Here is a 72,089-nt window from a genome sequence, read left to right on the forward strand (position 1 = left end):
CTTCCTCACTCTTTCCGAACAATCCGAGTTTGCTGCGCCTGGAGGTTCCTCTGGAGAGGCCGAGCTTGGACGAGTGATGCTTTAGGACCATTGCTGCATGTGTGCTGGTATTCAGTTTAACCTTTTACATTCACTAGACAAAGACTATTACACAAGCTCAAGTTAATTTGATCCATATTGTAGCTTCATCAGATGAAGAACTATCCATTGAGATATGAACAAGTCTTTCTTCATTTTTTCTTTAAATGAAACATATCATGAAAATCTGACTTTTTCAAGTTTAAGTGCTATAATTGGGTTCCAGGTGCTTGTATCAACCTAGAAAATTTGAAAAAGATCAACCCAGTAACTTAGTTTTGATAAACCATTCTCTGCCAGCATATGAAAAAATAGGTCATACAAATATGGCTCCCCCTGTGATGTCAGAAGGGGATAATACCGCCCCTTAATCTGCACTATCCAACCACAGCACTGCTATTTATTGCAGAGATCAATTCATTTGCATTTTAAAGGACACCCCAAAACGTGACAATTTTAACAATGTTTTTGCTATAATAAATTATCTATATGGCACTCTGGGGACACCAAAGACTTATTTTAAATCTTAAAAAAGTCTTGTGAACGTCCTTTAAACTACCAATTACACTTTATTTATTTATTTATATAAGTAACTTTGCAACTATATGCCCACTACAGTAACTTTCATTAGTTCATGGTTAGGGGTAGGGTGAGGAAACGGGTGAGGCTTGGTAAAATAAGTTTAGTCAGTTAAATGTCTGTTGAGGGGTCATCGGAATAAAGTGTTATAAGATATAAAACAGGCAATCTATTAATAGTCTAATGACTGCTTATTGACAAGACCATGCAAAGTTGCACCACCCATATGCATACATAGACAGAATTACAGCTTTAAAAAAATCTGTTTTGACAAGAATTCACACAGATATAATCTGTTATTTCTTAAGTAAATGTTTGATTAACTTTTTTGGGAAAATATTTTCTGTGTAACTTTATATTAGATCCTTGCATTACAGTAGATCTTAAAACTGTGGTTTAATGTCAATCAAACAATAAAAGAAATATTAAAGTTTAACATATATTGATATTGTTTTTGACTTTGTGTGTCCCTGCTAAAAAAACAGCATACCAGCAAGACCACCATATGTTGTGTTTTGGTGCTGGTATGCTGGTGACCACCAGCTAAACCAGCATAGACCCGCATAATTCCCATGCTGGTTTGATGCTGTTTTTTTTCAGCAGGGTGTGCCAAATCTATTAGTTTTAATAGTGATTTTAACCCTCTGGGGTTCGACCACTTTGGGACACTGGCAGTGGTTGTGACACGCTCTTACATTTGGTCTTTTTTCAGTTGCTTTAAAACATAGTAATGTCAAGGGTCTCATAACACTGCGTTTAGCACAAACTGGGCTACAATATTATATGAGCTACATGTATGTACATGTTTGTATTTTTTGGTATGGATGCAGTGATTTTGTTTTTGAACCTTAAAAATATCTTTAACTGGACTCCAGTGTTGTTTTTGGCAGCCCTTTTAGTTTTAGTCTTTTGGACGAAAATGCTTTTTAATTCACATTTTAGTCACTTATAAACTTGATAGTTTTAGTCAAGTTTTAGTCGACAAAAACACAAAAAGGTTTTAGTCAAGTTTTAGTCGATGAAAATGCAAAAAGGTTTTAGTCAAGTTTAAGACAATTTTAGTAAAAAAACTAGTCTTTAACAAATTAATTTAGGATAAAAATTGTGGTGCATTTAATACTATTAAAATGTGCATTAAGGTTGTCCCTGAGGGCTTGCCATTGTTTTAGTTGTGGTGCATTCTGCGCATGTCATAACAAAAAAGATGAGCCTGATATACACTCATGTTGAGTTTGTGTGTTACGCGGAGACCTCGCTTATAAAGTTGAGAAATGTGTGCCTTGCCTTGTTATTTAAATACACCACAAAAAGTATTGGAAATGGGCTTAGGTTTGACAAGCAGATACATGTAAAACCTTAGGCTTACCATGAAATGTGTCACAAGCCGATTGTCGAGTAAAATTGAATGTATATGATATGTTAACAGCGTGACTTGTTAGTTACCCTTAAAAAATTTTAGCGTGATGAGTCTTCAGGTGCCGCTTGAGGTTGGTGGTATTCTTTCCACCATGCATTCCGTTTTTCTTTCTGATCGATTATACTGAAAGTATGTCCATAAATCATCTCGTTGTTTCCGTTTATTGGCGTCACGGCCACTTTCCTTCAAACTCGCCACAGCGGGTGGTGTGCGTAGCCAAAACATAGATAGGAAGCGGCATCATTGCTGATACTTTTTAGCTAAAAACACAGATTTCACGCAAAATAGACAGAAATGACTGTGAATGCATTGTGAACGTCACACTTATAATAATTTTCTTTTCGTCTCGTCTTGTCAACGAAAACTCGAAAGCGTCTCGTCATGTTTTTCGTCACCTAAGAGCTATTTTTAGCTAGTCATCGTCACGTTATTATCATAAAAAAGGTGCGTCAACGAAATCATTTCGTTATCGTCATCGTTGACGAAAACAACACTGCTGGACTCTTTCACTAATAATAAACATACATTTGCACAAAGCATCCATATTTGTCCATACCATGTTGATTAGATTATTAAAAACTTGAAAAGTGTTAAATTAAGGTAAATATAGAGCAGGTAAAATTGTGCGATTAAGTTGTGATTAATCTCATGACAAACATTTGATTAATCTAGATTAAATATTTTAATCGATTGACAGCCGTAATATATACATTATCAGTGGCGGCCGGTGATTTCTCTTCCGAGGGGTGTGAATTTAAAATATGTGTTCAGAGTGTAATGTGTTGCTCGTCATGTGAAAATATGTGTTTGTTGCGTCATGTGAATCATGTGCATCATGCGTCATTTCAAAATAAGGGTGCCGGCACCCGTTTTATTCACTTTTAACACTTTAATCATAAGTGTATAGTTGAGCAGGTAGTCTTTCAGAGTATAGGGTTGTATTAGGACAGTTAAGTTTAGCAGCTGAATGTGATTAAAGCTCAAACTGAGGCCACATGGAGTCAAACGCATCACAGAGAGAAGCTGTGTGGTCTAACAATGTCATAAAAATGGTTAATGAGATGGAGCTCTTTCCATAACACCAAAATATTCCCTGGTCTTAATGAGCCAAGACATCTTTTTTTGTCAGCTCCTCACAATTAGGCGACAATTCCATCTGACAGAAATTATAAATTATCTTCCATAACTGCATACAAAAGCTAAAATTTGCATTGTAGGAAAGGATGCATTGTGCTGTAATATTATTGTCCACTATATAATGCAGTCTTTAATTGCATTAAACACATCACACCCTATAATATCATATCATATTAAAATTGTACAGTACTCTCGTCTACTCTATAATTAAGCCATGACTAAATTCATGGCAACACACATTTTGTGTAGATCAGTGTGTTGTCATAATGTGACAATACAGACAATGCAATTGTGTTTAAAATGATTTGAATTATATGTATAATGCATCTAATAAGGTATCATAAAAACCATATCCACGGGTGATTAACTAAACCAGTTTAGCTGGCTCCGCTTTAGTAGGCTGCTGGCACTCATGCACGCAAACACATGCAAAATAGCCATGAACTAGCCACTGGCCAGAAGAGATCAGAGGAAAACTTCAAAACAGGCAATGCATTATAACATGTTTGAAACAGCATCTCTAGCTCATGTTAAATTGACTTTCCACCACATGCACATACATTCAGTGACCACCAGACAGGATTCGATCAACCGTGCACCTGTAATCTCTGTGTGTGCATTCATACTGTAGGTGCTCTAATGTTATGTTCTCAAGGACACTTATTTTTTATTTATTTTTGTCTCTATGAGACCTTCACATGCCTGCATTTGGTACAGTAGATGTGGAGGTGTTTGAAGATAAGCGATTAGATCTCAAGCTATCTGTCATTGTGCTACACATTAAGTTTAGTCACTCGCTATATTAAAGCTGTCCTTGCTGATGTCATCATGAACGTCTTCATTCATAATCATAGTTGAATATCTAAGGATTTTCAGGAATGTGCCAGATGAAATCATTTAGTTCATTTAGGACCAATGATTTTAATTCATCTTGGCCTACATTGCTGTTCGCAGTGAAGGTGAATGTTAAAAAGTAACCCAGTACAAAAAGTAAAAAATGTAAAGATATTAAAACTACATTTAATGTTTTAAAGTATCTACAAGCATAAGCTTTAAAGCGGACGTTTTTCGTGATCCCATTTTTTTAATTGTGTGTGTAAGGTTGCTGTCAAAGCATAAATAATGCCTTTAAAAGATAAAGCTCAAAGTTCAATGCCAAGCGATATATTTTCTTTAACAGAATTCACTTTTCAAGGACTAAGAACGGCCAGTTGGGACAGCAGCCCCCTACTTCCCGGATACATGACATTAATATAAGAGTTTTTGACTAACCTCTGCCCACAGAAATACGCCAGTCACCAGCTTAGATAAGCTGCGGTCGAATCACAACACACTAAACAGGCTACACAATCAGAACTCGTTACATATTTCCAGGCCCGGATTGGCCATAGGGAGATCCGGGAGAATTCCCGGTGGGCCGGTCTGTTTTTTTGGGGCACGAAGGCCGGTGTTATCATGCCACCAGGTTGAAGGTTGCTGTCCCTATGCTGACAGCACTCACACCACTTTATGCCCAAGTTGATTGTGCCCCGACTCCTGAGTAATTATTGCGTTCATAATCATAATTAGGGTCCATAATCTAAAACGCATGGACAACGCAGGACGCACCGCTTTCTTCTGCTTTTCAAAGCGCTCGCCTGTGAACACCAGTTTTGTTAGACGCGTCTATATTTAAGTGCGCTTGCTGCGCGTTTAGATTTAAAATAAACTTGAGTGCGACTTGATACGAACGGCCGAAGGTAAATAATCTACAAATTGTATTTTTTTAATCTAAGTTATAGATGTAACAATGAATAATCTATGAATAGTTATTCTTCATCTATTTCATGCAAAACTCTTCAGTTTTATTCCTTTTTAGCACTTTTTAAATAAGTTTAATTGAATAATATTAAAATACCTTATGGTAGGGCTGCACGATTATGGCAAAATCTATGGCCATTTTTTTAGACCACTACTGTATTTGCACTGAATTAGAAATTTTATGTTTGGAAAATATATTAATTGCAAGGCTGCAAAGAATATAGTGCACTATTGCAGACTTATAAACTAGGGAGGATTTAATTATATTATTTTAATATAGTCAGTCGTGAACTAATGTGTGCCGGTCTAAGACATGAAACTCCAGGGCTGAAAATGAGGCCCACTCCGTCCCTGCATATTTCTGAAGGAGGGACTTGATAAAACAAGGCAGGCATCAGCCCGTTATTTGGACAGTGAACACAGCGGTATAAAGATGAGTAAATTGTGGGAAAATACTGCTTTTTTACACATGAAACATAAACACCTTATATTCAGTCCTTCTAGTTTTTGAACAGCGCAAAATCAACAAAATGTCACATTATTTTGCAGTCCTGCATAATTTGTTATATCATCGCAAAATAATTGCAAAAAAAGTTTAATAATTTTATTTATAAAATGACATAATATTACATCATTTACAGAGTAGACAACTTGATAAACATTTCTGACTTTATTTTACTAACGCACATGCATGTGTGCACGAGAGAGCATGCATGAGCCTAGTTCTTCTCGTGCATGCTCTCTTAACAAGTTACTGTCGGCATGGCTCATACATTGAGATGTTTAACGTGTCTGCGCGGTTCGTGACTTGTGCCAGAGCTAGCATCGCTAATCATAGCTTACATCAACTTTTACTAACAGTGTTTTAAATGGATTTCTCCAAATAGCATGACAAACTTTAGTAGAAACTAAAGAAAGGCATCAGTGGGAAGCCCAACCCGTTCCTTTAGCGCACGCCAGCGTGTAAAATATTCTCCCAAAAACACTTTCTCTTTTTGTCATACAATTCGTTAACACTTTTTTCTTTTGCGACCCTCAGACATTTTGAAAAAACACGGTGAGAACGCAAGCTTCAATAAATCAGTAGCAGCTCCAGAGATTTTCTGATGCAGGTGCTATGGGGATGCTCAACACTTAAGAGAAGGTGCTTTAAATTTTGGGGCATTTCATTAAGGAGGTCGCATCGGACCACCCTTTATACACGCGTACACGCCCGCATTAACTAGCCTATACTCGTTCCATGACTATGTAAAAGTATTCAACACAAGGCCTATAGATACAACATACATAAGCCTGCCAATGTAAACCTCTGAAAATAATATTTCACAGTTCTGTCACAGTCTAGCCCTAAATACAATGGAGCAGCAAACGCAGCAACAGACACTGTGCACTCTTCGGCTTAAAATGCTCAGATCACGAAATCACACAGCCAGTTACCAACAGGGTGACCTTACGTGCCATTCTTACCGGAACCGGACGCGTCTTGTCCAGGATTTCGGGTGCATCTTCTGGAAGTCGTATTTGTCGGCCGCATACGCCATAGAGGATTATTATTATTATTATTATATTATTATGCTATTATTATTATTATTATTATTATTATTAACGTTATGCTTATGTTTTAACTGAATGGCGTATGCGGTCAACAAATACGACTTCCGGAAGACGCACCGAAATCCTGGACAAGACGCGTCCGGGAAGAATGACACGTATGGGCACCCTATAGATGTAACAATGCAGAGCCAAGATTTGTGCTTTAACCACCAAATTAATTCAATTTGTAATAGTCAACAGAGGGGAAAATCAAGCACTTATCATAGACGTCTTTACAACAAAACAGCATCATCAATGATGTTGACGCAGTCAAGGGTCCTCGTTCTCTCCGTATTTATAGCCAAAAGTGCCAGATTACTGGTCCTAGTGTGTCCACTGCTGTTCCTCGGGTGGTTTTTGGTGTAACATTATCCATTTTGGAGTATTTTACTTGGCTAAATTTCCAAACTCGCTATCAAAAACAAACTGCCGTGCCTTAAGGTCAAAAGTTCACCGGGCGCTGCACCCATTGGCCAAAAAAGATCACCTGTTTGGGCGTCACTATATTTTAGACAAAAATATATATTTTTAAATTATTATTTAATTCCCTTTTTTAACAACATGAAAACACTATTCAAACATGACATTAAAATATAAATATAAAAAATTACAGACATTTCTTGGGGGGGCTGGGCGGGTGCTATGGATATTATAGCCAGAGCTACAGTACCACCTAGCTCCTCCCTGGCGCCGCCACTGCAATGAATGGCTGAAACTGTAGCTCACCACACATATACACCTGAAAGTGCGCATGTGCAGAAAGCATATCACCAGAAGGATTGACAACTAGGATGACCAATAGTCTTGATGATGCACCCGGAAAAAGAAAATCCTACGCTATACCTTTAATCTCTCTCTAGTGCGCTGCACCCAACTACCAGCAATCTCCTGAGCACATATCACTACATTATCTCTTCTTAAATTCTAAAGTTTTTAATTGTTAGCTAGTATAATGCACTGTTTTATATATACAGGTAACAACATGAGAGTGAGTAAATGATGACAGAATTTTTGGGTGAACTATCCCTTTAAGTATATTATATTGCATCCTTCTAAAAGTTACACAATGCACCTTTAATAGCATTTCATAGCTAAACAAATCTAAATAAATCTGACATCATATTACAGCCGACGACCAAATGAAAAGAGATGAAGCATGTAGAATTATATCAACCAAATGCGTTTGTTAATGTTTTGAGTCTCACCAGCTCTTGCAGATAACTAACAATGGGTTGTCTTGGTAACTCGAAAATTAACTAAATGAGCTCATACTCTCACAAACTGCTATTATAGTGCATCCAAAGAATGAAATAGCACAAGTGCCTATGACATCCAGATTCTAGTAAGTGTTTCAATTTATACATTCGTGTATTTTTCATGCATGCTTTTTATGCTAATGACAGCACAACTCCTCATGCACAAAAGGAGGGGTCTGAAAGTAGTTCTTCAAATCTGCAAAATGCTGACTAATGCCAGGCAGAGGCTCAGCCAGCTTCTTAAAAGTATGAATTTAAAAGTTGAGAAATAACCCAATTTTATTGCAATGAATTTAGATAGACTTTAACACTGGCAATGCAGTATGAGTATAATTAAAGCTTATCAAGGAGCTTGAGTTCATAATAATATCTCCTGAGGAGACACTATGATCTTCATTCGCTTCAGACAAACATTTTATTTTTATTATGTATTATTTAAGAGATCTCATGAATAATTTCTTTTCTATGGGTAGCCATTTTGGCAATACATTCTAGTTAGCATGCCAAACTGACAGGTCATAAATTATGATTCAGGACACAGGACGTTCATAAACAGCTGGCATTTCAACATGTCTGACAGATAAATAAACGGCTATATTGGTGCCATTGTGTGTATTCATAAACAAACTGTACAGATGTCATTTTGTTTAAAACATTCATTTACACAGTTCATTGCTATCCTCCACATGTTGATAAGTGAATCTAGCCTTTTCTGTCTACTATTAGAGCGATGACTTGGTCAGACTCATTCACACCTCATTAAGCTCTGATGATGACCCCGGGACACCTGCCACCTGGCCCTCGAGTCTCCATGACAACCAATTGCTGACTGACAGTCATCCCTCTCTTGGTGCCCACAACACCTTCAAAAGGGTGCTCGACACGCTCGTGCTCGACACGTATCGATTTCCCCGTGGTCAATAGCAGCGTGGATGTTTTCAACCTTGCAGCACATATCTGTTATTATTTTAAATCTCAGAGCTATGAAGAAGCCAAAACAAAAATTGTAAGGGGAAGTGAATCCTCAAAGAGTTCAACATTCACTGGGGATGATGGGAAACTAGGGAGCAAGAAGACATGGCAATGCATGCTATAGACTGCAAAGTACACAGCATGTTTACAGTAATTTGATGTAAACAAAAACGAGATGCTTACATTAAACAAAAATGGAAATGTAGTCTGTTTAATGTATTGCTCAATCGGTTGTGTAACTGCATGTCAATCATTCAGGCTGGGATGAAGGAATGGTTGGACTGGTTATTGTACCCACTATTTTGACTTTCATTGTGTAGAAGTATTCTGAAGGACTGAAGATATCAGTTGATGTGCCATCATAGGCTCACATGCTGTGACACATGCAGAGGACTGCAATTTATAATCTTCCGACAATGACAAGTCTCAGGACTAAGACACACTGCCCAGCCTGTCTCAGGGAAATATTAAAGCACAAAGGACAATATGAACAGCAACACCGATTCATTAACCGTACTGCATCTCATTATACAGACAACTGCCAGCCAATCAAAAGTAAAGTTGCAAAGGGGGGTACATTTCCAGAAACTTTTCATGGGAACTTAATCTAAGGGATTTTGGAAATGTTCCAAATTGGAAACTTGACAGGAATTTATAGAAAATATTTGGAAATGTAGGGAAATTTATATAAACTATATAGCCTGGGAAAACTATATGGATTTTTTTTAATTACAGGGGGAGTGAATGTATGTGAGAAGAGGGTCATTTTTAAACACAACTTTTTTTAATTATCTCACCTAAATATTTTCTCAGTTAGTGTATTTGTCTTTACAATGGTATAATGTTGTTGCACAATAGCTTACACACATCACAAGGAAGTTTTGAACATATTGGGCCCTATTTCAACGATGTGAAACGCAAGTGCGAAGCGCAAAGCGCAAGTGACTTTGTGGGCGGATCTTGGGCGCTGTTGCTATTTTCCTGGCGGGAGAAATAACTCTAGCGCCAGGCGCAAATCAATAAGGGGTTGGTCTGAAGTAGGTTCATTATTCATAGGTGTGGTTTGGGCGTAACGTCAAATAAACCAATCAGAACGCTATCCAACATTCCCTTTAAACGCAAAGGCCGCAAGTTCCATGGCGGATTGCTATTATTATGACGGATTTACCAGGCACAGGCAAGGAGCGGTTCACAGCCGAGGGGACCCACGTTCTTGTAAGAGCAGTCAAAGACTGTTGTTTTGTATGGGGAGGGGAGAAACCTGTCCAAATCAGCGTCGGCAATTGTCTCATCAGCTAGCATCCCCATCGTTGCGCCAAGCGCTACAATGATGGCAGAAGACGGGGGAATCCCAAGCTTGCCAGCATAAATCTGGCACGCCATGTAACGGGAGGTGGATCTGCCTCTACACAGGACCTGACGCCAGCAGAGGACATCGCTGCGTCCACCCTCACCGCTGAAAGGGTTTGGGGGCTTTGAAATCGGACCCAAGAAACGCAAGCAAGGTCCAACCCCAAAGTACACTTACAAATCAAGTTCATATATATTAAGGTTTCTTATGAAAACATTTTAATTATTATTTACATAAAATAAACGTAATACAGCCACACAACAAACTTATGAAAATATTTTAATCGTTATTTGCATGAGAATTTTTTAACGCAGCCACACAATAAATAAAAAGTATCACCACAATGCTCACCACAATGATTTCCCTTATCTCATGTGTTAATATTTTTTATTGTAACAATTTATGATTTGCAAAAATAACTGTTGCGTCTGTGTAGATTAGATAAGCAAAGTGTGTGCGCGTTGTGCACGCTATACATTATGGTCAAGCATGCGCCCTTAAAATAGCATAATGAACCACGCGCAACGGGCCACTGACTTTAGACTATTTTTTTTTTGGTCAGTGGTGCAATTGTTTTTTGAAACTGCAAAATAGCATCAGGGATGATTTGCGCCGGAACACGCCTCCTTTTTTGCGGCGAACCGCCCAGGGGGCGCAAGTTCATTCCCTAGTTTGCCGACGTGCGTCTTTGGAGGGAAAACCCCGCTGTGCGCCGGTGCAAAATACGAATGATACATGCGTCACTGACAAAGTCAATTGCGCTGGGTGCAAGATAGGGCCCATTATCTAATTTACGTGAATGACGTAATTTACATGATTATTTTGTTTGCAGGATTCAAGAAATGATCTGTGCATGCTATGGAAGAATGCAAGTACATGTAGGGGGTGTGGCCTCAATTGCCCTTCAGGAAGCAGTGTGCTGTGTGCATGTGACTTAATGTGCAGGGTAGAAATTCAATTTAAAATTGCATTTAATCTAGTTGTTTTAAACAAAATTATGCTGCAAGATTATTGTAACCCATCTAAGTTCCCTGTTATAGGCAACTCTGCAATTTTTGAAATTTTGCAACCCTAATCAGAAGTAATAACCACTGCTGGGACTTCATGCAGGGTCTCAGCGACAATGGCAGTAATGATCATTTTTACCTTAATTAAAATGGGTGTAAGGATGATGACATTAGCTTACACACCTGGAGCATGAAATCAATATAACCTTTTCTTCTTATTATATATACATTTCTGATCTTACGGTGAATTAGTCCATGGTGTTTAACAATTATGAAAGAAAATATCAGTGCTTACAATACAATAAAAGTATGTGTTTAATTTGAGTTTTGTGATTAGTAAACTGATCTGATTTTTTGTAAATTAAATTAACAACCCGAAAGAAAAATGTCAACATACATAGAGAGACCAATCGCAAGTAAAAAAAAGTAATTATTTGCAATTATATTGTAAATTGGTTTCTTGTAAAGCATTGTTTAATGTTGACTATGTGCTAAATGCGAGATGTGACACTATAATGCTTTACATTCGTAAAATCAAATTAAATTATATTTAAAAATAAAAACATGCCTGTTCCACATTCATTCTGAAAAAATGAAGCGTTACTACATCTGAAACATTTTTAACTAGGGCTGGGTAGAAAAGTACTGAAACTACGATTTTAATTACTCATCAATTTAACGAATTGCTATTGAATCAGGAAATCCCATAACGCAAAACATAACGCACTGATGGACTTTAGAGGATGTAAATATTATCTGTACTTCACCTCTCGTCCAGAAGGTCATCGTCATATTTCAAGTTGCTCCACTTAAAATAAACCATCCTTTTTAATAGAATATTGGTAACGAATCGAAAAAATAAAAACCATATAAATAAAAACCTGTCGAATCCTTAAATTGGTTGGAGTAAAAAAACAAATCTGACATCTGTCATTTTAAAAACATTTATATTAGTTTGCTATCACAGCGTTTGAATTGTATTGGATCCGCCAAAGCATGCACCTGCACTCAAGCACACACATCACATTTATTTGCAAGTCTCTGCTATCTGCATCGACCTAAAACTTCCAACTAAACTCACCTAAAGAATTATTAGGAACACGTGTTCAATTTCTCATTAATGCAATTATCTAAACAACCAATCACATGGCAGTTGCTTCAATGCATTTAGGGGTGTGGTCCTGGTCAAGACAATCTCCTGAACTCCAAACTGAATGTCAGAATAACCAATTTTGAGCGTGGCATGGTTGTTGGTGCCAGACGGGCCGGTCTGAGTATTACACAATCTGCTCAGTTACTGGGATTATCACGCACAAACATTTGTAGGATTAACAAAGAATGCCGTGAAAAGGGAAAAACATCCAGTATGCGGCAGTCCTGAAGGCGAAAATGCCTTGTTGATGCTAGAGGTCAGAGGAGAATGGACCGACTGATTCAAGCTGATAGAAGAGCAACTTTGACTGAAATAACCACTTGTTACAACCGAGGTATGCAGCAAAGCATTTGTGAAGCCACAACACGCACAACCTTGAGGCGGATGGGCTACAATAACAGAAGACCCCACCGGGTACCACTCATCTCCACTACAAATAGGAAAAAGAGGCTACAATTTGCACGAGCTCACCAAAATTGGACAGTTGAAGACTGTAAAAATGTGCCTGGTCTGATGAGTCTCGATTTCTGTTGAGACATTCAGATGGTAGAGTCAGAATTTGGCGTAAACAGAATGAGAACATGGATGCCAATTGGGCATTGTTTAAATGCCACGGCCTACCTGAGCACTGTTTCTGACCATGTCCATCCCTTTATGACCACCATGTATCCATCCACTGATGGCTACTTCCAGCAGGATAATGCACCAAGTCACAAAGCTCAAATCATTTCAAATTGGTTTCTTGAACATGACAATGGGTTCACTGTACTAAAATGGCCCCCACAGTCACCCGATCCCAACCCAATAGAGCCTCTTTGGGATGTGGTGGAATGGGAGCTTTGTGCCCTGGATGTGCATCCCACAAATCCCCATCAACTGCAAGATGCTACCCTATCAATATGGGCCAACATTTCTAAAGAATGCTTTCAGCACCTTGTTGAATTAATGCCACGTAGAATTAAGGTGAAAAGGGGTCAAACACAGTATTAGAAAGGTGTTCCTAATAATCCTTTAGGTGAGTGTATATGAAGTATTAAAATCATTCAGTTGTTGCAAACCATTGCAATATGCACACATCTAATATTTTAATTAATGTTGACTAACAAAAAACCCAGTTTATTGTTTCTTTTCTGAGCAGATTTGTGCAAATAGCATGTAAACAGCACTACTGTTGTCCCAGATGGCAGCCACATGACCTGCTAACATAGGTGATCCTCTCATCCTCATGTGAAGAGCTCTTGTTGTCTGTGATCCAGCAGAGCTCTATAGCTTGTATTTACCTCATCACTTCACCTTCAATTTTACCCATCCCGCTCCTGCAGGGTACTGGCTGATGTCCGTGAGCACAGTTCACTGATTAAAACCCAGCCATGGCCAACATAACATACACACGCATGCTACACAGCTTTGGCACAACACCAGCGTCAACCTCAGCACTGCACTGAGGAAAAAGAGATCAAAGTACATCACTTCCATCCATCCAATGCTGGTTGGATACATAAATTGCTCCAGGCTTAGCGAGAGAGCGAGAGAGAGACCAAGCTGTTCAAGACTAATCATTCAGATAACCTTATTACATTAGCTGAACATTACAAGCCGTTGCTGTGGCATCAATGCCACCCAGTGGTTGGAGGCTGGTACTACACTCATACTACCAGATTGTCTGCAATGCCAGCTGTTCTGCCAATTAGCTTTTGCCACTTTCTCTACAGCGTCCAGACCAAAAGGCCTGTAAAACCTTTCTCGAGTTAAGCCAGGGAAGCAAGTGGATGTGCCGATCGCAAGGTCTCTAATCTACAGCAAATATCTTCCCGCAAGCCACTTTCCAGCAAAAACATCCCATCTCTCTCCATAAAAACAGCGCTTAACACCTTCGCTTTATGAGCAAAAACAGGCAGAGGAAACAGGTCAGCGCTTTTAAAAGTGTTTTTATTCGACCCCGGGGTGCTATTGGCTTAACTCTGGCAAAATAGTACATTCAGCACCCCAAAATAAAGCTTGAAAATAACCCCTCGCTGAAGTTCACTGTAATTGTGGTTGTGTAATCCTGTAGCATCTATGGCTGCAAGCTAATTTCCTAAAGTCGTTAAAAGAACCGATAAACGGAATAAATGAAAACGTTTATCACAATGCATCACATTGCTAATTTGTTTGCTAGTCTGCGATAATGTGTTTACACGTGTTTTGCTAATGCGTAGTAGAGGAGATAGCATCATCAGTAAATATGTTTTACCCACATAATCAATCAATTTTTCTTACAATTACGCTCTTTTTTTTTTCATTTTAATGTGTGATGCTTATGAAGGAGGAAGATAAGCTGTATTTTATAGCAATCGTTAGTTTTAGTGCAATGTTATGGTGGACAAAATCTGTCCTTGACTGTACAGTAATTGTCTGAAATTTATAATGGTTTTCCTATGGGCAGCACTGCCCTCTGCTGGTTAGGAAATTATTTAGTTTGTTTAAAAAAAACATTTTGTCAGTCCTGACAGTAATTGAAGGTTTGTAATTATGTCATGTCTGGAGGGAAAGACAGAAAATAACATTTAGAGCCTTAATTATTTGTTGAAGACAACTGACCAGAAGAGGGCATCAAAATATCATGTAAAAGTATTGCAGTATGCCTACAGTATGGATGAGAGAGAGAGAGAGAGAGAGAGAGAAAATCTGAGGAAAATCGCTTTAACAGTTGTCCAAATGAGGTCCGTATAGCATCACATATTACTGATGATAAATATTTTTTATATATTTAGGGTAGGAAATTTACAAAATATCTTTATGGAACATGATTTTTACTTAATGATTTTTGGCATTTTCTTTCCCTCCTTTTTTATTATTGCTATTTGAGAGATAGTTGCAGCATACTGTATGTTGAAGGCACATATTGCCAATATTTTAATAAACACAAACACAAGCAAAGATGATAAATACTGTTTTCAGAATAAGAGGTGAATAATACACGGAGTATGAATATTACCGTACTGTACATGTAATAAGTGACACATTAAACACACTGTACATAGACCACATTTTACAGCTTTACATTGTACATATCAGCTCACTGTACATTCAAAAACTGAACTCCGCCGTCTTCCCTCCATACAAATAACCGAGAGTGGCATTTTGAAGAATTTACAGAGCAATCGATCGACCACATTAAATATGCTTGAATGTTGATGCATCACGGGTCTTTTCAGACACTAAATGTGTCTTAAAGGAACACTTAAATTTTTTTTGAAAATATGCTAACTTTCCAGCTCCGCTAAAGTTAAACATTTGATTCCTACCATTTTGTAATCCATTCAGCCGATCTCCGGGTCTGGCGATACCACCCCCAGCATAGCTCAGCACAATCCACCGAATCCGATTAGACCACCAGCATCGGAGTAAAAAATAACCAAAGTTTCAATATTTTTCCCATCTAAAACCTGACTCCTCTGTAGTTACATTGTGTACTACGACAGACGGAAAATTAAAAGTTGCGATTTTCTAGGCCAATATAGCTAGGAACTAGACTCTCGTTATGGCACAACAATCAAAGACCTTGCTGCCATAACATGGCTACAGGAGGCGCAATGATATTACGCAGAAGCCAAAAATAGTCCCCTTGGTAACTTTCAATACCATAGGACTATTTTCGAACACTGCGCAATATCACCGCGCCTCCTGCAGTTACGGCAGCAAAGTCCCCGATTATTACGCCATAATGAGAGTATAGATCCTAGCCATATCTGACTAGAAAATCGCAACTTTTTATTTTCCGTCGGTCTTAGTACACGATGTTACTACAGAAGAGTAAAGTTTTAAATAGGAAAAATATCAAAACTCTTTGGTTATTTTTTTAGGCGCGATGCAAATGGATCATGCCAAGCCATGCCAAAAGTGGCACCCCCAGACCCGGAGATCAGCTGAATGTATCCCAAAACGGCAAGAATCAAATGTTCAACTCCAGGGGAACTAGAAAACTAGCATATTTTCAAAAAAAGTGGAGTGTCCTTTTAAAGGGTTAGTTCACCCAAAAATCAAAATGAAGTCATCATTTAGTCACTCTCAAGCTGTATAAATTTCTTTGCTCTGCTGAACACAAAAGAATGTATTTTAAGCAATGTTTGTAACCAATTCATTTCTGAGCACCATTGATTACCATAGTATTTGTTTTTCAGCCTGATCTCACAAATTTCCGTGGGATAGTTACAGAATTTTTTGCCAATTTTTCCGTGGCATTCCCACGGATCTCTGCATTTTTCTGTGGCCCTGCTACAGACTGTCTTTTTCAGTGGCATTCTCACGGATTGGTTACTCAACTGTTTTGTCCTATTTTCTTACCATTGTCGCTTCGGTATAGGGTTAGACTTACATGAAATGACATCCTTACCCAAACACCAAATCTAACCCTAAACCGAAGCGAAAATGGTTTGAAAATAAGAAAAAGCAGCCGAGCAACCAATCCGTGAGAATGCCACAGAAAAAGACAGTCTGCAGCAGGGCCACGGAAAACCGCGGAGATCCGTGACAATGCCACGGAAAAATGAGCAAAAATTCCGCGACTATCCCACGGTACTTTGTGAGATCACGTTGTTGTTTTTCCTATTATTGAAGTCAATGGTGCTCCTGTTTTCTGCTTCTTTACAAATACCATATTTTCCGGACAATAAGTCACACTTTTTTCATAGTTTGGCTGGTCCTGCGACTTGTAGTAAGATGTGACTTGTAAGTCAATATTAATTAATTTTGACATATTTATGTAACTTTTCCTGTATCTATGTAATTCAATGGATTCAGTGATGTGGAATTATGAGCTGTGTGCTATTATTTAGTTATTTATAAATGTCTGTTCTTTGGCTTGGATTTTGTGAAATAATTTTCTAAATAAATGCGATGTGTAGTCCATTGCGGCTTATATACGTTATTCGTTTTCATGACGCATTTTTGATCAATGCAAATTATACTCCGAAGCGACTTTTAGTTTAGAAAATACAGTATCTCCCTTTGTGTTCAGCAGAGAAATGAATACACGTCTGTAACAACTTGAAATTTTAATTTTTTGGTTAATCTTTTGAACCATCCCTTTAATATTCCAACTAGTTTCCTAAAAAATTGGTTTCAAAGCAAACAAGACAAAAGTAAAAAAAAACAATTGTATCGAATAAATAGCAAAGCCAAATAAGGTAACACTGAAGGCTTTTTTACCATGTTATTACTTTAGTTACACTAATCTCAAAGTGTTCGACGATGTCCTTACATAAGGACTTGTGCCTCAGGACTCTTACTGTACAAATTAAACTCATCCTTCATTTTAACCAAGATAATTAGCATTGGGAGTGGCTGGAATACAAACACTTACAAGCCATCACTCAGAGAGCTATTTGTTTAAGCCAACATGATATTTGGAGGTAATTTCCCAATCTGATTGTTTTTGGAGGCAAGCCAGAGTGAAAGAGTAAGCAGCTCGTGTTTGGAGCGATCCAAGACCACACAAGAGAGAAAATCTCTCGGATTTATCGTGCAACTGCTCTGATTGGAAAAACAGAAGAATTAATCTGTAAATTTCCTTGTCCGATGTTGGCAAAAACATACTCGGTACATGCGTATCGGTTTGCTCTGTCCTGCAGAGGTTAGCACAACTGCAAAATGCATTTGAGCTTGCAGCATTGCACACACGCGCGAATACTGTACATGCACAGAAATAAAACACATCACTCATTCGCAAAGGCGCTATTAAGGTCAATCCTAACTTTTTGGTATCTTTTTTTATCCGCTCTCGTTTATCGTAACACTGACAAAATGTGCATTTGTTATTAATACAGATATATTTACAAATATATAAAACTACCCAACGCCATAACATCTTATAAAGGTCTATGAGACCTACAGAAGAACTGGGAGTGAGTACTGCACTCCCATGACCACAGTATTTACAACACACATTGCAGAAACCTCCTATGAATTCCACTCTAAACCAAACATGGCGTATGGGAACCTCAGATGCTGATATGTTATGACAACTATGATTTTTACTGTATGTCATTACATGCTTCAGGTTATGCATCTCTATTCAGCCTCGTGGACGAAATATCAACACTGGAAATTGATGGAACACCTATGACTATGTAAACGCATAAGGCGACGTAAGGAAGTGTTACTGAGCGACACAGTGATCTATCATGTGTGTTTTCAAGTATTATCAGGAGCATTAAAGCAAAAAGCCTACGCTGTATACTTTTATCTAAAAGATACTTAACATTTAGTCTATGCTAACAGCTAATACTTTATAGAGGGGCTTTTTGAATGAGATTTTTATATCAACATGTACTTATAATCATAACAGTCCTCTTGCTATACGAGGAGCGTCCGAAATGTATTGAAGGTACATCAAGTGAGTGATTTTTTAAAGGAGGAACGAGTCGATTCCTGCTGGGATTCGGAGGAGATCTCGGGGTTTGTATCCATATATCAAGTCCTGGTTTGAATCCAGACTCTGTTTCCAAGATCCCAGACCTTTAGCTGGAAAGGTAACGTGTGGATTAAATGTACATATTAATTCTTCGCGGTACACTGAAGTTCTCTTCGAGGACTTGAGGTTTTTGGTTGGTGGCCAGGAGTTACTATTGATTCTCGAAACAAATTCTGTCTGCTTGTTCTCGCTTCGGTCCGGTAGTCTCTATCTTTCCGTATGGCCGGTTGCTAATTTAGTCTTTGGAGAATCTGTTCCCAGGCGCCACGCTCTGCGGTTCTGGCATTATTAGGTGCACAAATTGCAAACAGTTTCAGCCACAGTTCTAGTTTTCAAGTTAATACGTGTCTCACAGCCAAGCTGGGAAAGTTTTCAAGACTTTTTTTCCCACGAAAGCTGTTCGGATATTTTTTCGTTCAGAGATCTTGTATAGCATCGGATTTGTTTCTGATCCTGGCGTTGTGCTTTTGAAAAGCTTCGCATCAGTAGTTTTGTTCCGAGTTGGGGTAATGTTTGAAAACTTTATGAATCCATCCGGTATAAAAGGCCACGTTTACGAAGATGGCGGGTCGGTTGTGTCGGGCGCATCCTCTGCCGTTTATGCTCACACCCGCAATGACCTTACTGTGACTCTCCTGACATACGAGCGGGCCGCCGTAGTCCTTCTATAAGCATGAAACAAAGACAAACGTGCAAACCTTGTTAAACATAATCAGATATGATTGACTGCTGCATAATATGTATATCTGTGAAATCCAGACTAAAGTCTCATAATTTAATAACTGTGATTAGGACCATCAAAGTTTGATTTTAATCATTAATTTCAATCTTTGACATGACCTTAGTCAATATAAAAGATAGCAAGGTTATATTCGAGCATCATGTTTATTTTCTTAAATTTGTGAAAAGCACTATTTTTTTTATTGGAGTAGAAACAAAAAAATAGACACTTTAAAGTTTTAAATGATGTATAAATCATATATTTATGTCCAAAATCAGCAGAGTAATCTAATTCTCTTAACGCAGTGATTCACCTGTGCCGCCTTCGACCCCTGAGTATTAACTTAATTATATAGTTAATTATTATATTACACTGAAAAAAAATATTCATTGAATTTAATCAATTTTTTTAAGGTAAGTGGTTACAATCAATTTATTTAAGCTACATTTAAACACAAAAGATTAGTAACGTAAAATAAAATATAAAACTTTTGTTTAAATGTAGCTTAAATAAATTGATTGCAACCACTTACCTGAAAAAATTTTTTTTAGTGTATAGTTAAATAGTTAGATGTTTAAGCATCTTTAACAAAACATGCCTTAGAAAAAGATGTTACTGGTGTTTATCCTGAAACAAATAAATGGCCAGGCTTATTTTAAGATCTCTCAGTGCAAGTTATTTTTAGTTGAGACAGCTCAAACATGTGTCTTAGTCTAGGACTAGGCTTAAACCTCGTCTGTGAAACCAAAAGAAATATACATTAAGAATAAACTCACCTCACACACTCCTTCATCTCTCCGACCACCAGCACACAGTTTAGAGCTGGTGATCTGAAGACTTCCTCTGTGAAGCTGTTGGCATCGTTCGTTGCTAACTACTGGAAGATGAACACTTTTGAGCGTACTCTCATGTCCTGTACCTGAGACAAAAGACACATTTAAGTGGGCGTGTAACGCTATTTCATGCATTCTGACTTATTAGCACTGTTTAGGAGTCACGCTAAACATAGGAAAAGTGCCACAAAAAAAAAAAAAAACAATTTGAGTATTTCTGTGCCGAATGCACTTTACCAGGGTTTGTACAAGTTTTGAAAAGTTTTTATTGAACATTAAAGATTCTTATGTAACAATCGAGCTTATTTCTTTCATGGGCAATTTCAGTGCTAGAAGTACAGTGGAAGTCCTTATATGGGCACTTCACCCAGAATAGCGCACACGCACACACCAACCAAGGGCTGACAAAAAATCAACGTCACCAAATAATTGTGTTTGTTGGGGAATTTTAAGCTTTTTCAGCTTTCATCATGAAAACAATGGATACAGTGTGTTTATCCGGAGGAGTTTCGCGTGTATGTTTGTTTATTGTTGGATTTTATTGAAATTGGGCGGTTCCAACAGGGTCATGAGTTGCAGGCAGTAAGTAAAACTGTATCAAAGGTCCTATGTTTTGTTGGCAATCGGTGCATAAGTGAATATAATGTAAAGGACACACACATGTAGTGAATTATAAGTTATCCAGAGATAGTGATGTTCTGTGTGTTTTGCTTGCTTGTGACTCGTGACTCACTCCGCCCGCGATACGCCTCGAGGGGTTCGGGTTAATTCGGAAAGAATCAGTCCTGCTCATCTGTCTTTTTAAAATCTGATATACTAAAGACTATATATGAAGGATGTAATACTACTCTATAGGTACTCAAGATTAACCATAGTCACGGAAAATTTGATCACTTGATCCGTGTCCATGCACGGAATTCAGCTTTTTCCATGACAGGAGCATGGATGTCTTTTCCGTGTCACTCCCACGGATTTCTCGTGTCATTTTATGTATTGTTTTCTCATAGTTTTTTTCCTATTTTCAAATCATTGTCACTTGGGGTTGGGGCTAGATTTGGGGTTTGGGTTAGGATGTACTTTTATGTTAGGATGTACTTTTGTGTATTGGTTTCTACATGTTTTTCTTCCGATTTTTAAACTGTTCTCGCCTGGAGTTGGGGTTAGAGTTGGGGTTTGGGTTAGGATGTCTAAAAATGTAACAGAAAGTGATTCTAACCCCAATCCCAAGCGACAATGGTAAGAAAATAGGGGGGGGGGGAAACAATGAGAAAACTACATAAAATGACACGATAAATCCGTGGAAGTGACACGGAAAAGACATGGACATGGATAAAGTGATCAAATTTTTCGTGACTATAACAAGAGGCTATATGGCTGACATATAAAGCAACTAATCACGTTTCGCTTTGTGCAGCGTCATTTTTAGGGGTGAGGAAATGTCTCCACAATGACATCATTCTGAAGTTTATAACAACAATGGCAAAAACGTTAAAATATCTCTTCTAGATTCCCTGAATTGTTTAAAACAAAACTTTTGAGACTTTATGCCGTGAACCTCTATACATTTTGGCTTTGTGTTGTTTCCAGGCGGGCCGTTAAAGAACATGACACATATGTCTCCCGGAAATCCTGTATAATTCAAAGGATGACTTTGAAGCTGCTGAAGTATTTCTAGATAAGTGTGCTGTATGCATCAGACGTTCAGCCAATGGTCTGTGGGCGTGACGTCTGAGGCTGAGACTAACCGCAGCATAACAAACACGACTGCACTTCACGTAAACCCAAGACCCCATTTATTAAAACCCCAAGTCCTGTTACTCAGTGCCCAAAGCAAGTTGTACACTTGCACTTTGTGGAAACTGCAAGGATGTAATGTCATGACAGAGGAATGAGGGCAATGTCAGGTTCTGTTCTGTTCTTTTTATTTAACCAGGTTAAAGCCCCAACCAGGTGATTGGGGTCTCTAATGACTGCCTCCAAAGTTGAACCTACCTTTGGTCTCACCCCAGCCATACACAGAGCATATGGTGTTCTCCTGAATGCTGCAGTCAGCCACGGGCAGCTGAATAACCCGGACACGTTCCCTCGGGAGGGCTGGCCTGCATCAAATAGGAAGAGAGGTTATTTTGTTAACAACAAATAATAACCACAGAAGATTTTATTATTTCACTTTACCAATCACAGGTAGACATATTGATTTTTGTACGGAGTCTTACTTTGTCAATCGGAGCAAAGCGAGGTTGGAGCCTTCCGGTCCACATATGACATGCGAAATTCTACTCTCCTGTCTGTGAAAGTCATTCTCAGCGGATTCGTTCAAATGGGTAACACCGAGCCAAATTCTGTACTCGGATAGGTCAGGCACACTGTGAAAATAATACACATGACAAAGACGATTTTGAGTATTTGCTAATGCCAAACATTGTGTGTGGCGCTTGTAAATGGGTCAGTGACAAAAACGGTTTGGCAAGATTTTTTAAAAAAAAACTTGTTTTAAAAGCATGCAGGTATATTTCAATGCACATGATGATTTTTATTACATTTGCACCATTTTTATGAAAGTTAAGCATGAATGGACCTGAAAATGTCAAATGGTGTAACCGCCAATTGCGCCAAAAAATGAGAAATATTAAATATTTTATCCACCTTAATGGGACGTAAGCATAAATAAAAAAAAAATTAAATATCACACGAAAATACATTTTATTAGTTATTACTAAATGTAAATTTTTAAGCGTTTTTGTAATATTTGTCAAGACATATGCTGAAAACAGCTCTGTTTTCTAAATAATCTTTGACAAATGATGTAAAAATGTACGTAAAAAAATCATATTACACTAAACTAGATGATTATATTTTATTACACATTTTTTATGAATATATTTATATTTTCATTAAAAAAAAAATAATAGATACACCAATTGGCACAGACCAGTTACACAACTGGTTACAACGGTTAAACACTGACATTTTTGCAATTATTCCCCAAATATTCTTTCGAAATGAAATAAAACCAGAAATTTTAAACTAGTTCCTCAAAAAAGAGAATGTATGCAAGTAATCTGCAAATTTATTTTGAAATTTTAACCCTTTTACATTAAATGAACCATATGGACACAAAATAATTAGCGTCACGCCATTGACCCGAATGCACAAATAAGACATAATAAATTATCTTGATTTTTTTTTTAAAATGCTTTATTATTTTCATTTTCCCCGAGGTCCACTTATAACGTTAACTTTTTGCACTTAAAAACACTCATGATTTAGTGTTTATGACAGTTTTCACCCCGTCTCTGACCCTTAGAACTAAATGGGGCGTTTTTGTTGCTGTATCTTTAAGATGTTTATATAAACACCCTCTGTACATCTGCAAATATATACAGGGTACAAACATGAGGTAATATATATCATGTATTTCACAAGATAACTTAATTCATTGTGATATGACCCCTTGAATGAAAATCTTTGTGAATGTCAGAACGTTTCCCAAAAACATCCGCAGCTTTGATTTGTTGTGTTACATGGATGGACAAATCACGGATGCCCCCACAAACATTGACTCTGTGACCCTGAGAATCCAGAGGTCACGGGCAGGGCATGGTGGTATGTGCGGTAAAGCTGGAGATAATTACCATGAAGAGAAGCAATGTCTGTCTGTCAGCACCCACTCCTCCCTGACCAGAGAACCTCCGCACCAGTGAGTGCTCCTGAAGAGACCATGAGACAGGAGACAGTGAAGCATCTCCAACACGACTCTCACATCATAAAACATGACAGCACAATGCTTTACTACTGAAGATCTGCTTGCACTATGACTTCATGAACAACTGCACTTTATGTAGACACAATTTTACTGACAATTCTCCAGTCGCTCTTTTAAAGAAACAAAAAAGTAGTACATTTTTACTGTACTTACAATAAAGAGAGCAGATAAAAATGTTCGTTGTTTGTTATCATTGTCATTTGGGATTGGGGTAAGATTTGGGGTAGGATGTAATTTTATGTATTGGTTTCTACATGTTTTTTTCCAATTTCTTCCGTCTTTCTAACCCCAAGCGACAATGGTACAAAATAGGAAGAAAAAAGAGAAAACAATATAAAATGACACGAAAAAGAAAGTTGTGCTACGGACATGAAAAACTATTTCTAGAAATTTGTGCTGAGTGACACGAAAAAGAAAGAAAAAAAATGAATTAATTAATCTAATATTTTGTAACTTTACCGCAACTTGCCTTGAGATTCGTTAGCATTAATCTTACAATGCTAATGGATTAGTTAATTATATAAGCATATGTGATCCTGTGCCACTAAAACCAGTCATAAGTCGCACAGGTATATTTGTGCAATAGCCAATAATACATTGCATGGGGGTCAAAATTATCAGCTTTTTTATATGCCAAAAAATATTAGGATATTAAGTAAAGATCATGTCCCATGAAGATTTTTGTAAGTTTCATACCGTAAATATATAAAAATGTAATTATTAGTAGTAATATGTGTTGCTAAGGACTTCTTTTGAACAACTTTAAAAGCGATTTTATCAACATTTTGACTTTTTGCATCCTCAGATTCCGATTGCTAAATATTGTCCTATCCTAACAAACCATACACCAATGGGAAGCTTTTATATTCAACTTTCAGATGATGTTTAAATCTCAATAAAAAAAATCCCTTATGGTTTTGTGGTCCAGTGTCACTAATTGGAAATATATACAATATCATTCAAAAGTTTTAGCAAACTTATTGACAGCTTTTTCTTCTTTATTCAGTCTAAGTTCATTTCATTTCATTTTCATTTTCATTTTCATTTTCATTTTCATTTATTTCAAGCAAATAGTATAACAATGGAAGAATACTCAATAATAATAATAACTAGCACTTATGCTTGAAATAATCTACTGATCCAAAAATAAGAAAAAAGAAAAAATTCTGTTTTGATTATCGTTCTTATTAATCAAATTTAAATAAGTCATTTATTTAAATATATTAAGAGAAAATAACTCTTTCCTTGCCAGCATTTTTTTTTTTTAAGTTGCCAGCCCCAGCATCATTTTTTATGATTTTCACAGAAGTTTGATGCCTTCCAGAAAATGTTATACTTTAAATATATAAACATACAATATATCAAATAAAAGAGGAGGCACTCTTCTCAACAATTTCATGCTATCTTCATTTTTTTTTCTTTTATTACTTCTAAAATATGGGTAGGTTTCGTAAAAAATACCAAGTTTAGAGATCAGATTCAGAACGATAATCAAAACCGAATGGTTCCTTTTTTCTTATTTTTGGATCAGTAGATGATTTAGGGGTGTTTTCCCGGACAGGGATTATTGTAAGTGACACAATCATGCCAATAAAGTTCTTTAAATTGAAAATTTGAAATTGAAATTGATTAACTTAAACAAGGACTAGGCCTTAGTTAAATTAGGAAATATAACAAACATGCCTTACTTAAACATTACCTGTGTGCTTTTTTATGCAAAACAAAGAGTACTGGTGTTTTTAAGATATGTCAGTGCAAGCTGTTTTCAGTTTGAATAGCTCTTGCATTTATTTTAGTCTAGGACTAGTCTAATCCCTGTCCGGGAAACCGCCCCTAGGTGATAACTCAACTAGGTGATACTCCACAGCATTTTTAACTTCTTTTTAAGTAAACCTTTAAAAATGACTATATGTTATATTCTGTAAAAATACAGTACAGTAAGCATTGCTATATAATAATGTTTCCTAATGCTCACCCTCTCTGTATGCTGACCATCCAAGTACCTTCTTTAATGGGAACCGGACCTCCACCCACGATTCTCACCTGCTTGTGAACAAAACATGAGCTCTTTGAAGCTTCATCTGTAAAGTAAAAAACAAAGACAAAAAGGTAATAAAGACAAACAGAACAAAACAACAACCCATTAAAATCACCCAGTCCTTAACACAGTGTCTGAAAAAACATGATTACCTTTTGGTGGCAGATTATTTTGTGAAGCCTGACCTAAAAAAGAAAGGATAAAGAAAAATCAACATCATGCTGTAAATGTTGCAATGAGTATGCATGAAAAATGAACCCCCAAAAAAGCGTTGTCACTGGTGTGATGGTTGTTTAAAGTATAATTTGGTGCAAAAGTGTGTGTGAGGTCTTTAGCAACGACATGAGGATTAGTCTTGGTCCAGCATGTGGGATCAGTTAAGCCGGACAACACTGAAGTGTAACGTATGAATGTGAAACATTGCTGTGTGCGTACGGGTGTGTGTGACAGAGACAAAGGGAGTGTTGACAGTCCGAGCCACCTGGACTTTACACTCTTTAATTAAACTACAACCTCTGTGGAAAGTGCACGTCTATGCGTATGAGTGATTGATGCCCCGCATGTAGATTCATAACACATGGCCTGCACGCTCAATGTGAGCCTGCGATGAGAGCAAAAGTCAACAGTACAGCATGATACCGCAATATGAGGGCATGATGTCTATGTACAGGATCCCTGTTGTGTTAGAACTTCATGCATTCCAGATGTTTTCTTGGTCAGACATGTCATTGTATAACATACTCAAGAGTCATACTTGACTATAAGTAGAGATATCTATATGGAAAGTGACTTGTGCTGTTAAGGCAGTCTGACTGAAATGTAGTAGTGGTATAATTTAAAACACTATAGCTTTTCGCATTTTGTATCAGGTTGGTTCAACGAATGTGTGTTTTGACTGGCAACTCTCAGCTCGGCTCACTCACAGGGTTTAATGGAGCAGTAGTCCCAAGGGATGGATGAACTGTTGGTAAAACACCACAGGCCATGCTTGTCCTTGTCTGGGTTCCTGCAGAAGTTCTTCCCCTGTTCGGCCGTCATAAAGTCCACATTTCTTTCTTTACTAGGAACAAAAACAAATCTCAACATTTGAGCGAATTTGAAGAACATCTGCAGCTTTAAATAAACACGTTTCAAATGTAACATATTCAATTTCGATCTACGAACGTCATAAACAGGTGCATCATTCAGATAAACGTATAACAAAATGTCTTAAAATTTATTCAGTGTCTGTAAAAGGAAAATACATCTAAAACCATTAGGAAAAGAGTCTAAAGAAACAGCTTTAGCCCCAGCTGCATGGAGCTCCTCTCTGGAGACAAGGGGAAAGTATTTAGCTTTTGCATTACTCATGTTCCTCTAAACTTTTCCACATTATTATTTAAAAATCTTTGAGATTTAGGTAGATTCACAGATGAAAAGACACTCATATTAAACAACAAGCGCTACGACAAATGATTTATGCCTAATGCTCGCTTAGCAGTGACCCCTGCAACCTGTCCGAGGCGACTCACAGACTGTGAGCCAAATAAAGGAGCTGATTGGCTTTGATGTGTTCGTAGAGAGGGGTTAAAGCAAGAAGAGGGAAGTATTGGGGGTCAAAAGGTTGCCCCGCTCCAGCTGGGATGACCTGCCTGCAATTTTTAAGGAATTAAGTCACTACCCATTTACCGTCAATTAGAGTTCTCCAGAATGTGGGTCCTCCGCTAAAAGTGTTTTTCTTCCTTAGGGTCCTACTTTCTCAACTAAAACAAACACGGCGTGACAATTCTGCGGCCCTTGTGGTTTACATCAATGCACAACCAGGGTCTGGCAGGTCTGGGAGGGGCGACCTTTGACCTGGAACTTGTTCATAAAACTAGGAAGTTATTTAACGCCACACATCTCAGGGTGAATGTGGACGGCAGTAAAAACACAGACCTGTTGCGGAACTGAAATTCGTCTCCTCTGAGATTTAAACACATGCGCACACACAAACACTGTGGTGAGTCACTGTTAATGTGCCAAAGCACCATCAAACAGTCAAAACAATAAATGTATTTAAGGAACAGACCTCACTAGATTTCATAATCCTGTAAGAAAGCTTGCACATGCATATTTGAAATATGCTTGTTGCTGAATGTTTAAATATATTGAAAAGCATGAGATGTGCTGTATAGTATCTGTCCGATTTTATCACTTTTACTGATTTAATGACAACTTGCTGTGCACGACCTTTGAACCAAATGACTCAATGAAGTCACCTTGCACAGTACCACAAAGACATCATGCGATTGTCCTTGAGATCCTACATGGGAAGATGTGGACCTGGTTTTGTTTCCATGGAAACTGAGTGAATGTCCCTGACTATGTGATGTACCAATATAAATGATTGTGCTGCTTGATACCATACTATAGAAAATTGAAGGAGAAATATTTTTTATTAAAGAGAAAACTATTTATTCAAGTTTAAAGTTGAAGTGTGCTATTTTTTCAAGGTTAAAATATTTCCTTTAATCCTACTATAATATTCTTTAATAACTAAGTAAATCATTTACTAATCATACTCTGTCAAAATCACACTTTTTACTTTTTTAGGTATATACTGTACATGAATACATTATAACATCTATATAGGTCTTACTTTTCACTGTGGTCTTTCCATGGAGTACAGGGGATGCCCGACCGAGTTTTTGCCTGTTTGCCATTGTATGTTTCACCGATGCCTGTGTAGCACTCTGAAACAAACAAAAAAGTAGTGAAAACATTTTTATGGTACATCAACAGTCCAAAAAAATTAGAAATGGCACAATATTTAAACTGTGCAATTGTAGTAAAATAGATTTTTTTCTGGTTGGTTTACTGGCTCCAATCTCCCCATTAGACATTCAATGATATTCATTGTAATATTCCTGGAGCTCATTGGGTAGATCATTTTGTTAGCGGCACAAATATTGTAAGTTTGATTCCCAGGGAATACACATAGCTACTAATAAATTAGTGTAACTTAAATGCAAATGTAAGTCACTTTAGATAAAAGAAACCGCCAAATGCATAAACGTAGAAGTAATGCAAATAAAAATTTAACTTAGAAATGTATTAGCACACTTTTCCACATAATTCACGTGGTTTGAGGTATCATTTATAACGTTTGGTGTGGGACAAGTAAAAATAAACTAAAAATGTAATATAGAGGGGCATCTATCAGTTAGATTGCAAATTGCAACCAACCTCAAATTTCGAAAAGCAGTGATAAGCTACGGTAGCTGCCACAGGACAAACACGTCGCCAACGTTGGGAAGAAAAGTGCTCTGAGAAATGTTAATATATTCTCAGATGTTTACATCGGCTTTCATGGAAGAGAACGATCCGCAATTGTTGCTTTCTAGTAAAATATGCACCCTGCGCTGTACAACTGTGTTAAAGCAACACTAAAGAGTTTTTGCTCTTTGCTTCCCCTACAGGTTAGAAGCGTAATTGTCCATTACCACTGTCGTGAATACTGCAGCATAGCAGGCTCTGATTGTATTGTAGGTCTGCCGTAAAACAAATTTTTGTTGTTTTCACTCGAACTACAGAAACGCGACCCGACGGTTGGAAACTTCTTTAGTGCGGTTTAGGCCGATAGAGGGCTGCAAAGCAAATGTGAAAGTGCCATTCACCCTGTTTCAAGTGGATGAACGACTGAAACTTTTTTGGAAACGTTATTTTAAGGTAAAAAAAAACTCTTTGGTGTTGCTTTAAAACTCCATAGTATGTGTGAGTGCGCATTTAGTTTCAGTTTTGGTTTCACCCGCTCCTTGTCCGACAAAACAATCCACTCGCTCTGTGTCCATCCGACAAAACAATCCATGTACTCCGTTTTCTGATTAAATAACTTCCTTTAATCTTGTTTATCATTTAAATCAAACATAAAAATATACAAGCACTATATGATCTTAAACCTTAAATATCCCAGATGCGGTAAAGAAAACTGTGCGACTTCACTGTATTCCAAAGATCGCACTCCCTGCAAGCTACACATTCCCTAAATTCTTAAAGAGACAGTACACAATTTTAACACATTATATATTTTCAATGTAAACATACAGAATATTTGTCTAAATGGTCTAAATGATATACATAAATAGCTTACATATTAACTCTTTCGCCGCCATTGACGAGGTATCTCTTCAATCAAGAGAAAAAGCTTCCCTGCCAATGACGAGTATTTCCGGCTTTTCGCAATACCGCTATTATCCACCAGGTGGCGCCCTTCCGCAAATTTTTAAACCCGGAAGTATTGCCCTATGGCAAGCGGCTGCATGTCTGTGTCTGTTTTAAAGATCGCTCTGAATGGGATCACTATGAAAAGTCCGTCACAAAAATGGAATTATCTCTGCTTTTTGCTCAAAATGTGGTGTTTTTGCAGAAACCTACTCATATTCAAGAGCTTATTACAAAAGAACTACTGAAGGTAGGATGAAACTTTGAGTTAAGATCATTTCTAACAAAAATATTCAAAGGCTGAATCTTAAGCAAAATAGGCTCCTACAGTATGTGATATATTAGAGTCTTACGTGTAAAATAGCTCATCCATATAAGAAACTTTACTAAAAAAATACAGTACATAACCAAACTAACAAAAGAGTGATGACCACTGTGGCCCACAGCCTATCATTTAATTGTTTGACTGTTCAGTACTGTTAAATAAATTAAAAAAGCAGACATAAAAGTAACTTAAAAGTTACTTTTCCTAGTAACTAATTACAAATTTTCTGTAACTTGCCCAACACTGATAAAACAATACAGTTGATAATGTAAGGTTTTTAAATACCACTGATAATATATTTATTTATATTATATTGCATTTCTGTCAAGAGATCCTACTAAAAGTTACACACTGCACCTTTAAGGTTTTGTCTTAACAAGCACCAATAAAGATTACTGTATGTATGAGTAAAAACCCATATGATCAAGGAAATCCACATATTTAATTGTCCATTTAGAGCTTTGCTTTTTATCAGGCGCTAAGTAAGATAAATGCCTTAATATTATTATTGAACTCCAAAAGCAGTGGTGCTTAAAGAAGCACAGCGGGTTTGTGGAAACATTGCTTATGGAAAGACAACAGGGCTCCCAGTACACCGTAATAGTCGAACCATCGTCCCTACGGCCTCAGTTGGAACACCAGCTAAATCGATCTTAGCATCAACGCATGCCGGGTCCTTCTATGAACCATCTCCTGGGTCCTGCCAGTCACACATAGCTGTCGGCAGTGATTAATGCTAAAGTCGTGCTGTCTCGTTCCCACATTGTGTCTCTTTCTCGCTGCACATGTTTCAAACAGCCCCCATTAGTGACCGTGAAGATCGGCACTGACAGAAGATGAAGAGTACCTACGATATTCTATAGCATCATGAAAAAAGTTGCATATATACCAAGTCTTAAAGCGAGGTTTATTATGAACAAAGGCCTGGAAGTTTTTGAGGTTTGTTTTTGATATGCAAAAGAGGCAGGACTTCAAAAAGGTATGGCCTCATTTTTATTGCTTTTCACAGGCAGTGAAAATCGGTTTGGAAGAATTCCAATCATAACATCATGGAAAACAAGACTGAGGCAGTAGATTATAAACATCTTCCCGCAAAGTAAATAAGAGTTAGTAATACGGTCGCCGTCAAAGTAGTCGCCTGCTGTACTGGAATTTACTCTCTTGCATAATTCACAGTCACGAGTACAGAAATACACATCTATACAGAAAGTAAGGGTCAATCATGCCCTAATACTTGAGAAGCAATTGAGGTTTAAATGACTTTGTTCAAGAGCACAGAGATATCGGAGATCCTCACTACCAGAACCTACTGTGGATCTAAAACATTTAATCTGCCTAGAAACAACACACAAGTCTCCAACTCAATTGGTAGAGCATGCTACTGACAACCCTAAGGTCGTAGGTTCGACTCTCATTGAACACACATGTATACTAGATGTTACTCGCAACCGCCCCGAGCGGGACTCGAAATGGTGATCAGTCCGTCATGGGAGTTGGGCGCTCTAACAAGGAGGCTAAAGGCCATGACCTCCAGCGTCTGTCGCCAGACCACCTCTTGTGGTCGAGGAGTGAGGTTTACTTTACTTACCGGTCCTACTCACACCCACCCCTAGCAGGAATCGAAACATTCATGTGCAGAATTTTTTTAAGTAAAACTATCGTGTGCGCACGTGAAAGGGAACGTTTCACGTGAGCATTCAATAGTTTCACATGCTCACGCGAAACTAAACGCGGTAGTCAGGGCCGCATTAAGAGCTCACTGGGCCCCGGGGCTATGAATTACTGCAGCCCCCCCCCCCCCCCAACACCACTTTAGGTCACCAACTACAGAGAGAACACATTTTTCTAAAACACTGCTGAAGTTGTTTTACATAAATATAATCTAGAATAATTCAGAATAACAGTTGCACGAAAAAAGCTGTTAGATTAACACTAACCTGTAAACATGACTTGCTAATAGCGAATATAGGGGTGGGCGATGAGCTAAATGTTTTATCATTATACGAGTCATTTTATCTAACAATAATGATATACTTCACAGTCAAGTTATATTACTTTTAATAAGAATTTTATCATATGGAAATTTAATGCCACTAACGTTTCAGAATTCTTTTGACCAATTTCCATATCACAAAAAAATAATAGTCACTTAAGAAAATAATCTCAAGCTTACTGATGACAAGAGTTACAATTAATAACAATAGAACAAAGGCACACAAGAAATCGACCTACTTGAAAAACTTAAAGCACTGAATAATATTATATTGTGTAAAGTAATCAAATATACAGTACCTATCTTTCACTATAAATTCAACATTCATTCTTATTTATTTTACAAAAGTGATTCAGTCAATGGCAGTAAATTACTTTATTTCTGATGTTTGATTTATTTATTTATTTATATTCATTTAATGTTTATTTGACAGGGACAAATGGATAAAACATTGCTTTATAAAAAATACAAAGTAGATTCCATGCATACAGGTTTATAGCCAAGACTAATTTGCAACCCCTGTCCCTGGTTAGGCTTGTAAGGTTAAAACAGAGATTACAGAGTACTGTATTGAAGGACAAATTTATAGCTATTAAAATATATACAATAAATACACCAAATACATCAAATAAGATGTGGGCTTAAATAGATGTAGTAGTCACTATAACACAGAATCTAAACAAATTTATACATTAAGTTGTAGCCTGTATAATCAGCGTTCACAAAGTTGTTTCAGTTTTAGCCATTGCTTTAAATGTGTATTAAAAACCTTGAGTCCTTTCAGTGTTTTCATTTCTGATGGTAAAGCATTCCACCATTTTATGCCATTTTAAAGTGATGTCTGACCAAATGTTGTTCTACGTTTTGCGACTATACAGCCTATACAGTGCGGCGTGGCTTTTTATATTGCTAAGCAACCACCGAGTAAGCTGTCTTGTCAATCAAATATTGACGCGTGAGCGCTCTTTTACTGTTAACTGTCATATTAGCAGAAACTTTAAAAATAGGACGCTTGCTCTGACCTTGTTTGAGGGTGAGAGGTGCACAAAGACGCAGGAGAAAGTGAGCGAGTGGAGTCCGGTTCTTCAAAGCCCTTGTAAACTTCCCTTACCACAACGTAAGGCTCGCCTCTCCCCTCATTCGATTGGACAATGCGCCCGACGCGAATGACGTCGGGCGCTTCTCCGCTCTCAGCGCTTCTTCAAAAGCGTGTGCTGCGGCTGGTGGCAAAAACCTAATTTGTAGAGGGCGTGGTAAGGCTTTGGCAATCAGATGTCTAGTAGCAGTCAATCTGCTTCACAGCCAATCACGGGCCCCCTACTTGTTCGGGCCCCGGGGCTTTAGCCCCGCCTAGCCCTATGGTTAATGCGGCCCTGGCGGTAGTTTCACATGCGCATGCGATAGTTTCACGATAACTTTATTTAATTTTTGCTCCATGCAGGGAGCTACACTGCGACCTTTTGAACTGCCGTTGCGACCCTAATTTTTAATGGGTCGCAAATGTGCTACCTAATGTTTTAGACAATATGCTATGATTTACTATGAGCATTTATTAAAACATAAATGTGGATTTAAGAAGACGTTTTATAACGTGCTCTGAGCCATCAACACGTTGGCTTCATTTTGCGTGAAAGCACGTCGTGTCTCTCCCCATCAGTGTGCGTTTGCGTGCTCAGCTGTTTCTCAATGAATTGGGTGCGACGCGACGCAAGCGCAGTGTCTTCCATGTTTCTGAACTTGAGCAGAGGTCTTTCTTCACTGAGGACGCGGGACCCGTATGGTTCCGGGTTTATATTTTAAATGGTCTGTCGGGTCCGGTTAGGTCCTAGTTTAATTACTTTGGGTCCCAAGTCTGATTAATATTGAGTTTATAACCCGAGTCGATCGGAAAACGGCCATGAGCGCTACCGCGCTAAAGCTCGAGTGCAGTTTAGCGTGCCTTCGGTTTCTATGGTGATGGTTCTTGTTACGACCACGCGCTGCGTTTTCTTTCTCACATGTTTTTAATAATCTTATTATTAATAAACCATATATTTTCTGAAACCATATCTATATTAAGTTTGCACAGATTGTAGCAAAAAAGCAATGCTAATGTAAAGCCAATTGCACTGAACGAGCAAAGCAATGTAAAGTTTGTCACCGGGACAGCAAGTAGATTTGAAAATAATATAAGTGGAATAATATTATTGAAATAATAAGTGGATTAAGCTTTTTAAATCGGCAAGAGAGAAATAGAAAGATAGAGCAGAAGCAGTAAAAGTGCCTATTTAATAGAAATTATTACCATTATAACATCAGTCATAACATCAGTCACATTTATAATCTATAGACCTGCACTGTCTATTAATATACTATACATAGTATTGTATTATATTGAGTTTGATAAAAGGGGTCTAATTGCTTCATATATCAGTGCAAAAACAGTAAGTGTTTTCGTGGTGCTTTGACAAACAGTGTCAGCTTTGTTAATGGCAAAGAAAGTTTGGGGTGGTTAGATTGATGAAATATAATGTGAAATTAATATTAATTTTCAATGAATCAAAGTATTGTGTTGTGTCACACATTATTAGTTCTACGTCACATGTATAGTAGACCATTATTTGTCAGTGGGTAATGATTGCCCTTTTTACCGGTTACCACCACCAAGTAAATTTCAGATCTGTGGGAAACACTGACTGCAACGTTTAAGAAAACAAGGCGGCATGTGGTTTGAAAGATGGCAAGTAAAATAAAAAGCATATCTGTATGCAATACAGTTTCATTATTGTTCATTATTAACCAGAGCGCCTTAATATAACTTGAAAAAAATGTGCGACCAAATCATATTTTGCGCCAGTAACTGAAAAAGTTGGTAGCGCAAGTGCCACCAGTGGAAAAGGTTAGTGTAGTTCCCTGTCCATGTCCCCTTAGGGGCTCCGTAGTATCAGGTCAGCATTAAAAAGTAAATTCTTAATTCTATGCAAAATCTGATATCTGTTGTGTTATTCTGTCATCTTTTCTCCCTTTCTCCCAAAACGCGATAAAAAAAACAGTTTTCCTTCTGTTCAGAATGCAATAAATCCCCTCAACAAATCACAGCGCACCATTCCACGCATTGTAAACAACAATGGCAGCGCTTTGAATACACACAGAATACTAGTTTTTCTCATCTACTTTGTACTTCGTGATCAACAAACAAACAAAAACAAAATAATACTTTTGATGGCATTGATAAACTGTGGGGGTTTTCTGTGACAGGGAAGAAACGTAAGCTACGTTTTGACGCTCGGGCGACAAAAAAATGGCGACTGTTGCTTGTTCTCACACAACAGCATCAAGCTTCTGTCATGCTAACACATTGACCCCAGGGGATCTTATGAAAAACTTTCCATTTAGCTGGAAGTAAACAAAATTCGAGCAAGACCAAAATATTTTACAGCTGATCGCCATCAAAAATGTTCAGCTACGACATCCCAAGGATGACAGCAGCAATGACAGTGTTCTTAATATGAGAAAGTAAGTGTTTTGATTAATGCCATTAATGTTTTTTTATCAGTGTGTACAACTAGTCAACTAAATGAATATAACATGGCAAAGATGAATGCACATGTATATATTGATTCAATAGATTTATAGCATTTTGAAAAAAAAATTGTCATGGATTTATTGTATTTTGTGGAATTTATTTTAATTATAAATCTTTGAAAATCAAATTATGGATTTGAATCTTTTATGTTATTATAACCTAAAGATGCTATGTGCAAGTTTGTAATAGAAAAAAGTGTCTTTGATCTTGTTACTTTCTTGGTATAGAAAACACATTTTTACCCAAATTAGTCCAAATGGATTTATTGCGTTTTGGAACCAAACTCTACATATGCCCTACATACTTTTATCTATACATCAATGTCACAATGCTTATAACATTTAGCAAGAAACCAAGACTTGACTGCACGTGTGTACTACAATGTGATCATCATGACAAATAGGTTTGAGAACAACTCAAAACTCTTCAACACTAAAGTTACCCAATAAGGCAATGCCATTCCCTGATCACCAAGTTCACCAAGTTCAAACACAGAAGCACTAATGCAGTAGCTCTGGGTGGGACTGTACATTTCCCACTGTCATGAACATGATAACTATGCTCACATAACTATCCAAATAACGGTTTTAAATTATAGTATAAACATTTGAATATGGTTGAGTGGTTGCATGGTTTAACTATATAATAAATGTGCATCAGACCTATGTGAGCTTGCCATTTTGCAAAGATCGACACTTTTCTGTACAATACGCTTCATTTATATACATTATACACAGCATTCGGGTGATCTGCAGGAGTGTTGTCAAAGTCAAAACTACTCACCTTCAGATTCAGGGGCTGTGAATTCACAGCGAGGGATGTTGGTGCAGAATGCAACAGGTACATTGGGGTCAGTAGTGAGGCACCATGGGAACTGACGACCATCAGGATTTCTACAGTAGTTCTCCCTAAGATCCTTGTAGGGCATAAACACATTAAGTACATATTTTGACCTTGACTATGATAGTAGCTAACAGTGTAAAGAAGAAAACATTCATGTAACGAATACAATCACGATATCAATTTGATGCTTGTACAAATGATTAAAGTATGTAACCACATTTTATGATAGGATTAGGGTTTGAACAATACGTTTTGTATTTACGCATTTTCCAGATGTTTTATCCAAAGTAACTTACTGTGCATTTATTTTACACACAGTATGTGTGTTCCCTGGGGAGTCTGAATAGCCATGAACAGACAGTTTTACATGTGGTTTGCATTTTAAAAGTTATGTTCTTACTTGCAGCTGTAGTTTTCAGGAGTGTAAGAGTGTCGATGGGGAAATTGGGCATCCCATCTTTGGCAGGTTACTCCGTCGGGAGTGATGCCCACTGTCCCCCGATAACCCTCCCCGCGTCCAGCGAAGCAGGTTGTCGTGTTGTCAATATTGCTGCTATTGTCTTGGTCTGAGTAAACGGTGACATAAACATAAGACATAAACATGGAGACAGAGGGAGTGAGAAAATACAGGATAATATCACTCCTTAGGCATGATGAACGTGAATCATGGCTTCCCTATAACTTTAAGACAACATGGCCTCAGGGAGAAATAACAACAGCTTTGTCCACAGTGAATGTTTTCAAACTGAGTCAATGCATCAGTAAGTCTATGAAAAATGCTGAAACAGTAGTCTTTAGAGCTATTTTGGGCTAAAACAATGAAGATATATTATTGTTTTTGCCTATGCATCTCATAGCAATAAATTATGTTCATTAGAGACAGTTATTGTTTTACCTCCTATTGGCGTAGCTAACAGCATGGGCCAGAATCCTGCTAATGATGCCTAAAGTCGAACTTGTCCAACACGCTGTGAGCATTTCAAGAGATATAAAAAATGTTTATACAGTGGATCCCACTGTATGCGCTGCTATTATATTTGAGTAATGCTAGCTTAGCGTTGTTTTAGCACCGTTCAAGCACTTTAATCAGGCAGTGGAGCGTATCGCCATTCAGACATACGTAAAGATCAAGCAGTTGGGAAACAAAGGAGCATTTTGTGCCTTAGAGCCTAGCTGTGTTCCTTGAGAGCTGTGATAAGTTTTAAGAGTATGTCTAGCTTTATAAAGGATCAAATTGTCTTGTTAGGAGGATGATCCATCTGCCAATTCTTGTAATATAAGTAGACGCCGCTATGATGGTTTCACAGGTGGGAGGTTAGGGACATACATGGCTAAGATGCTTATTGAGACAAATGCGATGTGTTTGAAAAGATGCTCTGCTTTGGCAAACGGGAAAATCGCTCTGAAAAGTTCCTCCCAGGACGGTAATCTACACTGTCTTGGGGAATCAGTCACGGATTCGCGCTTAAGGCTACGATGCGACTATGCCAAATAGCTCTGAAAAACAAAGCTTGAAGAACACAAGCTTCAGACGCCCGTGTTTCTTGCCTCACTTTCCGCTTGAACCAACACGCCATCGCCTCGCTAATGAAAATAAACGGAGGCAGGTGGGGGGGTGTCATTACAATAATAGGTTTTCGGGCGCTTGCGCGCACAGCTTGTTTGAGAACGCTAAGGGGAAGAAACGCACACGTGTGTTTTGTCTTTGGCGTAGAAGGTTTACATAGCACTTGAAACTTAAGCACATTTCTCTCATGCAGATAAGGCCATGCATTACTACACTGATGAGGAAAAATAAACACAGAGGCGCATTACTAAAACGATGGGGCAAGAGCCGTGGAGAGACAGATAGAGAAGAATTTTATAGGTGGACCCTCCTTCTCTTCGCCGGTTACAAACAACATTCCTGTGAGGGTCCCAAAACGAGAGGGGAGCCAAGGCTTCAGGAAGAGGAAGTTGTAAATTTGGCAAACTCTGCCTCTTTTCATTCTTGTTCGCTTCTTTTTGTCCTTCTCCCGCTCTCTTCATCTTACACATAAGACACAAACGCGCACACACTCACCACACTGTTTGATGTTACAGTACTCCCATGGAGTTTTGGGGTCAGTGGTGAAACACCAGGGTCTCTGGCGCCCGTCTGGGTTTCTACAGTAGTTGTCCTTTAAACCTTTATCCGGGTACCTGTCAGAGAAAGAGCAACATGAACATGAACAGCTGCATGACACATATTAGCTATCCAAGTTTGGATTTACAGTCAGGATAAAATTCTGATAACCTGATCAAAATACAAAACAGGCGACTGGTACATAGACAAAAGCTAATTTCCCTCCATGTACAATCTTTCAAACCTAAAACATGAAGGGACAAGCTTTTGTCTTGTAGTTCGGGCTAGGCTTAAGGCAAGTTCACAGAAAAGTCATTTGATTTCCCAATTTATATCAAACAGAGACATGACACAGTTCTCATGAGGTCAAGTGGAAACACAGTATTGAGTTTTCAAATATTTTTAAATGTTGCTCACAAATGCCATTCCGGATTAGGTAAATGCACGCAATCTGACATGTAAAAAATGTGTCTTTGTGTGTTTAGAGACTCTTAAGGGAGAGTATTTAAACAAACTGACATTTATTTCAACATTAACAATATTGTTGTTTCCCAGAACTGTATAGATGTAACTGGGGCACTGGGAGGGTCATGTAAAATAAAAACACTATTTATTGGACAGAAAATGCTTACTTGTACATCAGGTCAACTATTTTTTGGCTATGGTACACAAACCATGTAATTGGTAAAATGCATAAAGAATGGACTTATTTTGAATAAGGTCCAAAGAGACTACAGAGAGTTATATTTTCCGAAACAAAATCCTTTCGAAGCATTGTATAGCATCACGTTATGTTTTTAGACAGAATAGCGGAGATGTTTTCCACCGTTACATTTACAGCCCCAATTTTCCTCTGCTCAACAAATCCCGGCAGATCTTTCTACAGGTGTGTTTCTCCTTTCTGTGAAAACCATAACATGCCCACAAACGTTTAACATGCTAAATTGAAAAGGCCGCCCACGCTAATTGATACAGCCTGACCACCTCAGATCTCCTGAAGTCTAGCTGATTGATGTCGTCCCTTAGGATTTGCCCTTTTCCGGTGGGTCTCCTACCTTTTAGGGTGGAAAAGGTGTTTGTGCGGTTCCTCAAGGTCCCAGCGTTGGCATTCCCGTCCGCTCTCCGTGTGGTCCATGGGTCCACGATAGCTTTCTCCATTACATGTTGTACATTCCACTATGGATAAGTAACATGCCTTGTAAGAATGTTAACCAGGAAAACCAGACCAAAAAGATTCCAGCTGAGCTGCATTAGGATGTTTGTAGAGCATAACTCAAATGGCTTGAACTCTGGGTTTCATGTTAAGAATGCGACTCTGTCAGAATACTGTTAGTACATTTGCATGTTACTTATGCGTAGGCCAAACACAAAAGATTAATGACTTCTGGGAGTGTAATCATATTAATCTTAAAAATGAGCAATTATGAGACATATGTGACCCTAATATGTGGTAAAAATAAATCATCTGACACCTCAATTTATCCGGCAGGCGTACCACCCATTTAACCCCAACGGTATATTGCAGCTTCTAACAGTTTTTGTATAATGAAAGGTTAAAGCGATGTGTAATTATTATTACAGAACTTAGTAAGAGCTTAGTCACTACCGGACCGAACCAAACATCACAGCAGATGGGGGTCACCACAGCCAGAGTGATGTCTCTAAAGCCTGTTATTACTTGTACAAACTGCAGTATTAGGAGCACATTGCCGTACCAGAAACAGATGTTAATGCCAGACACTTTCACCAAATCATTGTGTGTGTGTTTATGATTATAAAAAAAAAATCGCAAATTGCTTTATATATGTGACAAATCGCTTTATTGTTTCATTATCTTTGTAAGTCGCTTTGGATAAAAGCGATATTTCACCCTACAACTTTCAAAACAGACAAGAGACTCTTTTTTGTTGATCTGATTGTTATCTCTACCGAAAGCCCCTCTTTATTTAAGTGGCTCTCTCAGCCGATTTGAAAATCCCCAGGCAATCAAAACACTTTCGTTCTTCTGCAAAAGATTAAGTTTTAAATCCAATTTAAGCAAATGCAATTCACATGAGAAAGAAGTTCTTAATAGGCTAAATAACTATATAGTGCTATATAGTGCAACAATAACTATAGTGCTAGTTGTTCTCGCTCATGCTCAACCTTTCCTGTGTTAAAACGCAAATACATAGGGAAGAGGAAAAAAATCACACACCTCTTTGTCAACTCAGTTTCCTAAGTCTCCTAAGAGCAATGATATTAAAGAGCCCCTATTCTCTTTTTCATGATTTTACATTTACATTTCAAGTGTGTGTTAGTACATGTTAAAGATCTGCAAAGTTACAAATCACAAAGTCTACAAAGACACGAGTTATTAGCTGGGTTTCCATTAGGGATGCACCGAATATTTGGCCACTGAAAATTTTCAGCCGAAAATGGCCCAAGAGCATTTTCGGTTTTTCGGTCGAAAGACTTTTATCACCGAAACAATACGGCCGAAATGTTGTGATGACGCCAACAGAAACAGCGACATGCACATGCTTGACTGAAGCAACATCTGTGGTGTGGACGTATTTAACCGCAAAAGGCGCTAAAGTGAGCAGCTTTCTGCAGGCACAGACGCACATGCGGTTGATGTGTCAGACGTGATCGATCAGAACTCTTGATGTGTAAACTTCAGAGAGAGTTGCGCTATTGTGTCTCATACTGTCCATTAACATACATTTGGTGAAAAAAGCAACGTTTTATGCTGCGCTGTTTGGGATTCACCCTCGGTCCCTGTGTGCGCACGCGTTTAAGGGCACTCAGTAGCGCATACAGGAGACGCGTTTCAAAAAGCAAGCGAACATAAAATCTTTCTGTTATTGACAGGGCACATACAAACAAAATGATCTCCACAGTATTCTTTTTCTAATAAAAACATTTGTTTATGTCTTAAGTGTATGTAAAGATTACAGTCAGAAACCAGTCTGTTTTATAAATGTTTGGAATGTCTTTATTTGTTATTAAATTTTTCGCACACCCTTTTTGCTGATCCGAAAAATAACTCAAAAACTGTAATGTGATCCGAACTGTGAGTTTTGTGATCCGTCTAGTAAAGTTAGTACATAGTGATAGCCATAAATGCAATAGTACTAATAATTGGCATAATAATTTCTTTCAGTGTTTCGGTTTTCCGCCTTGGTTTCCACTTTTTCGGTTTTCGGTTTTGGCAAAGATTTTCATTTCAGTGCATCCCTAGTTTCCATCATCCCAATTTTATGCTCATTTTGAAGTATCGCATAAGAAACGAATGATGGAAACGGCAAATTTCAGATAAAAATTTCTTAATTTCTAAACTTTTTTACGCTCGCTTGAGGTGGTTTTTGAGTAAATGCGAATAATGGGAGATGGCAATGCATTTGCAGAATAAATTCTGATGTAGCGAACATTAAACCCACGTGACTGACCATCTAGCTGTATCAGCTGATTGTCTTTACCATATATGGGGCTCAACGTCATCTTAATCTCCTTGCTGCTAGTGCCTGCATTAAAAATTGTGCATTTCTTCTTTTGAGCACAGCATTCAGTTTGGCAATTACAAGCGAACACGATGTTGGAGACCACTGAGACGGTATGTGGAAAATAATGTGTTTTTAACCATAAACACATTTCACAAAATACACCAAATAACTTTTAGAAATGTCATAGGGGATCTTTAAATGGAGAATAAATAAAGAATTGGTAAAGTCTGCTTTTAGATTTTTCTCTTGAATAGTAGGTCATAGGAACATCATTTAAAATATGTCCCCTCTAAAGTTTCAAAAGTTGTCTCAAGCATCTTTGTCCAATATACTAAAGTCTGCAATCAAGACTGCAATATGGATGTGTTTTTCATCACATTCTATCCAAGAATGAATTGTAATCTTTGCTATTATTTGAACAACTGTCTTAAACAATAGCATTTATAATGAAGTCAATAGCATATAGGAAGGCGCAGACTCACCCTCCGAGCATTGTGGGATGCTGCAGTCCTGGTGGCGTATTCTGGGGTCTGTAGTAAAGCACCAGGGCCCTGTTGTAGTGTTGTCTGGATTACGACACAAGTTCTCACTCAGATCTCTGTGCTTGTGCCTCTTGGGTAAGAAACTGATGGAAAGAAGTAGAGAAACATCAAAAAGACTGAACTCAGATCCATCACAAACATACCAGTTGAAAGACCTGCATGTTAAAATTGAGACATTTTTATGTTTGCCATTGGTTGGACAGCCAAGGAGTAAATTTGAGCTTCGCAAAAAGTATAGTTTATTTGACTCATATGTATACACAGACGTTCGGTGAATGCGCATTGCAACAAAATGCCATCCATCTCCTTAGCAACATCCTACATTCTCCTGTACGCCCAGACATGACCTATAGTAAGCGTAAAAAGTATGCACGCTTACAAAAATTCGACGGACTGAACTAAACTTCTAGCTTTAAGGGTTCAGTAACAGGTGTTCCAGCAGGAAAAGTTGGTAATGTCTCAATTCGTTAGAATAAAACTTTTTGTTGGCTGTCTTTGGAACTGTACATAAAAGCACTGTTTATTTGTTTAGAGGTAAAACTTTTTCAAGTGCACCTTTACAGGAAGTCAGGATACTTTTCTCCAAAAATCTTTTATCCATGGTTATAAGATTTGTACTCCGTTAATAAATTGATGCCTGTAGCCAAACAGTAATTATCTTTTGTGTATGCCTCTGGCATTCATAACATAAATTAACCAAGTTCACAATGAATGATGAACAAAGATAAACTAGCAATCTTTTACAAATTATGTGACCTACAGGCCTGTGTGATATTTTGGGACGTTTAGGTCCAGTGGTTTTCAGCTGATAAAACATGTCTGTGATGTTTCAGAGTCAAGCATATCAAAAGCTGGCTTTAAAACAGTAGCGCTGTCCATTAGAGATATAATGAGTGAAAGAAGAGAGAAAAATTGGACAAGGGAAGTTAAAAGCATATGTTTCAAAGACTACAAAAGGTAACATTTAAATTTAGTGTATAAGCTTTTTTACACAGCAAAAATCTAAATTCACTATGCAACTATGCAGTTTTAAGCATCCCTTATGAAGTCCGTAATGAACCCTTATCAAAAACTCATTATGCGTTAAAAATCGTATGTTTGCTCTGCTTTCACTCAAACTCCCACTTGTTCACTAACCCTTAATTCCTCTAAACATGACATTTGCTCCAGCGCTCCATACAAGTTCTGATTTTTTATTTTTTTAATTTGAGTCAACAAATCTATTGACAAAACTTGATTTAAAATGTTTATGTGTAGGGATTGTACAGAAATATCAATTTTTGGTTAAATGAGTACGGAAGTAATTGTCTGAACGTTTTTGGCCCTTGGAGTTCCTGTCATTGACCTAATTGTCTCCACAGTGCTCCAGTCCAGAAGCGTGAACTCTCGAATAAGTCAATCATGTTGAATAAACCTGTGCATTCATTAGCATTTGAGATTAATGGAGATTTTTACAACTCATGTAGCCTGTTTTGCCTTTAGCAAACCAATAGTAAAATATGTGCATACATGAAAAAACTAAAACATACCAAAGAGACCTCAACAACACTCCAGAGGATTTTGAGAGCAACCAGAAAAATACAAATAGTAGGTAATTGAGTTTAATTACCCGTAGAGAAAAACCAAATGAAGAATGAGAGAGGAAGAGAGTGAGTGAAGCACTTACTTGTGTTCATGAGGAGTTTTTGAATTCCAGAGTTGACACTGGACTCCATATTTCGTCACCGATCTCTTCCCTTTGTAGTTCAATCCATTGCCAATAATACACTCTTTCATAAAGTCTACAGGATGACAAGTGTACAACAATCTTTTAAAAAAATAGGTTATAAAAATATTGTCTTTTTCATACTAAAAAAAATATTTCTTTAAAGGGACACTTTTGATTAAAATAGGCTCATTTTCCAGTTCCCCTTTTGGAATACATTCAGCCGATATCTGGTTCTGGCGGTACCACTTTTAGCATAGCTTAGCACAATCCATTGAATCTGATTAGACCATTAGCATCGCGCTCAAAAATGACAAAGAGTTTCTATATTTTTCCTATTTTAAACTTGACTCTTCTGTAGTTACATTGTGTACTAACTTCTACTAAGACCAACAGAAATGTAAAAGTTGCGATTATCTAGGCCGATATACTCTCATTCCGGTGTAATAATCAACGACTTTGCTGCTGGAACATGGCTGCAGCAGGTGCAATGATATTACGCAGCGCCCGAAAATAGTCCCCAGTTATTTGAAAGTTACCAAGGGGACTATTTTCGGGCGTTTAAGTTTAAAATTTGAAAAATATCAAAACTCTGGTCATTTTTGAGCACAATGCTAATGGTCTAATCAGATGTAATGGATTATGCTAAGCTATGATAAAAATGGTACCGTCAGACCCGGAGATCAGCTGAATGAATTCTAAAATGATAAAAATCAAATGTTTAACTCTAGGGGAGCTGAAAAATTAGCATATTTTCAAAAAAAGTGGATTATCCCTTTAAAGCTTCTTTGCTACCATGCACATTGTAGAAAAAAATAGAAATAAACTATTTTAAAGATATACATGCATGAACACAAAAACGGTCATAAAGATGGACATACAGTAGATTTAAATAGAAGACAGCCGTGCACAAAAAGTCCCAAAAGAAAAATCTGACTTTTCTACAAAGTCACGGGCAAAATAATTTTGCACTGTCATGTCACATTGGTGACAGATTGAGGGAATGTGTGTATGGACAAAGTGTGTGCTTACATGAGTGTGTCATCATCACATGGACACTGATCTCACATTTGTTCACACTGAAATTCAATGAATGGTGCTTGGCTAAGGTTTGAGAGCAGCTCTTTATATTATAAAACCCCACAGTAATGGATCATGCCAGCATAAGCTCCACTTTTACATGTGCTGAAACTGAGATTTAAAAAGATTCAAACACTTACAGTGTACAGATAAAGAAATGTTACCAATCCATATATAGTTTTCAAGACTAAAGCACCAGAATTTTGGATAGTGCAAGAGACACCAGACTAACACTAGTATACTGTTTGACAAAAAAGCTGTCATATTGCCTGTTTCTAATTAGGGTTCCTAAAATTGACATCTATAATCTAAACAGAATGATATTTAAGTTATAAAATGAACCAGAGATCAGCAGACATAACATTAGGGATCTTTTACCTTTTTTCTCATAGAGGTCGAAGTTGAAGTCATTCTCTATCCGGACGCCAACAGTGAGGCTGTCGTACGACAGCAATTGACACTTTGTACTTTTCTGATCAAAGATGAATGCTCTGCGAAGACATATGGCAGACATATTAATATTATGCATATGAAGACAAAGAGATTTTTATCAGGATGACAAAACTGACTGTGACATCAACAGCCAAACTTAGGCTGCATATAATAAAGGTTCTTTTATTGCATCGCTGTGACAAACCATTTTTGCCACTTTTATTTTTTTTAACAGTGTAATATCCTGCTGTCCAATATTTTTTCTGTTAAAGTCACATGATACTTCCACAAAAACAAGCAGTAGTGCTAAATGCCAACTGTCATGCGACATTATGCAATATGTATGAGGGGCACATTTTATTATTATGCAGAAGTAGCGAGGGGTCATCGACTTAAAACATCAAAATAGGAAACAGTTGGACTGCTGATCTGCGATTTCCACTGACGAGATATATTCTGCTTCCAGGACTGTGTTCTACCACACAATTAGCCAATCCGATACTATTTCAAATAAAAATACATATGAAAAGATGTAAACTAGAAGTGTGCATCTTTTATTTAGACCTTCAGTATGTTCGTGACTGAGTGTGAGGTGGGGCATCTCTGTGCGTTGACCTTTGCAAACCTCAGTACCTGCAAGTGAATTGGAGCTTCCTGTTGCGAGTGCAACGACGTGCACATTTTCCCACGCTCATCTTGCGGCCTTTGGACATGTAGGACAAATCGGGTGGCGTCACCAGACGCACGCCATCGGTTTTCTGGTAGTCTTGCAGGGCATGCCTTTTAGTTTCTGCCACACAAAACACAAATGAATGAGGGAAGTAACCGTCAAATCCAAACATCTGGCTTGAAACAGGTGGCTCTTGATTTTACCGCTATTAATAAAAGACTCATTATAGGTCTCTCAGGAGAGACTATGAAAAACCATATTGCATAAAAAGGAAACTGAGATGATGAAATTGCAAATTTACTTTTGCTAATAAAGCCAGTGGAGAGAAAAATGTGTTAATTAAAATGAATCCTGTTTGTGTAAGTAGACGGGCATCAATCACTGCCTAGGATCGTAACACGGGCAGATGACTTTATAAACCAATGGGAATCAGCTCTGATCCTGCTGCACAGCACCAAATATTCTGTCTATCCTCCAACGGTCAGCTGCAGCGGTAAGAGTTGTCTGTCTAGCACATGGTTGGACAGCACAGATTTCATGACAACACAGATCATGTTGTAAGACCAGACACAAGCGTGCTTTCTAATGTGAAACAAGTACTCAGACAGTCATGCTCTTTGAAGACTACAGCTTCAGTCAAGATGTATAAACATCTATTGATGAAAACACTGTACAGGACAGATTAAGCAACAGGATACAGTAAGCATTTTCAGAACTTTCCATTTACTTTACAATCCTTGCATGCAGCTGACACTGCACTTCAGTAACATCCAATTGCTAAAATAGCAATTGCATTAAAGCATGACTTTTGTCATTAACCTAAATTTCCATGTGAATTTTGTATGTAAAGCCCCCACTGTCACACAGGTTATTCTCTTATGACTCAGCAAAGGTATTACTATTCCATTATACAGAATATTGTTGTATATAACAGTGTCACTAAAGTACTGTTGATTAGAATAGATATGACAATATTAGCCTATTTCTAAGATATTGTGCAATAAATCTGTTTTTGTTTCTCTGTGAATTTTTATTGGCCATACAGAAGCCAAAGAGCTCTGTCACTTCATCTAAGTCTCACTTAAACTACATGCACATCGTCCATGACTCATTTATCCAGATGTTTTACAAAGAAACGGCCCACTCAACCTGAATGTCAACATCTGTGAAGTTTTACTTTGTAAAACACAATGTAATGCCTGGAAACTGTGACGTTTAATTGCAACATAATGTTATTGTGATACATAAGCCATAAACACGAACTGCAGAATGCTGGGAAACAATAAAGCATTTAAAAGCTTAATACCATTTAAAGATGTTAATACTAGAGAAAAATTTCAAAAATTCCCTCAAAAAGTATCATGCATAGTACACCGAATCATGTTTGACTTGAAACAAAATCCATGCTGTAAGCTCGCGCACAGAAAGCGCGCTCCTGCTGCAGATCTCCAGAACACGGTTACAATAATTAAGCACGGTTACCATGGTTTTTATTAAAAGACGTGAGATTTAAGTTGAAACTACTAAACCTTAAAAAACTAATATTGAAGTCACTCTCTCAAAAAGTATTTAAAACTGTCAATACAGCATATTATAATATTTTATTATACGTCACCTTTGAAAATGTCTTTAATTGTAGCAGTTACAATAACTTAACAACAGTAAATGTTACACAGTTTTATTTTATATTTGCTATACTACATCATCCTGGTAAGTTATATCACAACGGTGTTCTTTAACTGGACACCGATGTTCCCCCCAAAAACTTACCTGAGTAAACCAAAACGGCCACACAGAGCAAAATTTTGTAAATCCACATGTCGCTTTGGAGAGGTTAATGTGAACCCCAATGAATGATGACAGAAGTCTTGTTGCTTTTCCTCTTTATAAATAAGAAAGTGATCACTCTGCAGCTGAGGAAACGCGGACAGTGAGTGAGCGCGCGCAGTACTAACTGACTGACTGACTGAAGATCAGCGCGAGCTCAGAGACTACCTCACGCACCCCCTCCCCTTCCCCTCAACCCTTTTAAAGAGTCCCGCCGATGTCCATTCCTCCACATATTGTCATCATCGTCACACATTATTGCATCCTGATCGACACTGAGGGTGTTGAACCCATCCGGGAAGTTAAGTAAAAAATGCTTTATTTTTGTTGACCGGTGATGAAGAGACGTCACTGCTGTCTATCTACCCGGACGCTGTTCGGAAATAAAGTTGTGAATTGATAAACTTTGGGTCGCACTTTGTTTTACTTTGTGAGACGAGATAACGTCGTTTACATTTCAATATAGGCCTATACTAATTACTTCTTAAAAAAATGCTGTGATCGTTCACACGTTTTATCATTTCAGTTCCAAAAATTACCATGTAACCACAGTCAATGCTAAAACACCCCAGTTATCACAAATTGATTTATGATGGTTTTGTAGTGTTCTCTGCTGAAACCAACATAGTTAAAAAGTCCAACATAGGCTATGGTACATTATTTGGTAATATCATGTTTTTTTGGGCATAGCCCTGCAGCATCAAACCAGCATGGACTATGGGGATTATGCTGGTCTATGCTGATTTGACACTGATTTAGCTGGTGGTCACCATACCAGCCCCAAACACAACATAATGCTGGGTCTTGATATGAGCAGCATGGAATGCTGGTGCTAATGCTGGTTTGGTGCTGGATTAGCTGGTGCTGATGCTGGTTTAGCTGGTGTTCACTAGCAAACCAGCACCAAAACACAACATATGCTGGTATGCTGTTTTTTTCAGCAGGGAGCCTTACTGACGAAACCAGCTGAAACCAGGATAAGCTGGTGAGTTGGTTTTTGCTTGTCTCCCAGCTTGGTTTTAGCTGGTATACATGTGTTTTGGTCACTTCTGGTCAAGCTGGACTTAGCTGGTCTGGCTGGAAGACCAGCTAACCCACCAGCTTTGCCAGGCTGGGAGGACCAGCTTAAACCAGGTACTGCCACATTAACCTAGCTACCAGTTTATGCAGGTCTTTTTCTGATTTTTCAGTAGTGAGACCATGAAAAAGTACCCTGGGGCATAAATATGGCAATAATTCAGTACATTGTATACCCTATATCAAATTACCATAATATTAAGCCATTTACATTTAGGCATGCATTTGGCAGATACTTATCCAAACCGACTTTGTGCATTACACACGCTATACATTTTATCAGTGTGTGGTCCCTGGGGTTCCAACCTATAACATATGCACTACTAACACAATGCAATACCAATTGAGCTACAGGAGCACTGTTACAGCATCACTGTGTTGTGCCAAACAAGCATGTTTTATGAAGGTTAACAATAATCGGCATTATCATTTACCTTTTGATATATTATTATTACCTTTTAATATTACAATGGTCTATTCTAGAGGTCATAAAAACGTGGATAAGCTTCTCTGCATCTGATGCAGACAGCATATGGGGTATTTTTTAGACATTTCTAAGATGGAAGAATGCTGTGGGGCAGACATTGGAGACATCACTATCGAAGGATAAATTGCTATTTTGTTTGGAGCGATTCGGTTCGATAAGAAGTATCGCTGTCTTATTGGAGTTTAGCATAAGGAAGTTATGTGCCACCCAGTCACTTATATGACTAATACAGTCTGCAAGTTTACAGAACTGGTGTGTTTCGTTAGGATGTGAGGAGGTGTAAAGCTGAGTATCATCCGCATAGCAGTGACTACTTATGTTATGTTTCCTGATAATGTCTCCTAGAGGTAACATACAGTATATAACGCGAACAGGATAGGACCTAAAACTGATCCCTGTGGTACGCCGAATTTAACCGGGGAGTGATATGACTCTTCCTTATTAACATAAACAAAATGATAGCGATTTGTTAGATATGATCTAAACCAGGCTAACGCCTGACCACTGATGCCAACATAGTTTTCTAGTCTATTGAGTAAGATTGTGTGATCTTTGGTGTCAAAAGCTGCACTAAGGTCTAGTAATATAAGAATTGAGATTTCACCAAGATCGGATGTTAAAAGGAGGTCATTTGTAACTCTAAGCAGTGCTGTCTCTGTGCTGTGGTGGGGCCTAAATCCTGATCAGAACTTTTCATACATACTATTGTTTACTAAGAATGCACATATTTGGCTTGCCACTACTTTTTCTAATATTTTAGAAAGAAAAGAGAAATTTGAGATTGGTCTAAAGTTATTAAGATTTCCCTGGTCAGGGTGTGGTTTTTTAATGAGCGGTCTAGTTTGCAGTATCAATCAATTTACAGACCCACACAGACAGACATAACATATAGGACAACCTCATCACAAATACACATTTAAATGGGCTTTTCATCATTATTATTGACTGACCTGATCTACAGCTCATTTACTCACTGTATCCATCCAACAGTATTGATGCCACAAGACAACATAACCCATTAAACTGTGCAGAGAGGTGGGGGGTGAGTGCTGGGTAAAAAAGAGGAGTTGTTTACCTTGTTGTTTCTGCTCAAAGAGCTCTTCTATTCTCTTCTCTAATGGAAATACACTTCATGGGTTTATTTGTGTCACAATCATACGCAGCAAGTAGCGGTTGTTATGGACGCATGCAAGCTTTTTGCTTATGTGTCAATTTTTCACTCAGTTTGGAATGTTTATTTATGTCCGGTTATTTATCCACAGTGTGTTTGTATTAGTTTAGCTAATAGCAGTAGTGTTTATGTGAGCGTCCTCTGTGGCTTGTGATCGTATTGCTTCTCCTTCCTCTGATGATAGAGGTACAAACTACAAATGCCAAACGACATGCCTGATAGCCCCAAGGGAGTCATCAATCAATGTGTGTGCAATGCACTTTTCAGCATTCTCACATCCCGTCCTCTCATCTTTCATCATCTCTAATCATCAAGTACTGTCCATCACACCCAAACCCTTTCTTTCTTTCTCTCTGTAGGTACACACACTTAAAAAGAAAGTTTTTACAGTTTTAATGTTCAAAAACTTTTTTACAGTTTTACTGTAAGTGTTCATATAGCTCAATGGAAGACATTGTGTTAGCAGTGCAAAAGGTTGGGGGTTCGATGCCAGTAACACACATAATGATAAAACGTATACCTTGTATATGTGCACTGTAAGTCACTTTGGATAAAATCCTCAGCTGCCAAATGCATAAATGAAAAAAGCATTCCTTGCAGTGATGTCATCATCACATCACCATTTAAGTCAAAGCTTCCTAAAATAAAAAAATTCCTCACCTTTCCATACTCTACATAACTATTTTTCACTGCAAAATTGGGAACAATACACCGCAACAAAAAACTATTTAGGAAGTGTTTTTTTTAAAGAGTGCAGCCAGGTGACCACAAAAATAATCCCTCAAGAAAAAGTATGATGCAGGAAATGCACTCCAAAAAGTCTGTTTATTACTTTAGAAGTGCAAATGTGCAAATAAAAACAATGTTTACGAGTTCATTTAAATATAAACAACCACTGCACAAGTAGAAAAAGCAGTAAACACTCACCTCCATAAACATCAGAGGCCAAAGTTTTACCATGCTGTGCTTGACACAACCCCATGGGGTCTCCATGATGGTCTCAGTATGGAAGAAGGTGCAAACAATTTTTATAATTTAAGCAGCTCTCTACAATTTAAAAATAATGTCACAACAAGGATCAAAATGTAAGAATATCCTGTCTGTGAACTGAGGCTACAAACTATAAGCAGATGCATGCAAATTGCGCAAGTTGACATCTAAAGAATCCCACCGTTAAAAGTCAAAATGATGAGATCTGTGGTAAACTAAACCGTTTGGGGTTCGTGAGAGCTATATGGCATTTGTGAGAATTGTACGCAAAAAAATGCAAGGATATAAATCAGGAAAGATGTGTAAAAAGACATTTATGTGCTTCAAGCGAAGGCACTAATCAGATTCGAGCCACATTAGTCAATAAAAGCATCAAACTTCACGATTCGTTCAGGGTGGTCAAAACCACAAATCCAAAGGTCACTCTCTTATAAAGACATGTTATGAAAACGTTCCTTAATTACAAGGAAGAATCTTCAATTGTCCATGTGGGATCTGTTAAAATGCTAAGATGACTATAAAGGTGATGACATTTACTTTCCCACATCACAGTGATACTTTGTCAAAGTGAATTACACGAGTCATATTCATAAACTGGTAAAGTTACAATATCCTCGATATCTGTATGCAAACACAAACAGTGATGGAGTATTTAACCAGCTGTGGTTTGTGGTAAACGAAACAACAAACAAACAAACACGCACACGCAACTGTCTCTGGTGTTTAACTAAAGCCATGTGCAGCGAAACACTAACATATAATGAGTTATTTCTGTGAAGAAGAAGAAGATGTGATGGAGTTTCAAGGAGCTGCAGGCAACTAATTTACGTTTAAGTCAACACAGTAACATGTGCTGCTGTGCTAAACAGTGCTAAACATACAAATTGACAAAGGTACATAGACAGGTACATAGTCACGTTGCATTTTGTTTTGGTCAACAACTTGAGGAGGAGGGAGGAGCCTGACACTAGAATACAGGCAGCACAAGATAAAATGAAAAGTAATGCTATACATACTATACAGCAAGTGGAAAAAAATTGTGGCCCCATCAGAGGTCCCAGGACAAACTGAATGTAAAAAAGGTACACTATAATACTTAAAGGGACATTCTTCCTTTTTTTGAAAATATGCTAATTTTCCAGCTCCCCTAGAGTTAAATATTTAAATCTTACCGTTTTTTAATCCATTCATCTTATCTCCGGGTCTGGCGCTAGCACTTTTAGCATAGCTTAGCACATTCCATTGAATCTGATTAGACCATTAGCATCGCGCTAAAAATAACCAAAGAGTTTTGATATTTTCCTATTTAAAACTTGACCCCTTTGTATAGTTACATTGTGTACTAAGACAGACTAATAATTATAAGCTGCGATTTTCTAGGCAGATATTACACACTGCCCGAAAATAGTCCCTTTGGTTACTTTTAATGGCAGGGGACTATTTTCGGGCACTGCGTAATATCACTACGCCTGCTGCAGCCATGTTGCATCGGCAAGGTCCTTGATTATTACGCCAGTTTGAGAGTATAGTTCATAGCCATATCTGCCTAGAAAATCGCAGCTTTTAATTTTCAGGCGGTCTCAGTACACAATGTTAATACAGAAGAGTCAAGTTTTAAATAGGAAAAATATCTAAACTCTTTAGTTATTTTTTAGCGCAATACTAATGGTCTAATCAGATTCAATGGATTATGCTAAGCTATGCTAAAAGTGCTAGCGCCAGACCTGGAAATCAGCTGAATGGATTTCAGAATGGTAAGAATTAAATGTTTAACTCTAGGGGAGTTGGAAAATGAGCATATTTTCAAAAAAAGTGTAGCGTCCCTTTAAGCATTTATTTGGGGAACTCTGTTTTGCAGTTGTTTAATAATGCATCAGATGCCAGTTACTGAGATTTCACTGCTGCTTGCCTGTGCAGAAATTTATTTTAAATTCAATGAATGTTAAGATTTGAGTTTTAAATAGCTACACTGCTGATGCATATTGTACCAAAAAATCATACGTGAAAAAGACACCTGGATCATAGAATCAAAGCTGAGTCTTAAAGAAAAACTTTTTATTAACCTCCTAAGACCTGGAGGTTCACACATGTGGACATCAAAAAAAAATTTGTTTGCACCATAATCCTTAATTATGTGTAACTGGAACACAAACATGGACAATTACACTGCTTCATGTTCAAAAAATAAATAAAAAATGGTTATTATATTTATTGGTTCTTCCTAACCCCAAAATAGCTGGAAAAAATCTAAAAATAGACAAACCAAATCTCGGGTCTTAGAAGGTTAAAAATTCAGTGCTGTAAACCACTTGACCTTTGGCAGTGCTATTTATAGAAAATTTAAAAGATCACTTTGTTTTTCCAGTAGACTGATAAAATCTTAGCACCCGGGCTTCTGGAAATAGTGAAAAGCCAGCCAATCAGATTGAAGCTTAGTCTATTGAGAAAGCACTTCCAGAGGGTCCACAATCGCACAGTGGGAGTATGAGACTAAACAATCACATGCAATTCTGCTGCAGGTGAACAAGTGAACATGGTTGACATTCCTACAGATGGAATGATGATGGCAAAATGCGGAAAACTGAGGAAGACTGATGAAAACTTTAAAATGGGGAAATTGAAATGATTACGCATAGAGAAAGACTAAGAGAGAGAAAGAGAGAGAGAGAGAGAGAGAGAGCATTAAAGGAATGTTAAAGGAGGTTAGTTCCTAGGGTGCTAATAGATTTCCTGCAGCTTTGTACAGATTTGTCATTCAGAAAAGGTTCTGGTGTTCAGTTACAGCTGCTGCAAATTACCTGAACCCATTTCTGACCCCTAAACACACATTATACCTGCCATCTCTCCTAAAAAACATACAGACATATGGGACTTTCATGTACCACTCACTCACACACAGAAACACGCTTTAATGTGGTGCCAGATATGTGACATATATTGGGATTATATAATAATACTCAATCACTTACAAATAAATTGCACAGCTGCATTTGAGCATGCAATGGTGAAGCTCCGAGAGACGGTAAACAGAAGAGTCCTTTCCAAATAAACACACATTTCCTGTGTGTGAGCCCCACTCGGGATCACACACACACACATTCCTGTGACCCTTAAAATCAAATATAAAAGTCACAACACTAAATGATAAATGTTTAATTTAAAGATGATCTACCAATTAAATAATAAAAGTCAATATTCAAAGCACAAAAATATTACAGGAACATGCAGACTTTTTGGTACTTTAGCTTATTCACCGCATGGCCCAGAGTTAGATAAATCCATACATACCTTTTCATCTCTGCGCGTGTCGTAACTGTGAGCAAATCACTCCGCCCAAGTAGCAGTGCTTTGTCTTTTGAGAATATAGTTCCCAGTATGTAAACAGTTAAAAGGTGGCTGTTTCTCATATGACCTTGTTATTTGTATAAGCGGTGACTATAAAAATCACAACAGATATACACTCACCTAAAGGATTATTAGGAACACCATACTAATACTGTGTTTGACACCCTTTCGCCTTCAGAACTGCCTTAATTCTATGTGGCATTGATTCAACAAGGTGCTGAAAGCATTCTTTAGAAATGTTGGCCCTTACTGATAGGATAGCATCTTGCAGTTGATGAAGATTTGTGGGATGCACATCCAGGGCACAAAGCTCCCGTTCCACCACATCCCAAAGATGCTCTATTGGGTTGAGATCTGGTGAATGTGGGGGCCATTTTAGTACAGTGAACTCATTGTCATGTTCAAGAAACCAATTTGAAAATGATTTGAGCTTTGTGACATGGTGCATTATCCTGCTGGAAGTAGCCATCAGAGGATGGGCATAAAGGGATGGACATGGTCAGAAACAATGCTCATGTAGGTCGTGGAATTTAAATGATGCCCAATTGACTCTAAGAGGCCTAAAGTGTGCCAAGAAAACATGCCTCACACCATTACTACACCACCACCAGCCTGCACAGTGGTAACAAGGCATGATGGATCCATGTTCTCATTCTGTTTACGCCAAATTCTGACTCTACCATCTGAATGTCTCAACAGAAATCGAGACTCATCAGACCAGGCAACATTTTTCCAGTATTCAACTGTCCAATTTTGGTGAGCTTGTTCAAATTGTAGCCTCTTTTTCCTATTTGTAGTAGAGATGAGTGGTACCCGGTGGGGTCTTCTGCTGTTGTAGCCCATCCGCCTCAAGGTTGTGTGTGTTGTGGCTTCACAAATGCTTTGCTGCATACCTCGGTTGTAACAAGTGGTTATTTCAGTCAAAGTTGCTCTTCCATCAGCTTGAATCAGTCTGCCCATTCTCCTCTGACCTCTAGCATCAACAAGGCATTTTCGCCCACAGGACTGCCTGCCTTTTCCCTTTTCACACCATTTTTTTGTAAACCCTAGAAATGGTTGTGTGTGAAAATCCCAGTAACTGAGCAGATACTCAGACCGGCCCGTCTGGTACCAACAACCATGCCACGCTCAAAATTGCTTAAATCACCTTTCTTTCCCATTTTGCAATTCAGTTTGGAGTTCAGGAGATTGTCTTGACCAGGACCACACCCCTAAATGCATTAAAGCAACTGCCATGCGATTGGTTGATTAGATAATTGCATTAATGAAAAATTGAACAGGTATAATAATCCTTTAGGTTAGTGTAAATAGAAAAATGTTGGCGTTATTTTGTCACTTATTGGGAGCAGTATGCTAGCTGGAGCCATTTACTTCCAGTCTTTGTGCTAAGATAGGACTTATCTAACTTTGGGGATACGGTGAATAAGCTAAAGTCCCAAAAAGTCGCCGTGTTCCTTTAAAATAAATGTGTTTATTTTACAAGAAAGATGACACATTTCTCATTTCCAGGGAATCACTTAAAAACAGTTCCATATAAACAAGGGAAAATCCCAGAAATGTTTTAAATAGATCCACAAGTAATTTAATAACAATTGACATTTACAAATATTTGCACTGAAATTGTAGCCCGAGTTGTTCTTGTAAATGCCTGATTGTCTTTTTTGATTTCCACTACAGTACAGTACAAATAGTTTTGTGTTATGTTTACGCGACATTAACTTGGTCAAAAAAAGTAAAACCTCTTTAAAAAAGTTTTAAAAGAGGTTATCGGGAGTGATGCTATAAAATTTTTTTTACCACAGGGATTTAAACGTTAAGAATGGAGGCACGTTTTCGGTTTTAAAGTCAGAGGGTTTTTCCCTGATGCCTGTTTTCCACCATTATAAAGCTATATTTGGCTGGAGTATCACTTTAAGTCAAACAGAGCAGGCATTTGTCATATAGTAAAAAACTGTGAGAAAAAGATACTAGTAATATATGTTATCAAAATAGAAAATATTTAAACACTTTAATAGGATCAATTTATTATAATAAATCAAAATGCACAAAGAAAAGTATACACAGTACATACAATGCAAATATTGACATTGGCTTATAGAAAGTGAAACTATGTATGAGGGACAAGTGGGCTAAGTGATGTGTGCACAGTATACAAACATGTTGTTCTTTCTTTACTGTGTCTATAATAGAGCTATTAGAGTAAAGTGTTTCAATCACTTAAGGCAATTCAGAGAGGTCTGGGCAAATGTTACAAGCATGTTTTTTACATGGCAACTGGAAATGTTTGAACACATCCCATTTGGGACAGTCTGGATTACATTACGATGACAAAAATGCTACTTCTTAAAATTTCAAAGAAACTGAAATCCTCCCTGCTCAATTTGCACCCAAACCCATGAAGCAGACAAGGACATCAGTCTCTCTCCACCCCCTTAGCACCAGTCAATATGTATATACTTAATTAGTCCTTTGATAGTAGCCAGATTTTGGTGGGTTTCTTGCATGCAGCTGTGCAGAAGTCAGAAGGTCTTTGTCCTCTTGAAAAGAGGAACCCGCCTGAGGGAAACCAAGGTGAACTTTTGCACAAGGCCCTGGGTAGGGTTGCACCCGCCATCCGTAAGTTCTTGCTTAAACTGGAACGTAAAGTCCAAACTAGAGGCTTAGTAACTACTAGCTAATTTGTAATTAATTCTGTACCTTATTCCGTTGCTTCACCTCTTCTTAAGGCAAAACATAACATATGCATAGTCACATAATATGATGTTTACATTGAATTATCCAGCAGCCTTTGAAGTTATGAGCAGATATTGTGTTAAAATGCCGTAAATTACAGTTTATCTTTAATCCAAACTTATTTGCTTTACACACACTGCAAAAAATGATAAGAAAATTTTTTTTAGTATTTTTGTCTTGTTTTCAGTAAAAATATCCAAAAATTCCCAAATGAAGATGCTTTTTCTTGATGAGCAAAACGACCCAAGAAAATAAGTCTAGTTTTTAGACCAAAAATATCAAATTTAAGTGATTTTTGCATAAAACAGGCAAAAAAATCTGCCAATGGGGTAAGCAAAAAAATCTTGAACATTTTTCTTAAACACTAAATTCAAGAAAAAAATTAATAAAAAATTGCTTAGCCCATTGGTAGATTTTTTGGCTTGTTTTATGCACAAAATCACTTAAACTTGATATTTTTGCTCTGAAGGCTGGACTTGTTTTCTTGGGTCGTTTTGCTCATCAAGAAATGTTATTTTATTTCAACCGTTACTCCTGAACGGGGGCTTTCGAAAATATTTAGTTTGGACATAGAGTTACGCTCTAACTAAGTTTTATGGTGCAATGCAAAAATATTTAGTAATGGATAAGTAGTGTCATATGTCCCAACTAGGTTGTAACTTACTGTAAGTTGTAACTTACTGGTGCAACTGGCCCCTGATCTCACAGTCACAGCTGGGCTACTAAAATATGCGTAAGATTTCCTACTGGTAAGCAAAAAGCAGTAGGTCAACTAAGTGGGATGTCCAAATTTTGTCCAAAGCAAACGAATAATTGACGACGTGCCATTCATGGGTGTGCATATTTTCAAATAATTCAAAGGACCAATTATTTTGCTTAAACATTTTAAGACATTTGACAGGTCAGGTGTGCAGTTATCAAAAATCATAAATCATAATAATAAATAACAACCAAAATAACCAATTGCGTTCCTTAACAAAGAAAAATCACAGATGAGATCACTTTAATATAGCAATTATTAATCTTTGAAGTCTCCTTAGCCTCAGATATTTCTCCTGAAAAAAGACTCCGAAAACTCTTAGAAATGTCTCCATTTGAGTTTCTCAACAATGTCCCAAACTGAGTTCAGATTAGCCAAATCTGCAATCAAAAGTCAATATTATTCAATATGAACATTTCTTATTAAATTTACACAAATCCAGAGTATGCTATATACAGTCTACACAAACTTACAGCTTCATACTCTTTATGCAACTCAATCAAATCTTCTATGAAAATCAACCACTGAGCAAAACAATTTTAGTTGACACTATAGATTCTGCCTTAAGCCAACCGTCTATACTGTATGTTTACAAAGTCTGGTTTTCATTACTGATATTTTCTAAATGTCGATAGAAAGTATAGCAAAACAGATGTTATGCAACTAAAATTCTTTTTCACGATAACTCATTCCAAAAATCATGGCGATGGATGTTTGTAGGTTTAATTATATCGCATCCAGCTCACTAGCACTAGCCATTCGTTTTATCCAAGAGCTAATGGCAAGAAAAGCCTCTTATTCTTGGGTCACATGAGGTTACATTATGCAATTCTGCGTCTTTAAAGGAAAACACCACCGTTTTTCAATATTTTACTATGTTCTTACCTCAGTTTAGATGAATTAATACATACCTCTTTTTTCAATGCATGCACTTTTAATCTTTGTACAGCGCCTCGTGAGTGTGTTAGCATTTAGCCTAGCCCCAATCATTTCTATGGCTCCACACAAAAGTTTTATTTTGTGCCACTATACTTACTTGTGTAACTACTCATGTAACAGTCTTCAAATAGGGAAAACATGGAAGTTTTTGGTGGCTTCTTAATTAATCCCTGTTTGGAGCCATAGGAATGAATGGGGCTAGGCTAAATGCTAACACATTCACAAGGCGCTGTACAAAGATTAAAAGTGCACGCATTGAAACAGATAGGTATGTATTAATTCATCTAAGCTGAGGTAAGAACATAGTAAAATATTAAAAAACAGTGGTGTTTTCCTTTAAAGAATGATCATGTAACACAGTGGTTCTCAAACTGGGGGCCGCGAGATGGTGCCAGGGGGGCCTCAGTTTTATGACATTTTATAAAATAAATTAATTTATCATGAATTCTGTGCAATTAAACCTAAAAAAAATAAGGCTACTATCCAACAGCACAACTACTTTTTATCATTTAATATGTTTTGTTTAATTAAAAGTTAAGTTTTAGAAATGTTTTTTGTCATAAATTTTCTTTAGGGGGCACGAAGGAATGCGCCGTACACAAGGGGGGCCGCACACAGAAAAAGTTTGAGAACCACTGAAGTAACATATACACGTCAGGTGGCCTCTAAATGCGAAAAAAATATTTTGCCATATATTAAAAGTTCCATATATTATACCATATATTATATTAATTTATTGAATTACCTAAAGAACCACCTCATGTGAGCGTAAAACATCTATATTGGAGTTTTTGCGAAATTGACATGTTTCCATTGGGCGTATTTTAAATTCACAGTTTGAAGGGTATAATACAATACTTACAGTATTGTTGAAGCAAACTACCAAGATCAATTTCTTCTTACAGTGGCGATAAAAATATATGCTTGTTTTGGGAAAAAGTGGAAAAACACAGTGGATTTATGTAGTAGAGATTGTGTTAAAAAGTTGCTACGGATGGAGCTAAGAGTTCTGTATTGGAAGCTGAAAGTACAATTAAATAAGCCAAAATTTTAAATAAACACGGAGAGGGGATGTGTAGAACTTTGTGAATGATAGTCGTTCCAATTATGTTGAAATCTGTGCAGCCTTCTGCCATCACAGATTGCACATGGGCCTGTATATGACTTCTACACAAACACACACACGATAAGGCACATGCAATGTACAGTAACAAATCTGTGGGCATAAATACACACGCTACTCTTGGTCTTTTGGGAAGCGTATCAGCGGCGGCCCCATGTTTGCGTGATTAGGTCTTGATGAGGCAGGACTAACGCCATCTGTAAATGTTTTAGCTTAGAAACACACACACTCCTCTCAACTTGATTCACATTCACAGTGGATGTGCTTAAAACAAACGTTTGTGTGCTTATGGCCCCGCCAGCCTGCTATAATAATTACCGTTGATGCTAAATGACCAACAGATGAGTCATTAACACACCTGTGTTATTCTGTGTTACTGAAGTTTTCTTATTACTTTGAATTTGTGTCAGGGTGTAACTGGGTGGGAGGTTTCCCCTGGTTAGTCATACAGTCATGGTTCTGGTACTGGGAATCCAGTTGAACTACTGGTTGTTGACAAGACATCGTCCATCAGGTGGTCATATTGAAGGAGGTCTGGAAGTGTTAAAAAAGGGCATAATGAATTTGCCAGCTGTTTTGCTGATGTGGTTGATGCTGAGACAAATGTTTTGTTAGGGCTTGTTTCACATTTATAATTATTATTATTTAAATAAACATACATACATTAATTGAAGCATGGAGGTACTACATGGATATATAAAGTCGGTATAAAGGTTCGAGCCCCCCAAAGTTTGCATCTGAAAAACAAATCAGAATCGTAAGCAGTGCAAATAAGCTTTAAAGTCAACTCACATATAGTTCATATTCATTAGCAAACTCATATGTGGCATTTCAAAAATGCAATGCTAGCTGTGCATTGAAATATTAGATTGCTCCGTACAACATTCCAAAGTTTGGCACGTAGCTCCTCGTTCCCCTTTCCCGACTTCTAAAAATTCCCAGGATACAAAGTCATTACTCCCGTCAGCCACGAGAGCACTAATAAAGAAGAACGTTGGGATTTGTAATGTAGATGTAATGGGTACAGATCCATCCTACCTTATATGAGTCTTGGCAATTTAATGAGTCAAAGAAAAGGAAAGTAATAGTCAATGAGGTAAGAGTAGATGATTACGCGATCATGTTTCGGTTTTGCGGCCTCTTTTCCCAGATTGATTTTACATACGAGCGCATGCCCTGCTAAACTGCCAATTAAAGTTATGCATATCGCTTTTATATCTTGAAAAGAGGGGCTCGGGGTGGATGTTTATTTGACTGGTCCTTCTTACTCATTCTACCATTATAAAACTCGAGAGAATCATTACAGGCTTTTACATATTAATGACTAATTACCATACAGCTCGATGATGAGAATAGCATGTTGCTCTTAATGGCCTAAATGGTCTGGCAGTCGTGAACGCCATCTCTCTCTCTCTCTCTCTCTCTCTCTCTCTCTCTCTCTCTCTCTCTCTCTCTCTTATACAGCAGGTAGAACACAATATACACTCATCAATATTTCATTACACTTAAATTACAACTAATTCGCTTCTCTCGGTGCAAGCAGGCTTTTCAATTTAAGTCTTTACAATTAGCCATTGAGGCATGGAAATTACCAAAGGAGAAAGAGAGGGAGACATGCTGTATTGTTTAATAAACTACCACATCAATACTTGTTGGAGTTTAAGTTGCACTTTTAAGATATCGAACCTGAACTGATTTAAGCTTGGATGCTGGTTGGGAACTAGGCTAACTAGATGACCTTAGATCTTCTTGGGCTCTCCTGATTTTGCCAAGTGGTTGATGTCCTCAGGGCAACATTATGTTGACCCTGGGACAACATTTCAATCAACCAATCAGTTTACAGTTGTTTTAAGTTTAAGCTTACATCCAGGATTAGCTGTTTCTAGACCATTGTTTTTTACTTATCATGTCCCTCTGATTTTAGGGATTGGTTATGGTTAGGGTTTGGGTTCAGGGTGGGTTTAGGCATTATTTAGAAAAATGTTGTCCTTGGGTCAACACAAAATGTTGTCCTGAGGACATCAACCACTTGGCAAAATCAGTTCGAGCATGTTCTTGCTGCTGAATCTGCTAGTTTTCACTCTTTAATTCTTTGTATGCTTGCTTAGGCTTTAAAGGGGTGGTTCAATGGTATTTCATGCCTATTCTGACTTATTAACACAGTTGTAGAGTTGTTTCCTCATACTAAACGTAGGCAAATTGTCAAAAAAGCAGTTGGGCGTGTTACAGAATATTTTTGTGCCAAATGCACTTCTCTAGGGTTCGTACAAGTTTCAGAAAGTTTTTTTCGATTACAGGTCTAGCTGACGTTTCAAGGGTTTCTATACCTATCACTTTTTTATGGGCACTTCCCCCGGAAAACCCCGCCCACCCGTCAATCAGCGGGAGACGTAGAACTTACAAACATTCACATCATGCGACACAGCTTTGTTAAATTTCAAAACTCAACAATGGCACGAATGAAAAAGTGTGTTTTTGGATGTAAGGAGAAGAACAACAGATATAGTTTGTTTATCCGAGGTAGCAGTGGAATTTTGCGCGTGTGTTTGATGCGCTGGATTTCATTGAAAAGTCCCAACCGGGTCCATGAGTTGCATGCGGTAAGTTGGTCTTATGTTGGAAATAGGTGTGTGTATATTATATAAATGACAGGAACATGTAGTAAATCATAAGTTTAAACAGTGTTGTATAGTGTTGCATGACTCGTACTCGCTCCTGCGGTAATAACTCCTCCTTCTTCATTTTTTCTGTACGTTATCGGAAAGAATCGGTAAAGCTAATCTTATTTTATAAATCTGATTAAACTAAAGACTCTTCGGAGATATAAAGGATGTAATACTACTCTATAGGTACTCCAGATTAACATCAGAAATGCAGAAACAGCGTGATATGTGAGCTTTAACATATTCAAGATGTTGGTGTGGATAACACTTTCAGTTATTAACCTTTAGTTAGACACCCTTATACAGCACTTACTTGTCACAATGCTATAGTGTTGATGTGTCTGAATAAATTTGTCATAAAATGTGATCTGATCTTCATCTAAGTCAAGGGTATTGACAAAAAGAATGTGTCTAAAAATAATTATACAAAAATATTCTTATCTTTTATGTCTTTACTGAGAACAACCAAAAAACCTCATAGTGCTTGTGGAAAAAGTATGTGAACCATTGAGTTAATGGAGTTAGGTTTTTGCACACCTGGAGACTTATTAAGAAAATAAGTTTGGAGGTGTGGACAACAGCTACTTTGACTGATAAAAACCCCTTAAACTTTTGGAGAGAAGAATTGAACCATGCCTCGCCAAAAAGAGATATCAGAGGAGCTACGGTCAAGAATTGTTGCTTTGCATGAAGCTGAAAAGGGTTACAAGGTTATTTCAAAGACATTAGAAATTCACCAGTCTACAAGCAAACAATCTCAAAATGGGGATGCTTCGGGACTGTTGCTACTCAAAATGACACCAAGAGCACAACAAAGACTCATCAGGTAAAGAAACAACCCCGAATGAGAGCCAAAGATTTGAAGGCATCATTAGAACTTGCAAACATCTCTGTTCATGAGTCTACAATACGTAAAACACTAAACAAGCAGGGCATCCACGGCAGGACACCACGAAGGAAACCACTGCTTACTAAAAAGTACAGTGCTGCATGCATGAATTTTGCAAAAGAGCACATTGACACTCCACAGCTGTATTGAGAAAATGTTTTGTGGACAGATACACTAAGATTGAACTATTTGTAAAAAAACACACAGCGCTACATCTGGTGTAGTAAGGGCACAGCATATCATCATGAAAACATCATCCCAACTGTAAAGTATGGTGGAGCCTGGTCAATCATGGAGGGGAAGATGAATTCCAAAGTATATCAGCCATTCTTCAGGATAATGTGAGAATGTACGTCAGCTGAAACTGTGTAGAAGGTGGGCGATGCAACAGGACAACGACCCAAAACACAAGAGCAAGTCCACAACAGAATGGCTTCAGAAAAACAAAATCAGCATTTGGAGTGGCCAAGTCAGAGCCCAGACCTCAACCCAATATAAATGCTATGGATTGACTTGAAGAGGGCCATACACATGAGACGTACAAATAAATTAACAGTGCTAAAGCAGTTCTACCAGGAAAAATGGGCAAAAATTCATCTTCAACGATGTGCCGGTCTGATCCACATACAGGAAGCTCCTGGCTGAGGTTATTGCTGCTTAGGGGGGTCAACCAGTTCTAATGGTTCACTTACTTTTTCCACTGCCATTATGAATGTTGATTGAGTGTGTTCAATAAAGACATGAAAGATCAGAATTATTTTTAGACACATTATTTTTCTTAATACCCTTGACTTCGATGAAAATCAGATCACATTTTTTTCAGAAAACCATGAAATTCCAAAAGGTTCGCATACTTTTTCTTGCCACTGTACACTCAGTGGTGAGAATGCAGGTCCCTGGTCGAACTCTTTCAACCAATTACTCTTTTCAAACACAATCTGTGCTCTATTAGGAGACAGGAACTCATCTGTGACCCTCACACCCCTTACAGAAACAAACAGCACCCTTACAAATGTTCAACCAGCACTGACCAATTAAGATTCAGTGCACTCAAGTCAAAGGTCATTCAGCGAGTAAGTCTGGCACTGTGTGCTTGTGTCTCTTTTCACTTAAAGCTACGAGACCTCATGCGACTACTAGGAACTTCATCATGTTATAAATGCTAGACAAACTGGGTAGACTTGACACAGTTTTTTTTTACAATTTATTTACATTCATACAATTGGCAGACACTTTTTGTCCAAAGCTGACACTTTTTGTCCAAGACTTACATTGCATTCAACTATAACCCCATTCATAGCACTTTGGTCCCAGAAAATTTCCGTAAAATTGGTTTTGTGTGAACATAAACATGTCCCGTAAATGTTCTTGAATCACTCCTGTAAAGAGGACCTAGTAACATTGAGGTCACATTTCCAGAACACTTTTGTGTGAACAAGAGGCAGAAACAATGCCGTATTTATTAACCCAACATGTGGTCTGTCCAATATTTACCCAGCATTGGGTTAAAAATAACCCAGAATTTAAATTGAACACACATACTGATAAATATGTAAATGCATTGTAAGTCGCTTTGGATACAAATGTCTGCCAAATGAATTTATGCTAAAGCATGAATGTAAACTTTGATATTGTATGGTGAGCTCCCTGTCCTTACGAATAACTTGCACATTGCATACATCTATGTTTCAAAAACTTGAAAGCATATGCACTATCTAACAGTTTCTACAACCTCCCGGTATCCTTGAAGTGTAATGAATACTGTTATTATTTAGACTTATATTATTTGCGCTCAGGTTTAGAAAAGGATCGAGTCATGAGGTCATATCTACCAGAGCTACAGAGCGTCTCTAATATCACAGTCTGTTTGTTATTGGCCCATGACTTGCTTGTTTTGAGATGGTAACTTCGCCTCCAGCCACAAGCTGTGCATCGACGACAGGGATATCTGATTACGGTGACCCAACGCCCCAGATAATGATCTCGAACCCATCCGCCCTGCCTTAAAAGCATCCTGAGCATCCACACATACACAGTAAACCACGCTCCAAACACCAGCGAAGAAATTAAACAAATGCTCTTCTAGAAAGCTGCAATCCGGCAGACAGATAAAGATGCGTGCATCTGGACCTCCTCTGCTCAATGAGTTGGAAATAACAGCCCAGGCCTGTCTTCACTGATAGCCTCTTAAAAGCCATCAAGAAGCCAGCAGAAGACCAAAATCTGGACAAAGGGCCACGCTCCGTCACCCTCAATCAAACAGCGTTTCATCTAATGCTGGGGATGTTGGCGGGTGAGGTCGGTTTTGTAGCTTGGTCTGTTCGTGAGATGGGCGAAGTCAACAGGAAATAGCTGTTTCATGGTTAGGCAAACTCTTAAAATGTCTATGGGCAGCATTCCTTTACTGGTGGGCAATCCTATACCGACACACATAATCAGAATCAGAATGTCACTGTTTAACAATAAAAACAGACAGAAAAACAAAAATAACATTATTAGCTAACTGTACAGGTGCATTGAAGAAATGCAAAATAGTGATGGAGCTTTAGAAATAAACTTGAACTGACACAAACATAAACATTGTGTGTGGAGTGCCGCTATGTGGTCATGACAGCACACCACACACCATCAGATTCCCTCCCAAACAATGAGAATCTCGACTGAGAACAAAGGAAATCTTGCAGAAATCTTGTCTCTCGTGGTCAAACATGACTTCATAGTAAACAAACATGGTGGACGACAGGCATAAAGAAATGCAATTAAAGCGATACTCCAGCCAATTATCAAAATTTCCCCATGATCTACTCACCATCAAGCAATCCGAGATACATATGTCCATCATATTTCAGACTAACACATTTGGACTTATTTTAGTAAATGTCCTTGTTCTTAGAAGTAAGAAAACAGGGATCAGGGAACAACTTCTGACTTTAAACCCCCAAAAAGTGCATTCATCCTTCACAGAGGTCATCAACATGGCTTCAATGGGTTAATAAAGGTATTTTGCTGGTAATCGATGTGATTTTGTTTAAAAAAAAAATCATATTTCAAACCTTATAAACTGTAATAACTAGCTTTTGGTAAATGCGGCATGTTGGATGCAATTCACGCAAGTTTTAGCATAATGAGGTTTGTTGCCATGGGTACGCTGCACAGTTACTCTTGTGAGTTGCGTGAGTCCAAGATGGCATCGTTAGCGGAAGCTAGTTATTATAGTTTGGTTTAAAATCTGGATTTTTTTACAAAATCGCATTGATTACCTACAGAAGACCTTTATTAACCCATTGGAGCTGTGTGGATTACTTCTGTGAAAGATGGATGCACTTTTTAGGCTTTAAAATCAGTTGTTGTTCCCTGATCCCTGTTTTCTACCTTTTTATAAGCTTGGAAAAGCAAGAACATTTATTTAAAGGGGACATATCATGAAAATTTGACTTTTTCCATTTTTAAGTGCTATAATTGGCTACACAGCGCTTTTATCAACCTAGAAAATGTGAATAAGATCAACCCAGTAACATAGTTTTGGTAAACCATTCTCCACAAGCATGTGAAAAAATAAGTCATTGAAATTTGGCTCCCCCTTGTGATGTCAGAAAGGGATAATACCGACTCTTAGGCCATGTTTACATTAGAGCATTTGCGTTTTAAAACGGCATTTTAAAATGAAAACGATCCTCGTTTATACTGGCATTTTAAAAAGAATCTTCATCCACACTATACACCACCATAAACGCATGAAACATGACCAATCATGTAACTGCGCATAAAAGTGTAAAATAACTTATTACTCTAATAATAGCTTACCTTTGCGCGTTTAAGCAGCCTAGGGGTGTGCGATATTGACAAAAAGTCATACCTGGGTCCTTTGCTGGCAACTATAACAGACACTATTTTTGAACCTGTAAAAATGTGTTTGGGAAAGTCTTATACTGTTCTATCTCCCCCCTACAACATATTAATATGTTAATTTTGATTTTATAACTAAACAGAAAGGTCTTTATGATTGAAAAAGAAAGCATTCAAGTGAACAGTACTAAACAGTAGCGAACTTGAAGCAAAAATCAATTTCAGCAAAAGCAAACTTCAATCAAACATAGAGGTGAAGTATTGCTTTAGCCTACCAGAAATGCTTATTGCATTAATTTTTAAAAGTGTGCGAGGTCCGTGCACGTCCTCCGCTAGCAACACAGAATAGCTAAAAGCGCAAGCGCCTAAACAAGCATTATATATTAATGACGTTGAGTTTATTGTTTTTATTAATTTATATTCACAAAACTTATCAATAAAACATCGATTAAAATTAAGAGACAAATTATCTGAAACAAAATTCATTTTAAAGTAGCAAACAAAACTGTCTGACCCATTACAATTCTCCCTTCATATTGGCCTTTACAACGCCTATATGGCGTTTAAAATTACAGTCTATCTTTCGTAAGCTAACTAAATTTAAACAAAACATAAGCACTTACTGTATACTGTTCTAGCTCCCCCCTACAACATATTAATATGATCAATAGGTTAATTTTGATTTTATAACTAAACAGAAAGGTCTTTATGATTTAAAAAGAAAGCATTCAAGTGAACAGTACTGAACAGTGGCGAACTTGAAGCAAAAATAAATTTCAGCAAATGCAAACTTCAATCAAACATAGTAAGAGGTGAAGTGTTGCTTTATACCAGAAATGCTTATTGCATTAATTTTTAAAAGTGTGCGAGGTCCGTGCACGTCCTCCGCTAGCAACACACAAATAGCTAAAAGCGCAAGCGCCTAAACGAGCATTATATTAAGCACGTTGAGTTTATTGTTTTTATTAATTTATATTCACAAAACTAATCAACAAAACATCGATTAAAATTAAGAGACAAATTATCTGAAACGAAATTAATTTTAAAGTAGCAAACAAAACTTACATTAAACTGGAAAATAATGTCTGACCCATTACAATTCTCCCTTCATATTGGCCTTTGCAACGCCTATATGGCGTTAAAACAATCCGATATGGCGTTTATAATAGCTGGTTGGTAGATGTTTGCTATTTTTGGCAAAACCTCAGTTGCAAACCAAAATTTCCATGAATAAAATAATTTTTACTTTGAAAATTATGCGCTGTCACGTTAACGTCAGCTGTTCGTTTACAAGACTCCGTCTACGTTCATTTACACTCAGAGCAACGTCTGAGTTCTCAAACTAAAACAGGGTCTTCAGCGTTTGCGAACGAATCCGTTTATGAGGGTCGAAAACGGTGATGTAGTGTAGATGAAAGGCCTAAACGTAGCAAAAGTAACGCGTTTTAAAGGATAAACGCATTAATGTAAACATAGCCTTAATCTGCACTGTCCAACCACGGCACTGCCATTTAGTGCAGAGATCAGCTCATTTGCATGTTTAAGGACACACCCAAAGTGGCACATTTTGCTCACACCTATAAAGTGACAATTTTAACATGCTATAATAAATTATCTATATGATATTTTGACCTTAAACTTCAGATATGTACTCTGGGGACACCAAAGATATATTCGACATCTTAAAAATCTACAGCGTGCGTGCGTGCGTGCTTGTCCTCCGGCTTCCCCCCACACAACAGGATTTTTGGTCTGATTACAATCGCTAATCGTAAATATTCAACATGAATATATGTTTAATTGGGGCACCTCCGACATGCTTCCGAACAGAAATGACTTTTAACACAACACAGGAAAATCTGATAAGCTAATCGGTAGTGTTGTAGTCAAGACCACCTAAACCGAGACCAAGTCATGACTAAGACCAAGACAGGCCGAGACCGAGACAAGACCAAGACTTTAAAGGGTCGAGACCAAGTCAAGACTAAGACCAAGACAGGCCGAGACCAAGTCAAGACCAAGACCAGTGCAACTCCCTGCATTAAAACACTTAAAATAAAATGTGGAATATGCATATGATTAGGCACTTCTTATCTGTGTGCGTGCGTGTGTGTGTGTGTGTCATCAGAGAAGATGATAAAATAATCCAAGGCATTGCAGATATGTGGGAATTTATCTTTGTCTATAAGCAAATAAAGAGCTGAAATCAATTTAATCATTTATTCTGAACTGTCTTTCCATGGCTTGCCATCCACTTAACACAATGCAGGCATTTTTATTAATAAAATTAGAAAAATTGTCATTGGGAGAAACTTAAACAATGCTTAAACAATGCCAACATAATATGCCAAATCTGAATAAACTGCATAAAATTAATGATAAAAAAAAAATTCGTAATGTGCCATCAGTTGTGGTCTTGACCGGTCTTGAAATAAAATTCTGAGTCCTCTTTGTCTGAGACCGAGACGAGACCGAGTAAAAAAGCGGTCAATTCCAAGACGAGACCAAGACCTTTAAAGAAACTACAACACTACTAATCGGATTAAACACATAGACAACCACCTAAGATTGTTGTAAGGGGGAAAATCGGCCCAAATTCGTCCCGATTCATAACAAACTGTTTCTTATTTGTTTCTTGTGCATAAGTTAATGTTAACATAATGTTTACATATTTTAAAGGTCACATTCTTTCTGATCCCGTTTTTTAAACCCTAGTTAGTGTGTAAGGTTGCTATAATACCATAAATAATACCTGTAAAATGATAAAGCTTAAAGTTCACTGCCAGGCGATATATTTTCTTTATGAATTTACCTTTCAAAGCCTACAGCGAACGGCCGGTTTGGACTACAGCCCTCTACTTCCTGCTTTAATGACGTCATTAGAACAGTTTTTGACTAGACTCTGCCCACAGGAATACGTCAGTCGCCAGCTAAGCTAACGGCAAGCTAAGCTGCTATCGAATCACAACAAACTAAACAAACTACACAATCAGAACTCGATACGTATTTCTGAAGGAGGGACTTCATACAACAAGAAAGACATCAGCCTGTTTTTAGGACAATGAAAACAGCGCTATACAGATAAGTAAATTGTGTGAAAAATAATGCGTTGTTTTACATGTGAAACATGAACACATGTTATATTGCACACACAATCA

At 37.7% G+C, this 72,089-nt stretch overlaps 1 protein-coding gene across 1 annotated transcript; it reads right to left on the reverse strand.

The window, feature by feature from the left end:
- Positions 1 to 16,332: 16,332 nt before the first annotated feature.
- On the reverse strand, positions 16,333 to 49,095 carry hgfb (hepatocyte growth factor b). The gene is made up of 18 exons (XM_073853752.1): positions 48,852 to 49,095; positions 47,045 to 47,201; positions 46,358 to 46,470; positions 44,861 to 44,975; positions 43,135 to 43,277; positions 40,223 to 40,343; positions 39,126 to 39,244; positions 37,463 to 37,629; positions 37,004 to 37,136; positions 28,776 to 28,869; positions 27,079 to 27,215; positions 26,308 to 26,340; positions 26,093 to 26,198; positions 23,987 to 24,061; positions 22,568 to 22,717; positions 22,344 to 22,450; positions 20,295 to 20,437; positions 16,333 to 19,462 (listed from the first exon to the last, which is right to left on the reverse strand). Exons 1-18 carry the CDS (start codon positions 48,898 to 48,900, stop codon positions 19,280 to 19,282), a joined length of 2,145 nt encoding a protein of 714 aa, XP_073709853.1. The 5' UTR covers positions 48,901 to 49,095; the 3' UTR covers positions 16,333 to 19,279.
- Between the last annotated feature and the right edge of the window lie 22,994 nt (positions 49,096 to 72,089).

The sequence above is a fragment of the Misgurnus anguillicaudatus genome, chromosome 15 (assembly GCF_027580225.2).
Source record: "Misgurnus anguillicaudatus chromosome 15, ASM2758022v2, whole genome shotgun sequence".
NCBI lineage: Eukaryota > Metazoa > Chordata > Actinopteri > Cypriniformes > Cobitidae > Misgurnus > Misgurnus anguillicaudatus.

Coding starts and splice junctions, on each gene's coding strand:
- hgfb (XM_073853752.1), bottom strand. CDS start 48,900: ATGTGGATTTACAAAATTTTGCTCTGTGTGGCCGTTTTGGTTTACTCA. Junction 44,976..46,357: donor CGACCTCTATGAGAAAAAAG/GTAAAAGATCCC, acceptor GTCATCCTGTAG/ACTTTATGAAAGAGTGTATT. Junction 19,463..20,294: donor GAGATGAAGGAGTGTGTGAG/GTGAGTTTATTC, acceptor TCATGCTTATAG/AAGGACTACGGCGGCCCGCT.